The sequence below is a fragment of the Zea mays genome, chromosome 1 (genome assembly GCF_902167145.1).
Source record: "Zea mays cultivar B73 chromosome 1, Zm-B73-REFERENCE-NAM-5.0, whole genome shotgun sequence".
Taxonomy (NCBI): Eukaryota; Viridiplantae; Streptophyta; class Magnoliopsida; order Poales; family Poaceae; genus Zea; species Zea mays.
In genome coordinates, this window is record NC_050096.1 from 165,864,249 (window position 1) to 165,936,337 (window position 72,089).

General features: G+C 46.0%; 1 protein-coding gene and 1 pseudogene across 1 annotated transcript; one reads left to right on the forward strand and one right to left on the reverse strand.

The window, feature by feature from the left end:
* z1D_5 (alpha zein pseudogene) lies at positions 6,774-14,943 on the forward strand (annotated as a pseudogene).
* On the reverse strand, positions 36,787-39,049 carry LOC103640490 (cytochrome P450 81Q32). Its single transcript, XM_008663113.4, has 2 exons — positions 37,733-39,049; positions 36,787-37,621 (listed from the first exon to the last, which is right to left on the reverse strand). The coding sequence occupies exons 1-2, from the start codon at positions 38,699-38,701 to the stop codon at positions 36,998-37,000; spliced, it is 1,593 nt and encodes a 530-aa protein (XP_008661335.2). The 5' UTR covers positions 38,702-39,049; the 3' UTR covers positions 36,787-36,997.
* Positions 39,050-72,089: the final 33,040 nt, after the last annotated feature.

Genomic DNA, 72,089 nt, shown 5'->3' on the forward strand with positions numbered 1-72,089 from the left:
CCTGTGGGGGGTTTATATATCGCAAGGGTGAGCTCACAAAAGATTATAGCTCAACAAGTTGTGGGAAATAATATGCATGAACTCACCAAAGGTGGGAGCCCATGTGAAGTGTAAGGCTGGGCAATAAATAGTGGTTGAAGCTGAGCATTGCTTTTAATAAGTTGCTCAAATTTTATTAGCAGTTACTAAATGTAAGTGTATACCAACCCAAAGTAATAGTAGATCAAAATTAATAATAAACCACAATGCGATGCAAATGAAAAAATAAATTTACTTCCATAAATTAATCATGTGAATGTCCGAGCCGCTCCTGACCGTGAGAATGGCTGATATACCAGTTTTATACTCAGCAGAGGTTGCACATCTTTACCCACAAGTCGTGTTACCCATTTGCCAAGGGATCGCGACTTCCCATTCATCTCTACCGAGGAGATGAGGAAGGGTAGCACTACGAGGCTTTTCCAAAGTTCCACTAGTTTGAGAAAACTCTCTACGGATTCAGGAAGAAGGAAACACAGGAATCCCCCGTCCGGAAAGCCAGGCAGTCCGACCCGAGAACCTCCTTATACTCTACAACGACGCCTCCCCTCTTGTCGCTTTCAGGTAAGGTAATCTCTCCCTAGTTTTCCTAATTACTTGGCCAAGGATGTCTCATTCCACCCTTGTGGTTGCACTATTTTCCAAATTGGTTCTCCATGTTCCAATTAACATAGTAATCTTATCATGAACAATAAATAATCAACAGTAATAATAAAGAATGATCATGTGTCAAATTTATCTCCACCCATAACCACATATAGCAATAGCAAGACTACCCAAAAAGTTCAGTGCTAATCACATCACAAGATAAAGCAGACTAGGGTGACCTATTGGTCCCATCAAAATTAAGCCTAAGCATGCCATAGTGATTATAAAGAACATTATTGGGTAAATAAAGGTGGTCAAGGGCACAACTTGCCTTCAACGAGCTCTTGCTCAAAATTATCCGCCTGCTGAACACCAGGGTCCTCAGTGGCTTGCTCGTCTACTCGCAATAATACAAATAAACATGGTACAAGAGAAATTAACATCACACCAAACATGAGATCATACTGCATAATAATATTCTACGCATCACAACGAGGTCGTAGGTTCGAGAATCACTAAATTCAGAGTTACGGTTATCGAGTTATGATTTTCCGAAGTTATTAAGTGTTTGGTACAGAATATACTAGGTGAGTAATTCTAATTTATGTTTCATTATAAAACATAGTTACCAGGTGATAAACAATATTAATACCAAATTAATGCAACTTGAATAGATCAAAAAGGAATTAAAACGAATTTATTATGATTTAAAGAATTTTCTAGAATTATTTTAATACAAAAACTCATTTTTTATATTTTTTATTCCATTTAACAGCTCTCTCGACTGCGCTCAACAATACTAAAAGTATGGGGGCTAACTTATAAAATTCTCAGGACTCAGATTAAATGCTCCTCAACACGTGATGGACTACGGGTTGATTCCTACATATTCTAGGGGTTTTTTTGCAAAATGACAAACTGCCCAAAAACTCAGTCGTCCGATCTAAAACCGAGCGTCAGGATTAGACCTGCGCCCCATGAACCAGTATGCGGAGGTGGCCGTCGGATCACAGATCGACAGCCCAGATTCAATTTACTTCGATTGATTCTCACATGCACGATCTAGAATGAACAATTGAGATTTAAAACCCTACAGATCTATCCTCGATCGCCTGATGTTTGATCAACGGCGCAGATCCGACCAATACTCAGCATTATGATGATCTGATCTCGACCGTTTGATTGGATCTAACGGTGCAATGGATCTCTTCCCCTCCCGACACCGGTCGTGCCAACACACTGCTGATGAACAGTGGCGGTCCCACCGGCAAAGGACTACCCGACGACCCAGGCCCCCAGACCATACCCGAAAATGCTCTACACGCACCACATGGCCTAGCGAACTAGGTGAGGTGGAGATTACCGGCTATTATCTGGTGGTGTTGTCCGGCCACGACAAAGGGCGGTCCGCGGCAGCGCTGCACTTTCGACGACGAATTTCCCAGGCCTCGGCTGAACTTCCTCCGATTAACCTTTCACACAGCAACCACAGAGCTAGATCGACCCCCCCCCCCCCCCCCCCCCCCCCGCTGTCACTGTCGGGGCCCGAATCCCGCCACTGTCGTGTTTCCACGGCGGCGAACCCCATGGCACGTGAAAGGTCTCGGTGGCGGCCCACAGGGTGTGGTGGCTGATTGATGGTTCTCGCGCGAGTCAGCAGGAGGGGCCGCAAGCACCCGTGGGTTCTATTTGTACGGTCGAGGCAAGTCCGAGCTCGATGCCCCGCAATCCTCGCTGTGGTTGAAGCTCTACAGAGCCGAGCGCGCGTGGGAGAGGATAGCGCTGACAGCGCGGGGCCACAAGTCAGCGAGCGGAGAAAGTGGCGCGGGCGGGGAGTGGCTGTCGTGCGGGCCCCAGATGTCAGGGCGGCCACACGCGCGAGTCGTTGGCCATCTAGCGCGAAGTGCAGGATGGGCCCGATGTAGGATTTCGGCCCATGCATAGTTTTCTCTTTTCTTTTTGTTTTTCTCTTCTTTTCTGTTTTCCTTTCTTTTTATTTTTGAATCTCGAATTTGAATTCAATCTTTGCTGTGAATTTTGTACAGAGATTTAAATGTACAAATTAAAAATGCCAGTATGAAAAGGTATAATTATTTACATATTTTTCTTCACATTGCATATAGGGTTTTCCTTTTCTCTCCCTTTCTTTTCTAATTCATTTTTAATTTCTAGATTGCAAATTAGGTTTAATCCTAACTTCAATATTAACATATTTTTATTACTATTATTATTATTAAATGAACAAACAAATAAACTCCAACATGATGCACTATTCCCTTTATTTAATATGGTTGTTAGTGGTCAAGGTGACCCCATGATTTGAATATGCAAAGATGAGAAAAACAAGTAGTCAAATAAACCTTTTATGTTTCCCAATTCTTGTACATCCTATAAATTCCATTATTTGGGTATTACAACCAAACCCCCCAGGTTGTCCACATTGCAACCACTGCTCAGGAGAAGATGAAGTCCCAGTGGAGGATTTTCAGGAGTTCCAAGACTATGATGAGTTCTAGGCACGGGTTAGCGGCAAACCCCCAGTTAGCTGCCTGTGAAGGCCGTGTGTTGCTACGTTTCGTTTTTGCACTTTTATCTATGTTAATGACTATGTGGATGTCTTGGACATCATGATGTAATCAAATTAATACTATGTTATGTTATTATTTGAGCATTGTGTGATGATGTCCAACTATGTAACTGCTATGTACGTGAATTGCTTATCCTGGCACGTACATGGTTCGCATTCGGTTTGCCTTCCAAAACTGGGTGTGACAGTGGGACAGTGAATTATAAAGTAAATAGGACATAATGGGTCATAGGACACTTGCCTTCACTAGGTTGTTGCTCAGGGAAGTCTCCTACAACACACTCCGAAACCTCGGACTGCTCGTTGTCTATGCAAAGCAATCATTCATTCAACAAATTTGGGAAATGACAAAGGAACAGTACACCAATCATATGCAACAGAGTAAACACAAGTTCAGTGGAAAAGTACAAACACACAAGAGAACTCTAGGTTCTAGGGTAGGTTAATATACCTAGAGGTATGTTGTTCTCTGAGTATTGCCTATCTCAGTAGATTAACTATTTAACTATGTCTATCTTAGTGAACTACTGATTTAGATAAAGTTATTCGAGAGATGGGATCATACATTAATTGAAATTAAATCTACAAGGTTAAGCACTTGCACATTCATTAGGGTGTTACTTTTATTTTACCCTTATTAATTATTCTATCACTTTAAATTAAATTAGAGACTAGCCACAAAATTAAGTCATGCAAACAGTGGATGAACATAATTTAAACAGATAGATTATAACATTATGAACATTTTGCAATTTAAACCACCCAATTTGGAGTTCATATGCAAAAGATATGAAATATACAAGTTTTAAAATCAAAAACACTAAATTTAACCTATATTTGTGATTAAAATAAAGCCCAGGGGCTTCTCTGCAAGAAACCAGGGGCCTAGGCGCAAGAAAACAGGATTGCGGGTTATATTTCTAGGAAACCGAGGGGCTCTTTAACAAAATAACCAAGCGAAGGGGTACAGGGTTTCCTTGGTTGTTAGATCTCGGATCAACGACCGAGATTAGATTGGCGAGCGAGCGTGCGCGCGTGAGCGCGGGCGAGCGCTGACAAGCGGACAGGGCGGTCAGCGGTTCGAGGCAAAGGCGGGCTGACCGGTCGGGCCTAGCGCCAGGGGGCGCAAGCAACCGACGGGTGGGACCCAGGGGGCAGGGGTGCGCGCTCCAAGTGGTATCTGGAGATCTAGACCGTTGGATCGGGGCGGACGGTTCAAATCTGGCGCACGGGTCTAACAGCACGGTACCGGCTCTGCTTCGCCCGTGGCGATGAAGCTGTCGAAGATGAGGCAGGCGTGGCCTTCGGGGGGTTTGGGGTCGCCGAAGTTGGCTGGGGCTCGGCGAACTTAATGGCGGGATTCCGGTCACAAGAACAAGGCTGGAGACGAGAGAATGGTGGAGGGGTGATCCGGGCGGGTCGGGGTTACTCCGACGAGCAATCCCGGCCGCGGGGAGAGGGAATCGGGTGTGCCGAGGCCAGAACTAGCTCCGGCGAGGGAGGGGGAACACTACGGACCAAAGCATGGGCGCAGGGCGAGGCTGAATCTATCGGGCGTCGTGCGGGTGTGGCGAACCGGCGCGGCAGAGCTTCGGCGAGCGCTAATTCGCTAAGGCAGGGGAAAATCAGGGTAACTAGAGCACGGGAACAGGTTTCTCACCTCGAGACGGTGCTCAGGGAGGCTCAATGCGGCGTCTAGTGCTCTGGATGGCCGGCACGGCGGGCGTTTTCCTCCGACGAGCTCTGGCGACGGCAGCTGAGCGCGAGAGTGGGCGAAATGGGGCAGGGGAGGGAAAGCGGGTGCGGGTGGGGCTCAAAAGGGATCTAGGGGCGTGGGCAGGCGACATGGTCAGGGTTCTCGGCATGCGTGCACACTGGTCAGCGGTGGTTCGCGAAGAGGGCGGAGCTGACAGGAGGGTCTCACGACGCATCGAGAGAGAGAGGGGACGTGGAGTGAACGGGTAATGGCGCTGACGGGCCGGGCCCGAGGCGCAGAGAGAGGGAGCACGCGCGAGGCTGAGGGGAGTGGTGCCGACAAGTCGGCTTCACCGGGCAGAGGGAGAGAGGAGGTGCGGCCGCGCGAGCGCTAGTTGGCTCTGACATGCGGGGCCTGCCTGTCAAAGGGAGGGCGCGGGCGCGCGCAGGAGCGCAAGCTAGATCGAGCTGGGCCGAAAGGCTGAGGCTGGGCTAGTTTAGCTTTTCCTTTTCTTTTTTCTTTTGAATTTCGAATTTCTTTCCTTTTTATTTTCTCTTTTGAATTCAAATCAAGACAAACCACAAATTTAAATTCAAGTATTTCAAACATGTGCATCAACCAAAAACAAAGTTTAAGATCAGCATGATGCAACATTTCATGTCTCCCCTAGGTTTTAGTATTCTAAAGAAAATAATACACCTCTCAAATAAATACCCAAAACTCTATTAAAAGAAGAGAGGAGAAATCTATAGAGGTGAGAAAAGGAGTAACACCTGAATTTGGTAAATATTAGAGAAGTAATTTTATACCCCCAAATTCAGTGTGTTACAAACTCGTGCCTCGTATCCATAACAACTACATCAATCATGCCACCGCCCCCCCCACACATTCTGCTGGCTGCATCATCCTCCCAAGATGATAAGAAACTTGACCAATCTGTTGTGGAGCATCACCAAGCAAAGTTCACTTGGCTTTAATCTAAAACAGTTTCTGTTGTTTCTATAGTGTTTTGTCTCTATAGATTATAGATGTAGCAGTTCGAACTGCTGGCTTTAATCCGAAACGAACAGCATGCATAGCACCATTGTATTTAAACCCTAACCACCATTTCACCACTACTAAATTTTTTCCAATAGGTCCAATGCAAAACTCTTCCTCCAAGACATTCTCTGTCCTATATAGAACCTATATGACTATTTTTCTCTATCATAACTAAAAACTAAGTGTGACATCTTCACCCACATGTACAATAGCTCATTCCTCTCCTTCTCGTTCCCTAGTGGATGTTGTTGACCTAATGCACCTTAGCCTCATTGATTTTGTTCATGTTTCTCAATCTCATTGTTCTATCATATTTATTCTTCTCATGTCTCCTCCTCCATAATGTTTGCATTCTCAATGTCCTTTCTGCACCCTTGGACATTGTGTCATACCACTTGCCCTTAGTTTATGCTCTTCTATTAGTTGAAATTGATTGATAACCATAATTTTTATTTAAAATGATTGAGATCCACATCAGCTAGTCACAACTTCACAAACTTACCTCAATCAAGTGGATCATATATTATGTGGCTAAGGGTTGCGCATGTGTAAAGGTAAATAGGTCATGCCATTGTCACCATATATTCATAAATACCATGAGAAGAAAAGCACATTTTGCTTGTATTTTGTGCAAATTGTTTTGCCAACATATAAAGTGTAAGAGAAGAAAGTGGCCACTAAATATCAAAATAGAATAGGTACCATGTCATCTCTAGTTTTTCTTCTAATATTTGTGTTAGCTAAAGAAGAAATATTGTTGATATACATGGCCTATAATGTGTATAAATAGCCATCAAATTAGTAGTTAATCCATCACCATATTATTGGTACCAACTAGCAACATACATAGTGAAGTACACTAGCAACATCTTAGCACCAATGGCAGCCAAGATTTGCCCTCCTTGCTCTTTTAGCAAGCGCTGCTGTTGGGGACTTGTTCTCAAATGCTATGAGTTAAGAACAAGGCAACATAGAAAATGTTAATCGGTAAAGTCCTTCGTCCTTCGAAGCATTATTCCCCTCAGGATATAATGGTTTTCGGACGAAGGTTATGAAGATCATGCCTTCACAAATACACTTTACAGTGACGAAGGATGAATTATAAAGAATATAAAGGATAGCATAAACAATTGTATACTATTATTATTTAGAAATAGAAATAACGTCGAATTACAAATGTACCTTCAACTTGAAGGAGATGAAAGTACAAGCGTGACGCAAAAGTGAATGCCAAATCCGCGTGAACAGTACGGGGGTACTGTTCACCTATTTATAGGCACAGGACACAGCCTATGCAAAATTACATTTATGCCCTTTACATTTGATAATAATTCTATAGTAATCTATCGAGGTCTGAATAGCCTTTTCATCTTTAAGTCGGTTGCATTATGTTGCTTCCACGCCGAAGCTTTCCTGCTCACACCTTCGGCGCTGTATCAAACCTTCGTATTATTCTGGTCTGCTATGATACCGACTTGAGTCCGAAGATACCTGTTCACACATTAAACTCCAGAAATACTGTTAAATCCAGTTTTTGAGGACCTTCGTAAGCCGAAGGCCCCCAACAGTAGCCCCTCGCAATATAAATTTGTTTAAAATAATAAATTTAAATTGCGACATGGACGAAGGCTTTACGCCGAAGGTCCGAAAAAACACCTTCCCTTTGCTAGAATAGCAACATTCACTGACAAGCGAGGTCTTTCAATTTTCAACGCACTGGGCGTATAAATACGGTCATACCGCAAACTCATTTGGCACGCACTCTTGCCATCTGCTCCCGCTCACTCAATTTTTAGCTCTTGTGTACTAAGATTTGCTGAGCTCTTAGTTTTGAAGCTTCGGCTTTGAAAACAGTTTTTTAGTGTCTCCGAAGATGTCTGAAGATAAGAAGGCTGCTGCCGAGATGAAGCTGAGTCTCGATGAAGAGAAAAATCTGGGGTTTCTTATAGCAATGTCGAAGACCAACACAGAAAAAATCACCAAGGAGATTCTAGAAGGTTTGTCTGAGGATACTGGTAACAGCGACAGTTATGATGTGGACAGCGGTGGTGAAGACTCCGAAGATCGTCCCTGGCGACCAAGCCACTCAGTTTATGGTAAATCAACTATCAAAGAGAATCATCTTGTCAACATGAGAGGAAGGTATTTCCGGGATTTGTCCGTTGTGAGGGCCGACGAAGGGGAGAAGACTTTTCCACACCCTGAAGAGAATGAAGTCGTAGTGTACCGAAGCTTTTTGAAAGCTGGGCTGCGATTTCCCTTGAGCAGCTTCGTCGTGGAGGTGCTGAAAATGTTTGAAGTCTATCTTCATCAACTTACCCCCGAAGCAATTATAAGGCTAAACATCTTTGTATGGGCCGTGAGAAGCCAAGGTCTGGAACCTGATGCGAAAAGCTTCTGCAACATACACGAATTATCATACGAGACAAAACCTTGGGGTAAGGAACAGTATCACAATAACTTTGGCTGCTACAATTTTGTTTCTCGGTCTGGGTCAAGATGTCCCGTGCCAACCTTTCGGAAGAGATGGCCCGGCGACTGGATGACAGAATGGTTTTATGTGAAAAATGATCTGAAAGCACGAGAAGATATCAAAGGTATAATTATGCGCCCTATTTGGCAAAGCTTCGGCCTTCGGAGGCCGAAGGTTGAAATGAATGAAGCTGCCGAAGAATGCCAGAGAGCCTTCGGCGCTGTCTGTTCTTTTATTGGAACGAGAGATTTAGTACAAGAGCATATTGCCTTCAGGGTGTGGCCGCTCGCGGAGAAATGGGAAATGCCGCAGGAAACCATAAAAGAGGCCGACGAAGGTGGACTTATCAGGCTGAAGTACACTTTTAAGTTCAGAGATAAATTCGTTGAGCCAGATAATGACTGGTTAAGAAGCATTGAAAATTTAAGTGACGAACTGCTTGGGGCTTATTCGAAGGCTGAAGATACTGCACTGTCAGCAGCCTTCGGAGGCCGAAAAAAGAAGAGGCTGAATCGGGTGTTTGATGCAATCGGGTTTGTCTACCCTGATTATCGTTATCCCATTCGAGGGCAGAAAAGAAAAAACACAACCTCTGCGAAAGAAGAAGCTGCAATTGCTCCCAGCGAGCCAGAACCGAAAAGAAAGAGGATAAAGGTCCTCACACATCGGCCGCGCTATATTGAACCAGCTTCGGTGCCTGAGTTTACCGGAGGAACTTCTTCGGCCATCGAGGCTGAAAAGCCAACCAAACCAACCTTGCTGCCAGAAGTTGCAGAAATGGCCGAAGCGCCAAAGAGGATAGAATTGGAAGAACCGAAGATTTTGCTACCAGAAACCAAAGAGATGGCCGAAGCGCCATCCACAGAAAAAATGGAAGAAGTGAAAAAACCAACTGAAGAAAAAAAATCAGAAGTTTTGAGTCCTGCAGCAAATGTTGAGACAGTAAAAAATCAAAAAGTGCCAGCAGTGACTCCGAAAAGAAAGAGAATGGCTAATGTGCTAGATGTACTGGAAACAATTAAATTTTCAAGCACACCTCCGAAGAAGACTGCTGCCATTCCTGAAGCAACAACTGAAATTTCTGATACTAAAGCTCCAGAGCAAGACACTGAAGCCGAAGCTGGGTCCTTAGAGCCCGCGAAGATAAAGTCCTTGGAAACTGAGGAAGAAAAAATAACAGAGCCAACTTTTGTTGAAGAAATCGGTGTCATTGCCCCCGAAGCATCCTCCAAAGTCCGTGATTATATTGTTCGTCATGCTTCGGGGAAAAAACTATCAGAAAAAGAAGAGCAAGAGGCCCAGCGCTACGCCCAAAAACTGAAGTATCCAAAGGGGGCGTTAATATTCAATGGCAGTGGAGAAGAAGACTTTTTGTATTGTCTCCCTGATAGCAAGGAGATTTCTGTCTGTCGGGAGATGAGCAAGAGCTTCGGATTCCCAACATTAGAAGACGGGCTCTCAGTGCTGTCGAAGAATGATCTGGCCGACAGTCTGGCCTATAATAGCTTAAATGTGCAACAAATGGGATCTTTGTATTTTTTGTTGAGACCAAAATTTTTCGTTTGTTTAAATCTATTGACGCACACATATTTCTCTTTGCAGGGCCTAATACTTAGCAATGCCCTCAGGGCACAGAATGATGCTGAAGACGAAGGGTGTGCTATAGCCCTGAGCAACCTTCGTTCCGAAGTAATTGAACTGAGGAACGAAGGTCTCGAAAAAGATAAAATATTACACTCATTGATAAATAAAATAAAGGAAGACGAAGCTGCTTTTAAAGGTCAAGCTGAAGCTCAGAAGCGCGAAATTGAAGATCTTCGGAAACAACTGGCCAGAGCCAAGGAAGAACGCATACTTGAAGAAACAAAGCGAGAACTCAGCGACCAATGGGCAGATCACTTAGAAGGAATTGTTGAAGAGCTTCGTTCGTCCAAGAAGAGATGTTATAACAAATCTATAGAGTGTGTTAAGAAGTTAAAAGCTAGCTTCGCCAGGGTCGGCGCATTCTCAAGCGAAGAAAACTTTACAAGAGGCAATCCCGAAGGTCCCATCGAATGGATCGATCACGAAGCTGAAGCCTTCGAGGAAATTTTAAATAGCCGTGGAGATATATGTGCTTTCTCGGGTGCCAGAGGAATTGCCACCATTTTAGAGAAAAAGGGCTGCGAACATGTTAAGATTCTAGCGCAATCCGAAGCTGCTTTGTCCTTCGAAGATGCAAGAGATCCTTCGGCCGAAGCTAGCATGGTTGGTGGAAAATTTTTTACCGATATATGGGATAATGGTGGCCGAGAAATGGCCCGAGAAATTATTCGAAAAAGTGAAAAGGGCATTCACGATGCTAGAGAAGTGGCTGAAGCTGCTGAAAAAAGCGCAGAGCCCGAAGGGCAAATAGGTATCAACTAATGGTTTTATTATGTTGTAATTTTCGATTTTAAATTTTGTTCGCAATTTGTAATAGCAATGTAGCCGTATCCTGTCCTCCTTCAGATCCTACTAAAGCGTCTTCGGGACCTCCCCCGAAAGGAGACGACGAAATTAAAAAGATGGCTGAAGCTATCATGGATGAAGTTGTTAATCGGCTCCTGAACGAGGCTGCGGAAGTCGTTTTGAGAGAAGATTAAGTATTATTGTAAAAACTTCTGAAATCTAATATACTGTAACATTTTGTAACCCTGAATGTAATATACCTGTTTTTATTGTTCAACTCTTTACGATGCATGAAATTTTACACGTACCATTTTTGAGTCTTTGACGAAAAAACACCTTCCCTTCTTTTCATGCTTCGTGAAGAGGAATTTTTCTTTGTCACAACAATATCTAGTGTTCTGATGAATAATATCCAGGCTTCGTGAAGATATTTTCCGAAGCTACACTTCCGGCGATCAATTATGATTTTTCCCTTTTTTCAAAACATTCTTCTGTAGATCGATATTGGATCCACCTCTTGTGCCATATGCAACATGATGTATGATGCTTATGCTATGCGAAATGATGCGATGATGTTATGTTGTGTGAGGTGATGTTTATTCCGAAGATACATACGCATCCCTGCAATAAAACACACAATCTTTTATAAGCCTCCCTTAGGAGCTTCTTCGCCTTTTACTTCAGCGGAATCAGCGTTTATTTTTCGCTGTAAGCCTCCCTTAGGAGCTTCTTCGCCTTTTACTTTCAGCGGTATTCGCGTTGACTTTTCGCGCTTCGCCTTTTACTTAGGCGGTATCAGCGTTGACTTTTCGCTGTATGCTCTGCATTCCCTTTGGAACGACTTTGGAGCAGAAAACTTACACTGCACTCCTTCTGGAGCGGCTTTTTGTGACTTCGGCAAACTTACTCTGCGTTCCTTAGAACGACTTTTTGTTGCTTCGAAGAATTTTTGATAATTTGAAGGTCCTCTTTGTTATCACAAATCTTTAAACTTCAACAACTTAGGCCTGTGAAGAAAATATATTTTCCTTGTGGCAAACAACGAAACTATTTACATGAAATCTAAACAATGTCCTTTATTACACAGAAAATAAGACTGAATAAGAAAGACTGCTATTAAGGTAGGATATTTGTCAATAGATGTGCTTTGACTCTGGCACAGTGCTGTTGACTGTACGAGCTTCGGACTGCTCTCTGAAGTCCCTTTGGTGTGGAGCATACTGGCTCCCTTCTGGCTGTTGGCCTTGTTGCAGCGGAGGTGGAGGCGGAGGCTGTTGCCAGGAAGCTTGAGGTTGACTCGCCGAAGCAACAGAAACTGCAGGGTGGTTGCCCACATATTCTGGGATGTAAGGCGAATGATACGAAGCAGTATGCATGACCTGCTTCGGCTGAGCTTGTTGTGCTGCGGCTTCGGCTATTTCCTTTTGCTTCTGGATGGTAACATGGCACATCCTGGTGGTATGGCCTTTGTTTTCACCATAGAATAAGCAAAAGATTCTTCTCGATTGATCGCCAAATCTTCCGCCGAAGCCCCTGGCGCCTCTGCCTCTCGGAGCTGGTGGTCGGAAGGAGCCTTGCTGTTGCCCCGAAGCCTGTGAGGAACATTGTGGCCTTTGCTGTTGGCTCCCTCTATCATCATTTTGTGTAGAGTTGTGAATTGATCTAACGTGCCTCGGATAGAACCTTCCTCCGAAGCCCCTGGTCATTTCAGAAAACCTGAAAGCCTCCTCCCTTCTTTGACGAAAATCATTATCGGCCCGAATGTACTCGTCCATCTTCTGGAGCAGCTTCTCCAAAGTTTGAGGAGGCTTCCTAGCAAAGTACTGAGCTGACGGTCCTGGCCGAAGCCCCTTGATCATGGCCTCAATGACAATTTCATTGGGCACCGTTGGTGCCTGTGCCCTCAAACGCAAGAACCTTCGGACGTACGCCTGAAGGTATTCTTCGTGATCCTGGGTGCACTAGAATAGAGCTTGAGCAGTGACTGGCTTCGTCTGAAACCCTTGGAAGCTAGTTAACAACAAGTCCTTCAGCTTCTGCCATGAAGTGATCGTTCCTGGTCGAAGGGAGGAATACCAGGTTTGAGCAACACTCCTGACAGTCATAACAAAAGATTTGGCCATGACTGCAGCATTGCCACCATACGAAGACACTGTTGCTTCGTAGCTCATCAAAAACTGCTTCGGGTCTGAGTGGCCATCGAATACGGGAAGCTGAGGCGGCTTGTAGGACGGGGGCCAAGGTGTAGCCTGCAGCTCAGCGGACAGAGGAGAAGCATCATCGAAAACAAAATTCCCATGATGGAAATTATCATACCAGTCATCTTCATTGAGGAAACCCTCCTGATGAAGGTTTTGGTGCTGAGGCCTTCGGTGCTGCTCATCCTGAGCAAGATGACGAACTTCTTCAGAGGCTTCGTCTATCTGCCTTTGCAGTTCAGCTAGCCTGGCCATCTTTTCTTTCTTCCTCTGCACCTGTTGATGAAGCATCTCCATGTCTCTGATTTCTTGATCTATCTCGTCCTCTGGTGGTGTCGGGCTGACAGCCTTCCTTTTTTGGCTTCGGGCCTCCCGAAGAGAGACAGTCTCCTGATTGTGGTCCAGCGGTTGAAGAGCTGCAGTGCCAGTTGCTGAAGCTTTCTTCGGCGCCATAACGAAGGTTTATGATCGCCGAAGGTGTTCAGAAAACTCAGAGTGTGGAAGTGAGTTCACCGGAGGTGGGCGCCAATGTTGGGGACTTGTTCTCAAATGCTATGAGTTAAGAACAAGGCAACATAGAAAATGTTAATCGGTAAAGTCCTTCGTCCTTCGAAGCATTATTCCCCTCAGGATATAATGGTTTTCGGGCGAAGGTTATGAAGATCATGCCTTCACAAATACACTTTACAGTGACGAAGGATGAATTATAAAGAATATAAAGGATAGCATAAACAATTGTATACTATTATTATTTAGAAATAGAAATAACGTCGAATTACAAATGTACCTTCAACTTGAAGGAGATGAAAGTACAAGCGTGACGCAAAAGTGAATGCCAAATCCGCGTGAACAGTACGGGGGTACTGTTCACCTATTTATAGGCACAGGACACAGCCTATGCAAAATTACATTTATGCCCTTTACATTTGATAATAATTCTATAGTAATCTATCGAGGTCTGAATAGCCTTTTCATCTTTAAGTCGGTTGCATTATGTTGCTTCCACCCCGAAGCTTTCCTGCTCACACCTTCGGCGCTGTATCAAACCTTCGTATTATTCTGGTCTGCTATGATACCGACTTGAGTCCGAAGATACCTGTTCACACATTAAACTCCAGAAATACTGTTAAATCCAGTTTTTGAGGACCTTCGTAAGCCGAAGGCCCCCAACAGCTGCTACCGCGACTATTATTCCACAATGTTCACAACAATAGCTATCTCCGGTGATAGCTGCGAGATTTGAATACCCAACTATATAATCCTACAGGCTACAAGAGGCCATGACAACAAGCATCTTACGGTCGTTAGCATTGACCCTCCAACAACCATATGCCTATTGCAACAGCCATCCTTAGTGCATTTGTATCTCCAAAGAATCGCAGCACAACAACTACTACAACAATAGTTGCTACCAACAATCAATCAAGTAGTTGCAGCGAACCTTGCTGCTTACCTCCAGCAACAATAGTTTCTTCCATTCAATCAACTAGCTCAGGTGAACCCTGCTGCCTACTTGCAGGCACAACAACTACTACCATTCGACCAACTTCTCAGGATCCCTACTGCCTTCTTACTGCAATAACAGTTGCGGCCATTCCATATGCAAGCTGTGGCAAACATTGCTGCTTTCTTGCAACAACAACAATTGCTGCCATTTTACCCACAGGTTGTGGGAAACATTAACGCCTTCTTGCAACAGCAACAATTGCTGCCATTCTACCCACATGATGTGGAAAACATTGTCACCTTCTTACAACAACAACAATGGTTGCCATTTAGCCAACTTGCTTTGACGAATCCTACCACCTTATTGCAGTAGCCCACCATTGGTGGTGCCATCTTCTAGATTTTTTATGCTTTATACTGTAATAATAAAGTTTTCATGCTGATATATGTGCAACTTCTCAGTAATAAAAGATTAGTGTTGGTCACTTGTTCTCGAAAGCTACGAATCAAGAACAAGGCAACACAAATGTTAATGGTTAAAGACCTTCGTCCTTCATAACATTATCCCCCTTAGGATATAATGATCTCCGGACGAAGGTCAAGAAGGACATACCTTCTTCATTGCAATGTACAAAGATATAAACATAATTGTATGAAACATAGAGTAAACATGAATAATCATTTTAGATCATTAGATTATTCATAATATCATCATATATTTATAAACAAACACCAATGATATTGAATTACATTTGTACCTTTGGCTTGACAGAAGATAAAAATCCAAGAGTGACGTGCGAGTGATTACCAGTCAGCGTGAATAGTACAGGGGTACTGTTCATCTATTTATAGGCACGGGACACAGCCCAGACAAAATTACATTCATACCCTTGATAACTAATCATAACCATGACACAAACTATCAGAGACTATGCGGTCTCTTCCTCTTTAAGTCGGTGCCGCCCTTCGTCTGAAGCGTGTCATCATGCCGAAGCTCTTTCAATTGTAGCTTCGGCATACATCTTCATGTCATGCCTGCTTGCATGTCATCTTGTCGAGGGTGTTTTTGCTTAGAGGACCTTCGGCGGAGAAGAAGTCCCCCAACAGTAGCCCCTTCGCGGTGCTAGATTGTTTTTCGTAACGAGCTCGATCCGTGAAAAACTCGAAGGCTTCGGAATGCCGAAGGTCCAAAAACACCTTCCCTGAGCTCGTTGCCGAGAAACGATTATAATATTCCAAGCGTCGAGTGGTCCACCGTTCAGCGAGTGCAGGCGACCTGGCAGTTCGCGTTCCCACCTGCAGCACTATATAAACAGACGGGTTGGTGAAGAGTTACCACAACATTCATTGCCATTGCACTGTTGTGCTGTTAAAAAATTTAACCATAGCCGAAGCTTTCTGCACTGCGCTTTCAAGCAAACACTTCATCATTTAAGGTTAGCTTAATCAAACGGGTTAGCTTCGTCAAACTGTAAAAATCCATCAAAATGGCCAGAGTGCAATCAACTGCAAGGGTGTCTCGTGAGGGAGAAGAAACCGAGGCCACTGAAACAACACCAATTTCAGAAGTAATGAAACGATCAGGTCTTGTTGTGACAGAGGGAGTTGTTGACGAAGGTGCTCCTGATGCCGAAGCTGAGCAAACTGTTGCTGAAGAAGAAAATGTTGATGAGAGCAAAGAAGATTATAGTATTTTGATCCCAACAAAGCCCAGTCACCTTGAATTTGAAAAGTCTACCATGACAGAGGATGACATGCTGATGATGATGAAATTGGGCTATTTTGGAGAAGCTGAAAGCAAACTTGTCCGATTTGCTGGAGAAGAGACTACCCCAGAGCCGAAGAATGATGAAGTAGTGGTTTTCAAGAGCTTCTTCAGAGCGGGGCTGCGGTTTCCCCTGAATGAGATGATTGGGGTAGTTCTAAAGAACTTTGAAATATATCTTCATCAGCTGACTCCTAACACCATTGTTAGGCTCAGCGTCTTCATATGGGCCCTTCGAAGCCAAGGGATGAGCCCGGATGTCGAAGCTTTCTGCCGCGTGCACGAGCTGCACTATCAGACGAAGGCTAGGGCAGATGGCCTTCACGAAAATTTTGGATGTTATAATTTTGCGTATCGAAAAGATACGAAGGCACCAGTCCTCAGCTACCGCACAAAGTGGCCAACCGGCTGGAAAAATGAATGGTTTTATATGAAGGCTGATGAGAAAAAGAGGGAGAAGCTGATGACCATGGTCATTAGTCCGCTGTCTTTGAACTTCGGAATGACCAGGCCCCTATGCAATATGCAACTAGGGTCACCATGTCAGTTGGTCGAAGTAGAGTTCAGAGTGGTGGCTGAGCAAATCAGTACCAGGGACCTGGTGCAGGAATATCTGGCCAACCGGACGTATCCAACGTCAAGTGGCTAGGGAATGCCGAAGATGAAAGAAATGAAGAAGAAGCATGAACTTGTTCGACTAGCTTACCGTTTCAAATTTGAAAAACGGTTCAAAGTGACTTGTCAAGAATGGCTAGAGATGATTGAGACCATGTGTAATGAAATACTTGGGAATTTTACCAAAAAAGAAGACCAGCTAATGACCGCGGCCTTTGGTACCCGGCCGAAACAAAGATTGAAATTTGAGTACCCTGATTATGAGAGACTTAACAAAGGTGCTGAAGGGGTAAAAGGAAAAGAATCGTCAGCATTCTGAACAGACAAGCTGCCAGAATGGTGAAGGAGGATGAGAAGGTTTCAATGAAAATAAAATCCACTCCTGAGCTGAAGGTGGCAGTTTCGAAGAAGAGAAGGGCTAAAACTCCGAAGCCGAAGATAACTGAGGCATCAGAGGAGACTCCTTCGACGCCTCCTGCTGCCAAAGTAGCAGAAATTTTAAAGGTAATGACTGAATCTTTACCTATCAAGCTGCTAAGTCCTCTGAGACTAGATCTGACACAACTTTTACAGAAGAAGGATCAGCCCTCGGCCTTAAAGAAGACTGAGGGCCAAAAAAATGAAGAATTGTTACTGTCATGGAAGCTATTGAACGAACACCACCCTCAGCCAAAAAAATGCCTGTTGCAAGTGCCGAGGGTATTGTCGAAGCTGAAACTTGTGCCGAAGTTGCCGTTGTTGACGAAGCTATCAATCTTGAAAGTACATTGTCAGGAATCGATAAATTTCTTTTAGATATGGCTGCGGAAGAGACAGCTGCGGCTATAGAGAAGGTCATGGCCGCAGTGCCTGACAAAGGAAAGAAAATTGTTGATGTCGCTTCAGAAAAAGGGACTTTGACCTTCGGAACCTGATGGATCAAGAATTGTCCGAGGCTGAGAAGAAAGAGCTACAGGAATATGGGATATCCTGTGGCTACCAGCCAGGAGCTATGCTCTTTGGTGGAATTGACGAAGGAGCTTTAGGATGCATTCGCGATCACGCCGGGGCTAAAATAATCGGCACTCTATCAAAGAGTGTCGGTTTTCCGAAGCTTGAGGCTGATATTAGCGGCTACCGGCGACAACATATCGTCGGCGGTCTCTTCTATTCCAACTTCAAGGTAAAATTCTATTGTCTGGATTTCTGTTATCTTTGTGATAAACTAAAAATTTTCTGACATCATCTTATTTACACAGAGCATGCTGCTGAGTAAAGCGTTAAGGATGCAACAAGACCTCGAGGACAAAAAAAATGAGATCATAATCGAGGGCTTGGAAAATAAAATTAAACATTACGAAGCTTCTCTTGAGAAGAAAGTCTTCCTGCGTCAGGCAACAGAGGGTTCCCTCGTGGAGCTTCAAACTGAAAATGCCAAGTTAAACGAGGAGCTTCTCCAGGCTCAAGTAACTTTAAAGAAAAATTCAGAATGCTTCGAGCAAGAGAAGCAAGAATTGCAAGCAAAATGCAAAGCCGAAGCTGATAATAATACGAAGCTGCAGGAGTCTTTGAAAGAGCTTCGGAATAAGTGCCTGAATTTTGGTAGCCGTTGCGTGCAGCGATTAAAAGGAATCTTTAAATCGGTTGGGGCCAGCTCTGATGAGATTGTCCCTTCGGCTGAAAAAATATCAGATACCTTCAATCATATTGAAAATGAAGTTGATGCGCTTGATGAAGTGATAACAGGGCATGGTGACTTCTGTGCTCTGTTAGCTTCTCGCGGCACAGCTGATGCATTTTTGAAGGTCGGTTGCACGCACACAAGGATAGTAAACAGGCCAACCTTCAGCCTGTCGCCATCAGATTTGATTGATGTTCCCAGTGAAGCCCGAAGCATCAGAAACAAATTCATAACTCAGATTTGGGCTAAGGGCAGACAAGAGTTAGCTGGGGACGAAGCCTGAAACTTGCTTAAACCGGTGCAGAACTTATACCTATTGCTTGCCTTGATTCCTGTAATTGCTTTTTACCTTATACCGTTGTTTATCTATAGGATGGTGGTGCCGAAGGTTGATAACCCAAAGCACATTCCGAAGATTGTTGAAGCGTCTCTTTTAGCCTGCCTGTATAGAGCTTAGGAATATTTGTATTATCTTTGCAAAAGAAATTGTAATCGAGAATTGAACAGTACTTTTTATATTTTTCCATACCTTGTAATATATTTTTACCTTTCCATCCATGTACAAATTGCTTTGTTGTGGACGAAACTTGTATCTTTTGAGTCGAAGGCAAAAAACACCTTCCCTTTTTTCGTACACAACGAAGCATATCCTTGCATAAAATGTGTATGTTTGAAGCAAAGCTTCTTCGTGTTCATCGAAGCACTGTCGTCAAAGCTGGAGTATTTCTGTTTGTGCTTCATGTTATGATGATGATGATCCTACGAATGTCTAAATGAATGATGTAATGTAATGTGCAAATGAATGTCCCAAACACACACGAAGCCACACCCAAACTCTGCATCCCCTTAGGAACGACTTTAGAGCTTCTTCACCTTCTATTTTGGTGGTATTTAAGCTCTGCATCCCCTTATGAACGACTTTGGAGCTTCTTCACCTTCTATTTCTGTGGCATTTAAGCTCTTCATCCCCTTAGGAACGACTTTAGAGCTTCTTCACCTTATATTTCGGTGGTATTTGGCTCTGCATTCCCTTAGGAATGACTTCTGAGCTTCGGAACTTACGTTGCGCTCCCTTAGGAACGACTTTTGTAGCTTTGAAACTTACGCTGCGCTCCCTTAGGAATGACTTTTTGCAGCTTCGTCATCTTTTGTGGTGATTACAGCTCTGCATCCCCTTAGGGACATCTTTTGAGCTTCTCCCTGTTTTCTTTTGCACTCGATGGTGCAGGTTCTAATTTTACATATTACATCTTTGGGGGAATTTGGCCCTTGTATTGTGTAGGGCAAAATAAGAATGAAAATTACAAACTATGGCCCCATTAAAAACCTTTCTCCCCTCCTGAAAGGAAAAGGGTGCCATAGGAAAAATAAAAAGATTACATCAATTACACATAGTACCGTCGAAGCTCATCGGCATTCCAAGATCTGGGTATGTCGTTGTCGTCCATATCCTTCAATCTATAAGAACCAGGTCTTGACGAAGATACTAACAGAAAAGGACATTCCCACTTCAGTTGTAACTTACCCACTGTATCTGGGTTGGCCACTCTCTGAAGCACCAAATGACCTGGCTTGATGTTTTTCAGTCGAACTTTCCTATCACGCCATCTTATTGTTTCGGCCTGATACTTGTTGATGTGTTCTATGGCCTGCAGTCTGGTCCCTTCTATAGTGTCTTTTGTTATTTGATAATCAGCTTCGTCGTCTGCTGAAGTTGTTGTTCTTATTGATCCTGTCTTTGCTTCTTCTGGTGTTATTGCTTCGTCACCGAACAGGAGCTTGAAAGGTGTAAAACATGTTGACCTTGACACAGTTGTGTTGTGGCTCCACACCACTTTAATCAACTTATCTGGCCACTTTCCTCTGGGCTGGTTGAAGATTAACTTCATTATTCCTGTCATTATAATTCCATTTGCTCTTTCTACCAACCCATTTGATTCTGGATGCCTTACTGATGCAAAATGAATTTTGTACCAATTCGGTCGCAGAAATCTTTCAATGTTTCAGCATCAAATTGTGTTCCATTGTCCATAGTTATTGCCTTCGGCACACCGAAGCGACAAACAATGTTTTGCCAAAAGAATTTCTATACTGTGGCCAAAGTTATTGTGGCTAAAGGCTTTGCTTCGATCCACTTAGAGAAATATTCCACTGCTACGATGACATATTTCAAATTTCCTTGTGCTAGTGGAAGTGGACCTAACAAATCCAGATCCCACCTTTGCAGTGGCCAAGTTGGCTGTATTAACTGGGTTAAAGACGAAGGTTGTTTCTGGTCTTTTGCACATTTTTGGCAATTTTCACATTTCTGAACCAGATCTGTTGTGTCCGAAGCTGCTTTCGGCCAGTAAAATCCTTGTCTAAAAAACTTCCCTAGCAGAGGCCTAGACCTAATATGAGATCCACATTGACCTGCGTGTATTTCCTTCATCAGTTCTTGACCTTTGGTTCTGGATAAACACTTGAGTAGTGGAGAGCAGACTCCATGGTTATATAACTCCCCTTCTATTATCACATATGGTCTTGTTCTTGCTTCCATTCTTTTATTATAAACTTCGTCATCCGAAAGACAGTTTCCTTGGAGGAAAGATATAATCTCAGTCCTCCAACCTTCACTATGCACAGGTGATATTGCAAGCACTACTCTCTCCATAAGTTCGACTCAAGGTGCTTTTATTGTCTCAAAGAACACTTCTGAAGGCAAAGGGAGCCCTTGTGCCGCTGATTTAGCTAGCAAATCTGCATGCTCATTTTCCCCCCTTGGAATATTTTTTACAGAAAATCCTTCGAAAGAAGCCTCTAATCTTTGGACTGCATCCAAATATTTTTCAAGCTTCGGATCCCTTGCCTTGCTGTTTTGTCTACATGGCCAGCAATAACTTGGGAATCAGTTTTTAGGATTGCCCTTCTTATTCCCATTGCACTTAGCTTCTGAAGTCCTAACAGAAGAGCTTCGTATTCGGCAATATTATTTGTACAACTAAAGTCCAGCTTTGCTGCGTAGCATGTCCTGACTTTAGAGGGCGCTACTAGAACAGCAGACGCTCCTGCGCTGAAGGTTCCCCAAGATCCGTCACAGAATACCGTCCAGGCTTCGGCATCTTTTGTTGCTTCTTTTCCCTGAGCCCCTGGCGTCCAATCAGCAATGAAAACTGCTAACGCCTGGGACTGGATTGAGGATCTATGTACATAATCAATAGTGAATTTGTTGAGTTCCGCAGCCCATTTTCCAATTCTTCCTGTAGCTTCTCTATTTCTCATTATATCCTTCAGAGGTTGATATGAAGGGACTATTATATGATACGCTTGAAAATAATGTCGAAGCTTTCTGGAGGCCATTAACACAGCATACAACACATTCTCCAATTCTGTGTAATTTTTCTTTGATAAACTAAGTACTTCGGAGACGAAGTATACCGGTGCTTGTCTTTTTACTTGGCCATCTTGCTTCTCCTGTACAAGTGCTGCACTGACTGCAGAATGGGAGGCAGCCACATACAGGAGCAACAGAGTTTCTGATGAAGGTGGAGTTAAAGTTGTCAAGTCTATCAGATATTGATTTAACTCTTCGAAAGCCTTCTACTGAGCCAGACCCCATTGAAAAACTTCGGCTGGCTTCAGTATTTCAAAGAATGGCATATTTCTCTCTGATGATCTTAATATAAATCTATTCAGTGACGCCAGCCTTCCTGCTAATCATTGAGCCCCCATCTTTGAATTTGGCGGCTCCATCTGAAGGACAGCTTCGATCTTACTTGGGTTAGCTTCGATACCCTTTGTTGATACCAGACAGCCAAGGAACTTGCCCTTCTTTACTCCAAAAACACACTTTTCTGGATTTAACTTGAGACCAGCTTGCCTGAATTTGGCAAACGTCTCTTGCAAATCGGCAATATGATTTTCTTGTTTCATGCTTTTTACTATGATGTCATCAACATAAGTTAGCACATTCTTGCCTATTTGAGAGTGAAGAACCTTGGTTGTCATTCTGTTGAAGCTTCCTCCAGCATTCTTGAGCCCCTCGGGCATCCAAAGGTAACAATAAGTACCACTGGGAGTTATAAAGCTTGTCTTTGGCTCATCTTCTTTCTTCATCCAAACTTGGTGATAGCCCGAGTAGCAGTCCAATAAGCTCATGAGTTCCGAAGAAGCTGCTGCATCTACAAGGGAGTCTATTCTTGGTAAAGGGAACTCGTCCTTCGGACATGCCTTGTTGAGATCTGTGAAATCAATACATATTATCCATTTCCAATTAGCCTTTTCACCATAACAGTGTTGGCTAGCCACTCTGGATATGTTACTTCTCTGATAACACCAGCATTGAGAAGTCTCTTTACTTCATTCCGAGCACATTCGGCTTTATCCTCAGACATTTTCCGAAGTCTTTGCTTCCTTGGCCTGAAAGATGGATCCACATTGAGTGAATGCTCAATGACATCTCTGTTAACACCACAGAGATCATTAGCTGTCCAAGCAAAGACATCTTTGTTGTTGAACAAAAATCTTAGCGGAGTCTTTTCTTGTTCACCAGATAACTGAGATCTCAGCAGTACCCTTTGGTCTGCTATATCTTCACACAGGAGCATAAGCTTCGGCTGATCTGTCGAAGCAGCCTTCTCTCTTTTGTGCTTATATTATTGACAAGCTTCGACTCCATCTATGTTATGGATCGCCTTTGAATCCGTCCAACTCCCTTCAGCCCTCCTGGCAGCTTCTTGACTCCCATGAATAGCAATGGACCCTTGTTCCGAAGGTATCTTCATGCATAAGTACGCTGGATGGAGTATGGCTTCGAAGGCATTAAGCGTTCCTCGACCAATGATTGCATTGTATAGGTATTCCATGTCAACGATGTCAAAGACAACTTGTTCAGACCTTGTGTTGTGGACGTAACCGAAGGTAACTGACATTGTCATTTTTCCAAGTGCCACAATCTGTCTTCCTCCGAAGCCACAAAGAGGGTGTGTTGCATCATGTATCTTATCTTTTGGCTCTTGCATCTGTCTGAAGGCCTTTGCAAAGATGATGTCCGCTGCACTGCCTGTATCAACCAGAACATTGTGGACCAGAAATCCCTTGATGACACAAGATATAATCATAGCATCATTGTGAGGATAGTCTTTAAGCTGAAGGTCTTCCTGGGAGAAGGTAATTGGGATGTGAGACCACTTGGATCTGATGAAGGGTCCTTGCACCCCAACATGATGCACTCTTCTTTGTGCTTCCTTCTTCTGCTTCTTGTTGGCTGGTTCTGAATTTGAACCACCTGTAATTGGGAGCACCAGCTTCGTAACCGAAGGTGCTACAGCTTGGTTGTTGTACGAAGCCATCGTCACAACAGTGGAAGTGAGTTCACCGGAGGTGGGCACCAATGTTGGTCACTTGTTCTCGAAAGCTACGAATCAAGAACAAGGCAACACAAATATTAATGGTTAAAGACCTTCATCCTTCATAACATTATCTCCCTTAGGATATAATGATCTCCGGACGAAGGTCAAGAAGGACATACCTTCTTCATTGCAATGTACAAAGATATAAACATAATTGTATGAAACATAGAGTAAACATGAATAATCATTTTAGATCATTAGATTATTCATAATATCATCATATATTTATAAACAAACACCAATGATATTGAATTACATTTGTACCTTCGGCTTGACAGAAGATAAAAATCCAAGAGTGACGTGCGAGTGATTACCAGTCAGCGTGAACAGTACAGGGGGTACTGTTCATCTATTTATAGACACGGAACACAGCCCGGACAAAATTACATTCATGCCCTTGATAACTAATCATAACCATGACACAAACTATCAGGGACTATGCGGTCTCTTCCTCTTTAAGTCGGTGCTGCCCTTCGTCTGAAGCGTGTCATCATGCCGAAGCTCTTTCAATTGTAGCTTCGGCATACATCTTCATGTCACGCCTACTTGCATATCATCTTGCCGAGGGTGTTTTTGCTTAGAGGACCTTTGGCGGAGAAGAAGGCCCCCAACAATTAGGTATCTATATTTTAAGTTCAAACGCATCCAAGTGTGTTCCACCATTTTTTGTTTCCCTAAGACCAAATACCAAGACCGTTGAATCATACTTGTTGTATGAACCCTGAATAACTCCACACTAACACATGCAAACATTGTAAAGGGGTTGGTCGCTAGATGGAGGTTGCAACCTAGAGGATGAGAAGGATGATGTGTTAAGGTTGCATAGAGAGGCTTAGGATGACATCTGTTGTTGGCCTAGAATTTTGGTATCTCGATTATTTGAGGTTACGATATCGAAAGTCCATGATATCGAACCTATGATCATTTTTTTGTTAGTTTAGTTTTTGTCTCGAATATATTGGTTTGGTTTTTGGTCAATTATGTTCACCTCTAACCACAATGTATGTCCCTGTTTAGATTGTCAGGCCTAATATTTAGTTGGTTAAATTTAGACTATACTTTAGACAACTAAAACTTCAATCACTAAGTTTTAGATTACAGGACCATTTGGATCAGGAAAGTTTATTTCTAATTCAATATAAAGGCTTACCCCTGGCCACTTTTGTTGCTATTCACACTCCACATGGCTGTGAGCGACGTTCTCATTGCTCTGTGTTCGTGTTTAATTTTTTGTCCTTCTATGGTTTGCCTAAAAACAATCACTAATGGATATGGATAAATAAATATTCAAAATTTGGTACAGAAGATAGTTCAACAAAATTAAGTTTATCCACATGCGGGTTAAAAATACTGGAAAGAAAATATAGTTCAAATAATATATAAAATTTTGGAGGCAGGATTTCCTATACTTTTTTTGATAATGGAAATAAATTCCGGTCTTTTGCACTTACAAGCATACAACCTTATTACAACTCCATAAACTGTTATAGAAAAAAAAGTCTGTTTGGAATCACAGAACAATTTTAAGCAGCCTCAATTCTAGCATTTGATTGCCACCCGTGGCTTGTCAAGATCTCCATAGCCACCATCTCCAAGGATTGACAGATATTGAGAATTTCTTGATGTGATTCCTCCTTTTGCAGCAGCCTCCAAAACTGGAGCCAATGTGATCCTCTGAAAATAACCTGCATAAATGATTGTATCGGTTTATGATTAAAAACGACATCATTGCGACAGAGCCATATGGACCAAAACATCGCTGCTATTCAAATCAAAAGTTTCTTTTTATGTGCAAATCGTATGTTGGATTCCCAAGCCCCCATAATATGATTAATACTATATGGTTTATCTATATGGAGGGCAAAGAAAATGACTCTCCATATATTTCGATCAAATGAAAGATGCTGAATACTCTCATTTTGATCGCAAAAACTGCACTTCAAACTTCCATTCCACCTTCGTTTTGCTAGGTTATCTTTTGTAAGGGTCACTCCCCTAATAAGATACCACAAAAGGAAATTAATTTTGAGTGGGAGCTTTTTTTTTTGAAAGACGCGGCAAGAGAATTGCCACGTCCAAGCTTTATTAAGAGAAAAAAGAGAGCACACTTACAGACACTTAACTAGCCAAACAACTCCCGAAAAAGCCACCCAAGAACTCAAGAATGAGAAAAAAGGATAAAGAACGCTACGCAGAGACACTAGCAACCAAAGTCAAAAGAATTAGCAATTCGTTGCTGCCCAAAAACATCCTTGATTAACCCTGCAATCACACACTCTGACTTCTCTAGGCTTTGGAAGGTTCTGCGGTTTCGCTCTTTCCAAATCTCCCACCAGAAAAGAATGATCAAACCATCAAACTCTCTCCTTGAGCATTTATCGACTTTGGCTCTGCACTTGTTCCACCAAGTGTATATTGACGAAGATTGTGCCATCCCTGGCAGCAACGCGAGGTCAAGCCAATGAGAAAGCTGCGCCCACACCGCCCTAGTGAAGATACAGTTTTGGAACAAGTGGGTTATAGCTTCTGGTTCTTGTTTGCAAAGTCTGCAGATCGGATCATTACTCCAACCTCTTTTCTGGAGGTTTTCAGCTGTTAGGATCTTATTATGCAGCAGAGTCCACGCGAAGAAACGACATTTTGGCTCCACTTTCGCCTTCTAAATTGGTAATAGATTGCACTTGGCATACCCTCCAATGAATTGGGCTAAATAGGCACTCCTGGTTGAGTAGGCACCATCATTGGTCCAGCGCCAGTAAATGGCGTCCTCATTCACTGGATTTAATTGCACCTCGCGCAGAGCTTCCCAGAGAGCCACGAACTCTCTAATTTCCTTGGCCCCAACAACTGGAGAAATGTGGAAGATCCATCTGTTATTTGTTGTGGCTTTTAGAACTGAAATATTCTTCCGTGAGGACTTGGCAAAGAGCGTGGGAGCTATCAATCGTGCCGACGTGCCATTGATCCAACACGAATGCCAAAAAGAGGCTTTAACCCCATTGCCCACTGTCACCACTGTAGACGCATGAAAGAGATCCCGATCAACCTTGCTACAGGGAATGTCCAAACCGACCCAAGCTCTTTCTTGATTTTTCCATTCAAACCAAAGCCAACGAAGCCGTAAAGCTCTTGCAAAACGCTCCAGATCGACGATTCCCAAACCACCAAGGTTCAAAGGGCGCTTCACTAACGGCCACCTGACTAGGCAGTGTCCCCCAGAAATATTTTCTGGTTCCTCTCCCTTCCATAAGAAACTACGACGAATTTTGTCAATTTGCTTGAAAATCCACCTCTGTTCTGGGAACACAGTCAAGTGGTAAATCGGTTGAGCTGATAGCACTGTTTTAACCAAAGTCAATCGTCCAGCCTTAGATAATAGTTTCCCTTTCCATCCCGAAAGTCTAGCCCACACCTTGTCTAACAGTGGCTGCACATCAATTTTTCGGAGGTTTCTCAAATGCAGGGGAGCCCAAGATATCTACTCGGGAATGATGCCAGCTTCCCCGGGAACCACATGGGCAAAGATTCGACCATGTCTGCATGACAACGGATGGGAAAATTTTCTGTCTTATTAAGATTAAACTTAAGCCCCGAGCAACGACTGAAAGTTTGCAAGATACTTTGGAGGACGCCGAGCTCAGCCTCAACTGGTTTGACAAAAATACCCGCATCATCAGCGTACAAAGAGCAATTAAGGGTTGCCGGTCGTGGAACGATTTGCGAAAGGATTCCTGACTGGATCACCCGCTCAATAATTCTTTGAAAAGGATCGATGGCGAGGATAAAGAGCATAGGGGACAAGGGGTCACCTTGCCGGAGTCCCCTCAAATGGGTAATTCTCCTACCCGGCTTTCCATTCATAAGCACACGAGAAGATGATGAAGCGAGGAGAGCAGCAATCCAATTTCTCCATTTGGCACCGAAGCCAAGAATCGCAAGGACTTCTAACAAGTAAGCCCAGCTGACAGAATCAAACGCCTTGGAAATATCAAGCTTGATGAAAAGTGCTTCACATTTATTCTTGTGCAATTTTTGGATGACTCTCTGTACATATAGAAAGTTGTCATGTATACTCCTCCCTTTGATGAAGGCATTCTGCGATCTGGACACCAGCTGCTCAAGCCTAGGTGCTAATCTTTCTGCTAGTAGCTTTGTTAGAACCTTCGCTAAGCTGTTTATCAAACTAATCGGCCTAAAATCAGCAAGGCAGAGTGCCCCCTCTTTTTTTGGAAGGAGAACAATGTTTGCTTCATTCGCAAGATGGAGCTTAGAAGTGCGGTGATTATAGAATCCAATGAGAGCATTGACCAAATCTGTCTTAACAATACTCCAGCATTTTTTATAGAACAATCCAATGTAGCCATCAGGACCTGGAGCTTTCTGGGAAGGTATTGCCCGAATAACTTTGTTTATTTCATCCTCAGAAAAGGGGGTTTCTAAGTCACTCAAGTCTGAAGCCTCATAACCAAGAAAAGACCAGTTCAACGCCTGCTCCCTAGCTGAGTGAGATCCTAACAGATTTTTAAAATACTGAAAAGCCACCTCCTCCTTATCTGTATGGGTCAAAGCGATACCAGCGTTAGAATGCAGCTCCCCGATGAAATTCTTTTTCCGCCTAATATTCGCATGAAGATGAAAAAACCTAGTGTTAGCGTCCCCCAAACGCATCCATTTTAAGCAAGAATGCTGCTTTGCTCTAGACTTTTGCATGGCAGCCAGGCCCAATGATTTATTTTTCAAGAAATGAAGAAGCTCCAACTCTAGTGGAATAAGCTGTCTAAATTCTTGTGCCTTCTCTAAACACAATAAGGCAACTTGAACAATGGCCAATCGCAGTTGCAGATTACCACAATGTTGAGACTTCCAAATTTTGATGGCTACTGCAAGATGTCGCATCTTAATATGCATTCTCAAAATAGCATCACTAGTGTGAACCGGCTGATTCCAGTTGTGCTCCACCAGATCAAGGAACCCCGGCATTGTTGTCCAAAAAGCCTCAAACCTAAAACCCCGATAGAAATCAAAGTTGACGTCCCCTTGAAAGAATAGAGGTGAATGGTCTGAGATGAGGGAGGCGATCGCTTGCAGGTCGGAACGTGGGAACAGATCCAACCATTCAAGAGTGGTAAAGCAGTGGTCGATCTTGGACATAGTGGGGGTGTCATGGCCATTGCTCCAAGTGAAACGTTTCCCAATGAGCGAAAGTTCAATTAATTGTAGATCATCCAGAGTGCGATTAAACCGTTGGATCATCCTATGATTTATCCTCCCCATATTCTTATCACCTGCTGAGCAAATCAAATTAAAATCCCCTAAGGCAATCCACGCGGGGTTGGTAAGTAGCTTGATGGAAGTAAATTCTGCAAGAAAATTCACTTTGTCCTCGTCGGATTGGGGGCCGTATACGCCCGTGATGGACCATTTTGTATTATCTGCTAAGGAGCAAATATTTGCAGTAATAGTGTGTTCTGTAGTGTGCAGGTGATTAAGTGAGAAGTGCTGGTCAGAGGCTGCAATCAGGACGCCCCCAGCAGTCCCGTTGGTCGGAAGGCACACTGTCTGGGAGGCAAGAGCTTGACCAAGGGTTTCCTTCAGAAGGAAGTCATTCCATTGTGAGATTTTTGTTTCTTGCAAACACACCACAGATGCCCCGGAGGAAGAAATAAGATTACGCACACTGGCACGTCTTGCAGCACCATTCAACCCACGCACATTCCAGCATAAAATCTTGCAGTCTGATCTATTCATTTGAAAATAAAATACCAGCTGCGCTGCCATACAAATAAGGGAGAGGAGGGGCGTGCCGGGCTGGGGAGCCCCATATAAGGCAGGCCATCCCAAATCCAAAGCCAGAAACACAAAGGACACAAACACTCGCTACTGGCAATAAAAGACCACCAAACACTAAGCCATGAACACAAACTTCCTTGGAGACACATCATAGGGGAAACTACTACCACACACCATTGGCCCAATGACATGGCCTTACGCCACAAATTCCACTGCATCGACTGGTGCCACCGTCGCCCTGGTAGATTTCTTCATCTTGTTCGTCTCCTTCGTGCCGAGGTTGGCCAGTGAAATAATTGCCTCTGCCTTGCCTTTGGTCAGAGGGCGATCAAAGTGCTGCGAAAGTTGTTCAACAACCTCAAGTTCAGATAATACAGATAGTTCATTGCGATCAGATGTCGAATTTAATTTTTTGACCAGAAGATCTTCAGCTATTTGTAGTGCTCCTTTGCCGACTCTATTCCTAGCCTTTTTTGCTAGCCTGCTGCTTTTGCGTTGAATGGGACTCGAAAGCTGTGGGTTTCCAGCAAAAGCACCACTAGACTGTCTGCTGCAAGAGGGATCTACAGTTTGCAAGGTAAGAGGTAAATTCTACGCACTATTATTGCAAGTTTGATCTTTGGTAGGAAGGTTATGAAAGGGATAGGGAGAAGACTCCTCAGCTACTGTTGTAATAATGGAGGCAGCACCAGTCAACTGGGGGACATGCTGATTTGTTTGGACTGGACAGCTACCTAGGACTGGATCTGGGAGCGGCCTAGTGATTGACATAAGAAATTCATCAAGGCTAGAGATGGAAGGTACCTCCGGCGGAGGAGCAGAGAGTTGTCCAGTGCTCACAGTAGGAGACGCCACGTCCTCCATGGGTTGGGTGGACTGCAGCACCTGCACAAGCTTGGCCACCCTAGCTGCCTGAGAATCTGCAGCATCCAAACCACAAGAGACTTCATCAATCATTGGGTCAACCCAGTTTGAAACATTAAAAACAGCATCCCCAAGAGAAGGCATATAAAAATCAGAAACAGAACCATGCTTGCTGATAGCAGAAGAGTGTGCTGCAGCCTTCTCCTCAATAAAGTGCACCAAGGGCTCGGCAAAGGAGACCTTCTTGTTAGAGAGACGCTTGGGGCGCCACACCAGCTTGGAGTTGGGCATGAAAGCACCTCGGCCCCAGGCAAGATGATGAACAGCATGCTGGCGACGATATTGTGCAGGAGTGCGAGACCACTCCCCCTGGCGATGAGAGGAGGAGTAGCAGTCGTTGATCGAACCATGGCAACGGGACACTCGATCCCACACAGAGCGACTACGGTGACGGCGACCTCCATGGTCGTCCTGCTCATCGTCATCGTCGCCTCCCTGGCGCCAAGAACGGTTGCCGCGCTCCAACTGGCGCCCACGCTCCCGACGCTCCCCCAGGTGGTCAGGGACGCCATAATGCCACTCCATCACCCGACGACGCTTCCTGCCAGGCCCCCCACCACCACCCAGGGAAAAACTGAGATCTTCAATTACCTCCATGTGGATAAGCACCTTGTAGAGCAGGCCATGTTTGATGCCAATCGGCCTCGCAGGATGGACAGCTACCCCACTGTCTGGATCAGTGATGGTCAGCCAAGCCTCACGTGGCACCAAGCAAGGGTCGGAGCACCACGCCCACAAATCAAAGGTCCTAGTTCTCCTGCGAAAACTAGACTCCTCCTCCACAAAGTGGGTAGCACAGTGAGAGCCGATGAGCAGAGCTGCCACCTTCTCATTCCAAGCGTGCACTGGGATACCCTCCAACCTAAGCCTAAGATGAAAACCCCAACGGGTGACAGAACCATACCTCTGCTCATTCCATGCCTCAAAGGTGAAGACCCGGCCACGGTGGTTGATGCGACTTCGGTGAAGAACCAGCTGTTGGTCATGAGAGCTACTGAAGATGATGAGATACTGTTCTGGGAAGTGTTTCAATACCTGAAACCTACGGTCTCTGATTCCCAGCCTCTCTGACAGAGCTTCCTCCACATGCTTTGGTTCAGAGTCATGGCTGTTCCCCTCCAGCGAACAGACCACAGTCTTGCCCACCAATTCATCTCTTGCAGCCTCAATCGCTCCCGAAGCCGAGATCGCACAATCCACCCTCACAGGTCGGGCAAGGGGGTCCCCTGGGAAGGCAGCCATGGGCAGAGGAGGATTCTTCACTACCTGAATGTAAGAACGAGACTGGACAGGGGCTGCGGGAGAAGTAGGACTGGTTGGCGTGGGAAGAGATGAGGTCCTCCCAAGTTCCCCTTTAAGGACAGGACAAGAAGCCGCCTGGTGCCCTTCCAAGAGACATCTCCAGCATTTGGTTGCGTTATTGCAATTCAAAGCCATGTGGTTGGTAGCGAAACAGTTGCAGCATTTACCCTCGACGTGCTTCAGGAACTTCTTTCTTCTTTCCTCGCGTGATGAATTGGAGCTCGGGCAAGGCCTAGGCTTGTTCTTCCTCCACCAATACGGAGGTCTGACCACTTCCCAGCCATCCGCGTCACCATCAATGAGCTCCCCAGACCTACCCGATTGCACCAGATCCGCAGCAGGAGTAACAGCAGGGAGCTGGCCTGAACCTGCCAGCAGGGACTGGTTGGCACGGCAGGGCGACGTAGCCTCGGGGAGTAGCTGTGCAGGAGCGAGGCATGGGCGGCGGAGCAAATCCAGGAGCAGCGGGTCCGAATCGCCCTTCTCCGCCACCACGCCTAGATGTCCCATCCCATCAACAGCGAGGCTGGAGCGACGAGGACCAAGGAAATCCCGGCCACCAACCGAGCGCGGGAGGAGCAAATCCGACGCAATAACTCCGCGCCGCGCGAGATCCGGCAGAGGCTCACCTCGAGCAGAGGCAGCTGGCCTTGGGGGTTGCGCATAGCGGAGGACCTGGGCGGGGGGCGGAAATGGCGGCGACGAGCCGGGAGGAGGGAGAGGCATGGTCTACGGGCTTAGTGTCGACGGCAGGGGTTGGCGGCGGCTACTGGTGGTGGTGGTGGTGGCGGCGGCGGCCGGCGGCGCGGCCGCAGCGGAGAGCGTTCTTCGAGCAGCCAAAGCACTCAATGAGTGGGAGCTTTAGATTCCAAAGCAAAGTATTACAGTTCCGAGTAGAGTTATTCATTAAAATAAAGTACATAGATTGGAACATGATTTTCTATACAAGCTTGTGCTTTATATTACAACGCGTTAAGGATGTTGTCACGGAAAGTGTTCAGGTTATAATCCTCGATGCCACCATGCCAATTGCCACCGCTTGCCTCAGAAGAAGACTCCTCGGTCATTTTTAATGCATTTTTAAGGCAATTGGAGGGGCCTTAGACCCTGCTGAAATATATTAAAAAAGACCAAAGTTACAAGGAAGACAAGGAAGAGTGGAAGGGAAAATAACTCGAGACACAAAAACTGAAACAAAATTATAAGCTTAATTAGGATCAACACTCTAGGATAACTAACTAGGCGTAAGACATTCTTGAAGATGAACTCACAGTGCTCTGTTGAGGTCTCTTCTCTGAAGATGAAACTGTTTCTTCGCTCCATATACTCCAGCGAAGAAGAATGATGGTTATCATGAAAATTTGTTTTCATGTGGGTCAGCTCAATCAATGTCAACAAATGCTATTGTTTGTCGAATATGTTACTGTACTAGAGCAAGCCTCAGCGGCGGCTGCGGCGAGTGTGGCCTTTGATGTAGTCGTCGGAGACGTCGCCATGCCTCGTGCAGGTGCACCGCGCTCAGGTGCCTCGTCGTCGTCTTCGTCAGCCACCGCTGACTCGCGGCTCGCGCCTCGTATCCATAACAGCTACATCGATCACGCCACCGGCCTCCACATTCTGCTGGCTGCATCGTCCTCCCAAAATGACCACAAAACTTGACCAATCTGTTGTGGAGCATCGCCGAGCAAAATTCGCTTGGCTTTAGTCCGAAACGGTTTCTACTCTTTTTACGGTGTTTTATTTTTATAGATTATAAATGTAACAGTCCAAACAGCTGACTTTAATCCAAAACACGAAACAGCCACCATCGTCTTTAAACCCGTAAGATCTCAATATTCGGGGCAAAAGTTGGATTCGTCACTCGTGATCCGGAGCACCGGTGACAAGAACGAAGTTTGGACCCCCGTCGTGTGCAAAGGAAGGGCTTCGGCCTACCAGACTCGAGTGGAGCAAATAAATCTCCAAGCAGTTGGAGTCTGGAAATTTGGACACGTCCGAAATGGGGTTCAGTGTTTGCTGGAAATTAATGAATCGAATTATATTGGTTCTGACATGTTGAAATAGAACGAGCTGGGAAATGTGTTGAGCTATTGGAACTTGAAAGACGAAGCACACCCATGACATATAATATATATTGTTGGAGCTGTCATTCGAGTTCATGGGACTGTGGGACTAAGAAAACCAATGGAGAAAATAGTGAGAGACTCGTCATCAAGACATAAATGAAGCACAAGAAGCTTATGAAGTCCGGATTAATGACGCAATGATAAAAGGGGAAAACTACAAAAAAAATAGGCTAAAATCTGGATTAATGAAGTCATGACAAATTGGCTACAAGACTTGACATAGCTTAAACTAAGGTTTTATGTTTACACTTGATGCAAAAAGGGAAAACTACAACAATAGGAAAATCATATATCAATTACTTTTATTTTTATTTTCTTGAACACGCGGGAGAGCTGCGTACCAATTCATTAAAGATAGAAGGTGAACAGTACAAGGGTTAAAAGGCCTTACAGAAACAAAAAAAATAGAACATAAAAACTAGAGCACTAAAACATCTACTCCATAGAAGCAACATCATGGCTCAACCTAGGATATGACCATAAACTTAAAGCAAGGATAAATCCTTAGCACCAGCGAGACACCACAAACTACACTCATCCTCAGCTAAAGACAAGGCCCTAGCCAGACTATGCGGAACACCTTCAAAACACACTCGTTGTGGTGCCGCTAAATACATCAAGCTCCTAAAATCACAAAAGAGTTAAAGCCTTTTTAGATGCCTCCATTAAGGCGAGTGACTGAAACACTACACCAAGCCTCAAAATTTCTTTCCTCGATGTTCGGGTACAGCGCAGTCTGTCCCCTCTTCTAGAAGATGTAGAACCAAAATTGTCTAGAGAAAACGCAAGACACCAGCAAATAATGAATTCGTTCTTGTTATCACATAAGGGGAAAAGGGCCGGGTGCGGAAGGCCTCTTTTAGCCAACCGACCAGTTGTCCAACATCGGTTGTGCATCACAAGCCAAAGATAAAAACAGCATTTGGCTGACGCACAAGATTGCCAAATGCGCTCAAAATGACCAAAATAAGTAGAGCCACTGAAGAGCAAATCATAAACCGACTTAGAGGAGTACTGCCCACAATTGGAAAGCCTCCAAAAATGCTTATCACGAATCCTAGCTGCAGCACATAATCAAAGATAGCTTCCCAAAGGCTCAAAAAATCTAGGATGACCTCCCAAGAAAGCACACCCCTAAAATCACTAGTCCAGCTTGAATTTTCCAAAGCATCTACAATCGTCCTTCTTTTAGCAATCCTTTTCAGGACTAGGACGACCACGCGAAGGGCAAAGTCCACCGGTCTCTAACCCAACAACCATCTATCTTGCCAAAAAAGTATTTCTGCCATCTCCCACATTAGAGGCCATAACAAACGAGAAGATGGACTACACCATAGAGTGGGACTGCATTGGAAGAGCAGCCCAAAGCTTCGAAGAGTCGGGTTTTTTGCAGTCACATCCATCTAACACGCAAGGCCCAATTTAAATACTGAATATTAGAAATTCCAAGACCCCTAAGATCCTTAGGACGAGTGACTGTGGGCCATGCCACTAAACAGTGACTCCCGTTGGCATCGTTGCGACCTCTCTAAAGCAAACTGCGACGAATCTTATCAAAGGCCTTAATCACCCACTTTGGATGGTCAAGAGTCAGAGCACCATAAGTAATAGTGACGTGAGGACAGACTGAACTAGAATGGCCCTACCGATGCTAGTCATCAAACTGGCCTTCCAAGCAGGAAGGAGGCCAGCTAGTCTGTCAATTGTGGGTTGCAACAGAGCCTTACTAAGCTTCTTTAGTGTAAGAGGTAAACCCAAATACATGGTTGGAAACATAGCCAAACCGCAAGGGAAACAATCCTAGACTGTCGGCATATTAGCAGGAGAACATGAATCGACACCACTCTACTCTTTTGAATGTTGGTTTTCAAACAAGTAGCCTCTCCAAAAAGATCCAAAAGCTGAGCAATAATATTAAGATCACTAGCCACCGACCTTAAAAAGAGTACCATGCCATCAGCATATAGAGAGATCTGATGTTGAATAGAATGTGAAGATAGAGGTTGGAGTAGTCCATCATCCGCCGCCTTGATAATAAGCGATTGAGAATGTCCATGACCAACACAAACAACAATGGAGACAAAGGATCTGAATTATTTTTACTAACATGTATAACATCCATATAAAAGGTTATAGATTATCCATATGGGCATATATTTCTGTTATCTAAAAATAATAAGGGTACACATGTTGATTAGTTGTGAGCCCAAACATATTAAAAACTTCTAATACTTAGAGCAAGTCGAAGAGATTCTCTATATTCTTCTAATTGCTAGAAATTAAGATTTTTTCACTAGTCAAAGATAGAAACCGAGAATGACTCTTCAACAATACATAGAAAAACTACCGGAGAATAAAAAGATATAAAAAACATGTGTTGAATCTTATAAGATTCATACCATGGGTAGAAGGGCATGTTGATTTAGGTGCTCCTAGCTTGTAAACAACTTTAGGACAAACTTTGAATATTTAGTATTTTCAAAACATATTGTAAAAAAATATTATCGTACGATATGACATTGTTTATCATCCTACAACATTTGAAGGTCAAAGCACAATTTCTACAAGAACAAAAATTTACTTCATCAGGAAAGGAATGGGCAAGTTGTGATAGTTTGGACATTTGAGCATGAAATCCCCACTTCTACCGGTCGGTAAGAAAGAAAAAAAAACAAAAAATATTTGTGTGTAAAAATCATTTGAGTGTGCATTGCCATGCTTGTGTAACAGTTTTCGTATTTGAGCTTGAGATTTTTCTCAGTTTAGAACACAGCTCTACCAATGTATATACATATAAACATTTTTTTGTTCTTAGTAGTGCTGATAGCATACTGATTACAGAATACTGAACAATCAAATACTGATAGCATAACTTTTTGTTTTTGTTTATAAAAAAAACCATTGTTTAACTCATCATGTTCAAGACTTCAAGTAGAGAGCATGCCCTTGACAAACTCCCGGGGCCGGCAGACAGCAGCCAAGGGCATGGCCATCGGCATTGTCAGCCCAACGCCTTCGGTCATGTCAACGACACCGCCTTCACCAACATCCCACTCGAAGCACTGAACGAGCGCCGCCAGCGTCAAGCTAATCAGACGCAACGCCAACCCCTCCCCAGGGCAGCGCCGCCGTCCAAGCCCAAACGGCAGCATGGGCGTGGTGACCGCGGTCACCGTACCGGCGGCGTCCAGGAACCTCTCCGGCCTGAACTCCTCTGGCGCGTCCCAGAGCTTGGGATCCTGGTGGATTGCCCAGGCGTTCACGAGGACCATCGTGCCGCGTTCGACATGGAACCCGCCAACGGTGCAGTCCTCCATGGCCTCGTGCGCCGGGATGACCGGCCCGACGGGGCGCAGGCGCAGGGTCTCCTTCACCACGCATTGGAGGTACGGGAGGTTCGCGATGTCCGACTCCTCCACGAGCCGCGCGGTGCCGACGCTAGTCTCTATCTCGGCTCTAGCCTTCCGCATTGCTTCCGGGTGTGTCAGCAGCAGCGCCATTGCCCACTCGGTGGTCAGCGCCGACGTGTCGGTGCCGGCAGTGAGTAGCATCTGCGTATGCGATCGTCATGGAGATCTCGACCATGTTAATCACCATGGGCCAAAGCAGCATTCTGGTGCAACAAGATACAACTAGCAGATCACAGTAGACTACTAACTCACCAAGACGACGCCTTTGATGATCGTGTCCGTGTAGTACTCGGGATCAGTTTCTTGCAGCGACAGGAGCTCGTCAACGATGCTCTGCTTCTCCGCCGCGTGTCGGCCTCGGCCATCACCGGCGTCGCGCCTTCGCCGCCGTTGGTCCTGGACGAGGCCGCCGACGAACGCGTCGCGCCTGGCCTGAAGACGCACGAGCGCCGCGTCGACGCCGCGTAGGCGGTCCACCCACCGCAGCGCCGGGAAGAAGTCCCCGACGCTGGGCGCGCCGCTCACGGCGAACGTCTCCTCCACGATGCCCTGGAACGTGCGCACGTCGCCGCCGTGCGCGCGCTCTCCCGTGAGCGCCCGCAGCATGACGCCGAGCACCAGCTCGAAGAGCCTGGGTCGGAGACTCACCGCGCCGCCGCCGCAGTGGAGGTGGAGCGCCGCCAGGCTGGTGACGAGCGCGGCGACCTCGGAGCGGCGGTCGGCGGCGCGCGCGGCCACGCGGGCCGCCGAGAAGATCTCGGCGGCCAGGAGCCGGCGGAGCGCGCGCCAGTGGTCCCCGTGGGACGCCCACACCAGCATCGTGTACCCGTACCCGAGCCGGTCGCCGGCCAGCACCCGCGGCCGGCCCGCCAGCGCGGCGTCGTGCGCGGTGAAGCACTCCTCGGCCACGCCGCGCTCCGACACCACCAGCGCCCGCCGCGCGCCCAGCCGCAGGGACAGGAGCGGCGCCAGCTGGCCCCCCGCGCCGTGCGCGGCAGCCAGCGCCGCCAGCGAGCGGTGCAGCGGCTTGCCGAGCAGGTGCAGGTGGCCCAGCAGCGGCCGCGACGGCGGGCTCGGCGCGCCGTTGCCGTTGCCGTGCCCCTGACCACGCCGCCTCGAGGACCAGACGGCCGCCGCGAGGAGGAGCAGGGAGACGGCGAGGGCAAGGAGGAGAACGGGAGCGTCGCCGCTCGACGACACGGCCGTCGCCGCCGCGTCCATGGCTGCAAGTTCCGACGTCCTCGCTGCCGCCGCGTATTCGAGCACGAGCAGACGCCACCCACCGAGTGTGTGGCGCCGTGGCCGTGCCGTAGCTGTGGGACAGTGGGAGAAAGGAAGGCAGGGAAGGACGAGAGGGTGCCGGGGAGATATTTTTATCTTGTGTCTGTCAACATCGAGAGGATACGTACGTGCTCCAATGACGAGGATGGCGATAGGCCGGCTACTTGAGGTACCGATCGAGCATCAATCAGCCAGAGGTTGACGACGATTCCGTGAGGAACGACATGTCCGCACCCGCGCGGACTCTGCCCATACTCCAGAAACTAGCTGCTGCTGTCATCTGGTGTCTGTTAATTTTCTCAACGGTAACATCGAGCGCTACTAGTTTCCTCAACACGTGCTGTTGATCGATCGGTTGATGGATAGGTTGATTGCTGAAGCACGTCCGCGAAGAAAAGAGACTGTTGAGGTTGACTGCTAGGAGCAGGAGTGCCATACTCTATCTTCTGATCCTTCTCCACTATCTTCTTCCGCTGTGCCCGTGGCACGCTATGGGCAGCTGATTTTTCTTTCTTCCGAGAGGAGAACATCTCAACACCTTCTTTCCCAAAGAAGAAAAAAAAGATGCAACGACACTGCTGGTTTTGTTTTTCTGCTTCCTATGTAAAACTAATTCCCTTTGGGCTAGTCGGAGAACTTTATTTTTATAAGGTATTTTTATTTTTTCAAAGAGAAATTAGTCCATTTTTTCTTATAAAAATAGGAATTCTTAAGAAAATTGAGTTCTCAAACTAGTTCTTAAAGTTACTAAGAATTAGGGATGATTTCATATCTATTACATCTAATGATTAGACTATTAAGAAAAGCACGTCTGCATAACTTTCGCAGGCTAGCTTCCTTTTATTCCGCTTGTTGTTAATTTCATGTAGGTCGTTTACTTTTCACATGGAAATACTATTGCAAATTTAAAGTTGTGAGCATAATGTTAGGGACTTGTTCTCAAATGCTATGAATTAAGAACAAGGCAACACAAAAATAGGGTTAAATGATTAATGTTCTTCGTCTTTCAAAGCATTATTTCTCTTAGGATATAACGATATTCGGACGAAGGTCATGAAAGACATACCTTCATCATTACGGCATATGATAGTGAAAATGTGAAACACATGAAGTACGAAACATATCATGAACATTTATATATCATTATTAGCTCATTTCTATTTTATTAACATGGAAAAATAGAAATGACATTAAATTACAAGTGTACCTTCGGCTTTAAAGAAAGAAAAAGTACAAGCGTGACGCAAAAGCAAAATGCCAAGTCAGCGTGAACAGTACAGGAGCACTGTTCATCTATTTATAGGCACGGGATGCAGCCTATGTAAAATTACACCCATGTCCTTTACATTTGCTAATAACTCTATAGTAATCCATTGGGGTCTAAATAGCCTTTTCCCCTTTAAGTCGGTTTCCTTTTCTGCTATCACGCCGAAGCTCTCCTGCGAACAGCTTCGGCTCTGCGCCATCCTTCGTATTCTTTGTGCTTCTTCATACTGTGGTTTTGACCTAAGTCCGAAGGTACCTGTTCATGTATCATACTCCAGAAACATTGTTAAATCATGTTTTTGAGGACCTTCGGAAGCCGAAGGCCCCCAACAGTAGCCCCTCGTGAAAGGGAATTAGGCTTACACCTAGTTCCTATATAATTTTGGTGGTTGAATTGACCAACACAAATCTTTGGACTAACTAGTTTGCTCTAGTGTATAAGTTATACAGGTGTCAAAGGTTCACAACAAGCCAATCAAAAGACCAATTTTGGATTCAACAAAGGAGCAAAGGGCCAACCGAAGGCACCTCTGGTCTGGCGCACCGGACTGTCCGGTGCACCAGAGGACTCCACCGCGAACTTGCTACCTTCGGGAATTTCCAGAGGCACTCGCGCTATAATTCATCGGACTGTCCGGTGTACACCGGACAGTGTCCGATGCGCCAAGGAAGAGCGGCCTCCGGAACTCGCCAGCTTCGGGAAACTCCAACGGCTAGTCCGCTATAATTCACCGGACATGTCCGGTGTGCACCGGACTGTCCGGTGCAACTCCGGAGCAACGGCTATTCGGCGCCAACGGCTACCTGCGGCGCATTTAATGCGCGCTCTGCGCGCGCAGAAGGCAGGCGCGCCCATTCGGTGCACCGGACAAGAAACAGTAGATGTCCGGTGTGCACCGGACATCCAGGCGGGCCCACAAGTCAGAAGCTCCAACGGTCAGAATCCAACGGCAGTGATGACGTGGCGGGGGCACCGGACATGTCCGGTGTGCACCGGACTGTCCGGTGCGCCATCGCGCAGACAGCCTCCACCAACGGTCAAGTTGGTGGTTGGGGCTATAAATACCCCAACCACCCCACCATTCATTGCATCCAAGTTTTCCACTTCTCAACCACTTACAAGAGCTAGGCATTCAATTCTAGACACACCAAAGAGATCAAATCCTCTCCAATTCCACAAAAGACTTTAGTGATTAGCGAGAGAGATTTGTCGTGTTCTTTTGAGCTCTTGCGCTTGGATTGCTTCCTCTCTTTCTCAATTGTTCTTGTGATCAACACTCAATTGTAATCAAGGCAAGAGGCACCAATTGTGTGGTGGCCCTTGCGGGGAAGTTTTGTTCCCGGCTTTGATTTACGAAGAGAAGCTCACTCGGTCCGAGGGACTGTTTGAGAGAGGGAAGGGTTGAAAGAGACCCGGCCTTTGTGGCCTCCTCAACGGGGAGTAGGTTTGCGAGAACCGAACCTCGGTAAAACAAATCCGCGTGTCACACTCTTCATTTGCTTGCGATTTGTTTTGCGCCCTCTCTCGCGGACTCGTTTATATTTCTAACGCTAACCCGGCTTGTAGTTGTGTTTATATTTGTAAATTTCAGTTTCGCCCTATTCACCCCCCCCCTCTAGGCGACTATCAATTGGTATCAGAGCCCGGTGCTTCATTAGAGCCTAACCGCTCGAAGTGATGTCGGGAGATCACGCCAAGAAGGAGATGGAGACCGACGAAAAGCCCACTACAAGCCACGGGAGCACTTCATCGGAAGAGTCCCGCACCAAGAGGAGGGAGAAGAAGAAGAGCTCCTCCAACAAAGGGAAGGAGAAGAAATCTTCTTCTCACCACAAAGAGAAGAAGGAAAAATCTTCTTCCCACAAACCGCATCGGAGTGGGGACAAGCAAAAGAGGATGAGGAAGGTGGTCTACTACGAGACCGACACTTCATCAACATCGACCTCCGGCTCCGATGCGCCCTCCGTAACTTCTAAACGCCAAGAGCGTAAGAAGTTTAGTAAGATCCCCCTACACTATCCTCGCATTTCTAAACATGCACCTCTACTTTCCGTCCCATTAGGCAAACCACCAACTTTTGATGGTGAAGATTATGCTAGGTGGAGTGATTTAATGCGATTTCATCTAACCTCACTCCACAAAAGTATATGGGATGTTGTTGAGTTTGGTGCACAGGTACCATCCATAGGGGATAAGGATTATGATGAGGATGAGGTGGCCCAAATCGAGCACTTCAACTCTCAAGCGACAACGATACTCCTCGCCTCTCTAAGTAGAGAGGAGTATAACAAAGTGCAAGGGTTGAAGAGCGCCAAGGAGGTTTGGGATGTGCTCAAAACCGCGCACGAAGGAGACGACCTCACCAAGATCACCAAGCGGGAAACGATCGAGGGGGAGCTCGGTCGGTTCCGGCTTCGCAAAGGGGAGGAGCCACAACACATGTACAACCGGCTCAAGACCTTGGTGAACCAAGTGCGCAACCTCGGGAGCGTAAAGTGGGATGACCATGAGGTGGTTAAGGTTATTCTAAGATCTCTTATTTTCCTTAACCCTACTCAAGTTCAATTAATTCGTGGTAATCCTAGATATACTAAAATGACCCCCGAGGAAGTAATCGGGCATTTTGTAAGTTTTGAGTGCATGATCGAAGGCTCGAGGAAGATCAACGAGCTTGATGATCCATCTACATCCGAAGCTCAACCCGTCGCATTCAAGGCGACAGAAGAGAAGAAGGAGGAGTCTAACCTAAGTCGACAACCAATAGACGCCTCCAAGCTTGACAATGAGGAAATGGCGCTTGTCATCAAGAGCTTCCGCCAAATCCTCAAACAAAGGAGAGGGAAAGACTACAAGTCCCGCTCCAAGAAGGTTTGTTACAAATGTGGTAAGCCCGGTCATTTTATTGCTAAATGTCCTATATCAAGTGACAGTGACCGAGGCGACGACAAGAAGGGGAGAAGAAAGGAGAAGAGGAGGTACTACAAGAAGAAGGGCGGCAATGCCCATGTTTGTCGGGAATGGGACTCCGACGAAAGCTCTAGCGACTCCTCCGACGACGAGGACGCCGCCAACATCGTCGTCACCAAGGGACTTCTCTTCCCCAACGTCGGCCACAAGTGCCTCATGGCAAAGGACGGCAAAAGGAAGAAGGTAAAATCAAGATCCTCCACTAAATATGAAACCTCTAGTGATGAAAATGCTAGTGACGAGGAGGATAACTTGCGTACCCTTTTTGCCAATCTTAACATGGAACAAAAAGAAAAATTAAATGAATTAATTAGTGCTATTCATGAAAAGGATGACCTTTTGGATTCCCAAGAGGATTGTCTAATTAAAGAAAACAAGAAACATGTTAAGGTTAAAAATGCTTACGCTCTAGAAGTAGAAAAATGTCAAAAACTATCTAGTGAGCTAAGCACTTGCCATGAGATGATTGACAACCTTAGACATGAAAATGCTAGTTTAAATGCTAAGGTTGATTCACATGTTTGTAATGTTTCGATTTCCAATCCTAGAGATAATAATGATGATTTGCTTGCTAGGATTGAAGAATTAAACATTTCTCTCGCTAGCCTTAGAGTAGAAAATGAAAATTTAATTGCTAAGGCTAAAGATCTAGATGTTTGCAATGTTACAATTTCCAATCTTAGAGATAATAATGATATATTGCGTGCTAAGATCGTTGAGCATGTTTCTATTTGTACTAGATGTAGAGATGTTAATGCTATTCATGATCACATGGCTTTAATTAAACAACAAAATGATCATATAGCAAAATTAGATGCTAAAATTGCCGAGCACAACTTAGAAAATGAGAAGTTTAAATTTGCTCGTAGCATGCTTTATAATGGGAGACGCCCGGGCATCAAGGATGGCATTGGTTTCCAAAGGGAAGACGATGTCAAAATTAGTGCCCCTCCTAAAAGATTGTCCAACTTTGTTAAGGGCAAGGCTCCCATGCCTCAGGATAACGAGGGTTACATTTTATACCCTGCCGGTTATCCCGAGGACAAAATTAGGAAAATTCATTCTAGGAAGCCTCACTCTGGTTCTAACCATGCTTTTATGTATAAGAGTGAGACATCTAGCTCTAGGCAACCAACCCATGCTAAGTTGCCTAAGAAGAAAATTCCTAGTGCATCAAATAAACAAAGCATTTCATTTAAAACCTTTGATGCATCTTATGTGTTGACTAACAAATCCGGCAAAGTAGTTGCCAAATATGTTGGGGGCAGGCACAAGGGTTCAAAGACTTGTGTTTGGGTACCCAAAGTTCTTGTGTCTAATGCCAAAGGACCCAAAACCATTTGGGTACCTAAAGTCAAGAACTAAACTTGTTTTGTAGGTTTATGCATCCGGGGGCTCAAGTTGGATACTCGACAGCGGGTGCACAAACCACATGACAGGGGAGAAGAAAATGTTCTCCTCCTATGAGAAAAACCAAGATCCCCAAAGAGCGATCACATTCGGGGATGGAAATCAAGGTTTGGTCAAAGGTCTTGGTAAAATTGCTATTTCTCCTGACCATTCTATTTCCAATGTTTTTCTTGTTGATTCTTTAGATTACAATTTGCTTTCCGTATCTCAATTATGTCAAATGGGCTACAACTGTCTATTCACTGATGTAGGTGTCACTGTCTTTAGAAGAAGTGATGATTCAATAGCATTTAAGGGAGTGTTAGAGGGTCAGCTATACTTGGTAGATTTTGATAGAGCTGAACTCGACACTTGCTTAATTGCTAAGACTAACATGGGTTGGCTCTGGCACCGCCGACTAGCCCATGTTGGGATGAAGAATCTTCACAAACTTCTAAAGGGAGAACACATTTTAGGATTAACAAATGTTCATTTTGAGAAAGACAGGATTTGTAAGCGCATGCCAAGCAGGGAAGCAAGTTGGCACCCATCATCCGCATAAAAACATAATGACGACTGACAGGCCACTAGAGCTCCTACACATGGATCTATTCGGCCCGATTGCTTACATAAGCATCGGCGGGAGTAAGTACTGTCTAGTTATTGTGGATGATTATTCTCGCTTCACTTGGGTATTCTTTTTACAGGAAAAATCTCAAACCCAAGAGACCTTAAAGGGATTCTTGAGACGGGCTCAAAATGAGTTCGGCCTAAGGATCAAGAAAGTTAGAAGCGACAACGGGACGGAGTTCAAGAATTCTCAAATAGAAGGCTTCCTTGAGGAGGAGGGCATCAAGCATGAGTTCTCTTCTCCCTACACGCCGCAACAAAATGGTGTAGTGGAGAGGAAGAATCGAACTCTATTGGACATGACAAGAACCATGCTTGATGAGTACAAGACTTCGGATCGGTTTTGGGCCGAAGCGGTCAACACCGCTTGCTACGCCATCAACCGGTTATATCTCCACCGAATCCTCAAGAAGACATCATATGAACTCCTAACCGGTAAAAAGCCCAACATTTCATATTTTAGAGTCTTTGGTAGCAAATGCTTTATTCTTGTTAAAAGAGGTAGAAAATCTAAATTTGCTCCTAAGACTGTAGAAGGATTTTTACTAGGATATGACTCAAACACAAGGGCATATAGGGTCTTTAACAAGTCCACTGGACTAGTTGAAGTCTCATATGACGTTGTGTTTGATGAGACTAACGGCTCTCAAGTAGAGCAAGTTGATCTTGATGAGATAGGTGAAGAAGAGGCTCCATGCATCGCACTAAGGAACATGTCCATTGGGGATGTGTGTCCTAAGGAATCCGAAGAGCCTCCAAATGCACAAGATCAACCGTCCTCCTCCACGCAAGCATCTCCACCAACTCAAAATGAGGATGATGCTCAAGTTAATGAAGAAGAAGATCAATCAAATGAGCCACCTCAAGATGACGGCATTGATCAAGGGGGAGATGCAAATGAGGAAGACAAGGAGGATGAAGAACCAAGACCGCCACACCCAAGAGTCCACCAAGCAATCCAACGAGATCACCCCGTCGACACCATCCTCAGCGACATTCATAAGGGGGTAACTACTAGATCTCGTGTTGCACATTTTTGTGAGCATTACTCGTTTGTTTCCTCTATTGAGCCACACAGGGTAGAGGAAGCACTTCAAGATTCGGATTGGGTGGTGGCAATGCAAGAGGAGCTCAACAACTTCACTAGGAATGAGGTATGGCATTTAGTTCCACGTCCTAATCAAAATGTTGTAGGAACCAAATGGGTCTTCCGCAACAAGCAAGATGAGCATGGTGTGGTGACAAGAAACAAAGCTCGACTTATGGCCAAGGGATACTCCCAAGTCGAAGGTTTGGATTTCGGTGAAACCTATGCACCCGTAGCTAGGCTTGAGTCAATTCGCATATTATTGGCCTATGCTACTTACCATGGCTTTAAGCTCTATCAAATGGACGTAAAAAGTGCCTTCCTCAATGGACCAATCAAGGAAGAGGTCTATGTTGAGCAACCTCCCGGCTTTGAAGACAGTAAGTACCCTAACCATGTCTATAAGCTCTCTAAGGCGCTTTATGGGCTCAAGCAAGCCCCAAGAGCATGGTATGAATGCCTTAGAGATTTCCTTATTGCTAATGGCTTCAAAGTCGGAAAAGCCGATCCTACACTCTTTACTAAAACTCTTGAGAATGACTTGTTTGTATGCCAAATCTATGTTGATGATATCATATTTGGGTCTACTAACGAGTCTACATGTGAAGAGTTTAGTAGGATCATGACACAAAAGTTCGAGATGTCTATGATGGGGGAGTTGAAGTATTTTCTAGGATTTCAAGTGAAGCAACTCCAAGAGGGCACCTTCCTAAGCCAAACCAAGTACACTCAAGATATTCTAAGCAAGTTTGGAATGAAGGATGCCAAACCCATCAAGACACCCATGGGAACTAATGGGCATCTCGACCTCGACACGGGAGGTAAGTCCGTGGATCAAAAGGTATACCGGTCGATGATAGGTTCTTTACTCTATTTATGTGCATCTCGACCGGACATTATGCTTTCCGTATGCATGTGTGCAAGATTCCAATCCGACCCTAAGGAATCCCACCTTACGGCCGTAAAACGAATCTTGAGATATTTGGCTTATACTCCTAAGTTTGGGCTTTGGTACCCTCGGGGATCCACATTTGATTTGATTGGTTATTCGGATGCCGATTGGGCGGGGTGTAAAATCAATAGGAAGAGCACATCGGGGACTTGCCAGTTCTTGGGAAGATCCTTGGTGTCTTGGGCTTCAAAGAAGCAAAATTCGATCGCTCTTTCCACCGCCGAAGCCGAGTACATTGCCGCAGGTCATTGTTGCGCGCAATTGCTTTGGATGAGGCAAACCCTGCGGGACTACGGTTACAAATTAACCAAAGTCCCTTTGCTATGTGATAATGAGAGTGCAATAAAAATGGCCGGCAATCCCGTCGAGCATAGCCGCACTAAGCACATAGCCATTCGGTATCATTTTCTTAGGGATCACCAACAAAAGGGAGATATCGAGATTTCTTATATTAACACTAAAGATCAATTAGCCGATATCTTTACCAAGCCTCTTGATGAACAAACTTTTACCAAACTTAGGCATGAGCTCAATATTCTTGATTCGCGCAATTTCTTTTGCTAGATTGCACACATAGCTCATTTATATACCTTTGATCATATCTCTTTCATATGCTATGACTAATGTGTTTTCAAGTCTATCTCAAACCAAGTCATAGGTATATTGAAAGGAAATTGGAGTCTTCGGCGAAGACAAAGGCTTCCACTCCGTAACTCATCCTTCGCCGCCACTCCGCGCTTCTCTACGTCTTTGGGGGAGAAAGTAAGCCCAAAGCAAAAGGACTTCGTCTTTGGTATAATCTTAACTCATTTATTTATGACCAAAGGGGAAGAAAAGCACTTCAAAGGGGCTCTAATGATTCCGTTTTTGGCGATTCATGCCAAAGGGGGAGAAAGTAAGAGCCCAAAGCAAAAGGACCGCACCACCACCAAATTCAAAAACTTCGTGTTTCCTAGAATATTATCAATTGGTCTCCTATTGTGTTTAAAAAGGGGAGAAAGTACTATTTCAAAAATGATATATCAAAACCCTCTTGAACACTAATGTCACACCCGGTTTTAGAAGGCAAACCGAATGCGAACCATGTACGTGCCAGGATCAGTTATTCACGTACACAGCAGTTACATAATATGGACATCATCACACAGTGCTCAAAATAGTATTAATAAGGGAAATAGTCGATTACATCATACGTCTGAGACGTCCATATAATTCTTACAATAAATCAAAGTGCGGAAAAGAAACGTAGATAACCGCGGCCTTCACAGGCAGCCGACTGGGGGTTGCCGCTAACCCACACCTAGAACTCGTCGTAGTCTTGGAACTCCTGGAAGTCTCCTTCCACAGCTACATCTTCGCCTGAGCAGTGGTTGCAATGCTGACAACCTGGGGATGGGGGGGGTTTGGTGTGTAGAGCAAGGGTGAGTACACATCAACATACTCAGCAAGTATCATGTTTGGCTGTAGTGGACTAGCTGTATGTGGGGATAAGTCAAGCAGTTGCTTTTAGTTGGTCAGATTATTACTTTACTAGTAGACAGCCCAGTTTTAGCATTAACCCAAGTTATTAACCCGATGTACCCTTTCCAAACGGAAAGAATACCACTTACCAGCACCATAGTCATAACCAAAACCTTCAATCTCATAACCACCTGTACCAAAGTATCTCTGATCAAGTACCACTAATCACTGGAGCTCCCTTGGCCGCTCATAACCGCGAGCACGGCTGATATATCAGTTTTCAAACACTCTGCAGAGGTTGTGCACTTTACCCACAAGCCGTGATTCCCATTCTGCCCGGAGATCATGACTCTCCATTGATCACTACCAAGGTGACCCAGCAGGGCATCACTACGTAGCCTTTACAGAGATTCCCCGGGGCTGTAGCCACCCGTTAGGTTTCCTAAATGCACCACACTCCTCCCCAAGGGGCGAACCCAAACTTGGCAGAGCGAGCCGCATACACCGAGCCCCATTGACGGCACGACGGCTAAGTGAACTACACCCCGGATCCTCTAATTATTCAGCTAAGGGCACCCCATTCCACCCTCATGGTTGCACTGTTTTCCCGGGCGGTCATCCATAGAACAGGTCCTTACGGAGAGGCACTCGAGAAACCGCTCGAGCCCCCTTGATGACCACAAGCATACATCATAATAAGAGAAGGGAAAACAGCGTATCATAGATAATCTCATCATGTTCATTGATTAGAGTTGAGCAATAGCATAAAGCTAAACAGTAATAATCCAACCCAGATAGGTAAACAAGGACATGGATAACAAAAGCTAGTCAATCCTTAGGCATAAATGTGTAAAGCGGGAGGTGAATTAAATAATGAATAGGACATAGATAGGTCAAGGGACACTTGCCTCCACCAACCGACTGCTGCTCAGGGGCTTCTCCTGCGAGTTCCTCGGGCTCTTCAACCGGATCGTTCTCTAAGCGGGTGCAAACATACATACATCCATCCATTGAAATTAGGAAACCAACAGTACACCATACAAGAGAACAAGTAAAGCAAATATGCATAGAATACCACATACGATAATGAATTTACCTTGGTTAGAAAGAAACGAGGGAAAGTTTCGCAGGGGTTGAGGCTTATGCTCGAGGGACACTACGGGTAAACGGAAGACTAGACGTCACGTGCTCTAGTTTTAATTAGTTCTAACAAAAGAATTAGCTACATGCACTAATGTAATCGCATCCACTTTTAGTAGATTAACATTGAACGAGATAGATGATTAGTTATACGAATTAACTAACGTAACCAATTTCCAAATTGAGACTCCTATCTTATTAATATAAACGACGTGATTAGCGCATATAGGAGACGGGGGGGGGGGGGGGGGGGGTAGACGAGGGGTTAGGGGGTAGACGAGGCACGACGAGTCGTGCCAAGGCACGCGCACTACGCGGGCACGCACGCGAGGCCGCACGCACACGCCACGGACTAACCGTACGCACGTCGGGGCCGTGCGCTAGCCGAGCTCAAAGCCGCGCGCCATAGGCACGCTGGGCCAAGCTCGAGGCCACACAGGGGCCGACACGACGCGAGCAAGGCACGGCGGGGCGAGCGGGCAAGCACGCCGGGGCCAGCGAGCGCGAGCGAGCGAGGACGCGGCCGGGCGAGGCCGAGCGCGGGGACGGGCGGTCGAACCGGGGGGCGCCGAGCTCGCCGGGAGGCGGGCGCGCGCGGGTGGCTCGCCGGAGCGGGCGCGAGGGCGGGGCCGAGCGGGGCCGGGCGAGGGCGGCTCGCCGAGGCGGGGCGGGCGCGGCGGCGCCGGCCGAGGACGGCGCGGGGGCGGCCGGGGGAGGCCGGACGCGGGACACCGGGGCGGGGGCGGCCGAACCGGGTGGCCGGGCGGGCGAGGGAGGAGGAGGGAGAAGGGGGAAGGAGAGGGGAGGAGGGGGAGGGGCCTCACCGGAGGGGGCGGCGCGGCGGCGGCGGCGGCGCTAGGGCAAGGGCGGCGCGGTTAGGGTTTGGGGAGAGAGAGAGCGAGAGAATGACGGGCGGGGCCCGCGGGGGGGGGGGGATTTTTTGGGAAAAAAAGAAAAGGGTGGGGGGCGGCTGGGCCGGATGGGCCCAAAGTGGGGGAAGGGGGGGGGGGCGCGCGCGGCTGGGCCGGCCGGGGCCCACGCGGGAGGGGAGGGGGGGAGGCGCGGCTGGGCCGGCGCGCAAGGGGGAGGGGGCGGCTGGGCCGAAATGGGAAAGGGAGAGAGGGAGAGAAAAAGAAAAGGGTTTTCTTTTTCTAAAATCTAATTTTCTTTGGATGAATGCTTTCACATTTTTAAACAATCAAAAGTATGCATGGTTCGGCATGGTGCATCACCCAAAATAAAGTATTTTAAGGTTTTGCTTTACACGGGGTCTAAAGCCAAAACCCGCTATAACTTTGGAAAGGATCAAGGTTTAGCGAGAAGAAAAGGGAAAAGGAAAGAGTAACGCCTGAATTTGGTGAGAGAAAAGAAGAAAAAAAAATCTACCCCCAAATTCAGGGCGTTACAAACCTATCCCCCTTAAAAGAATCTCGCCCTCGAGATTCAGGGTTGGCTAGCAAAGAGCTCAGGGTATTTGGCCATCAGATCATCTTCACGCTCCCAGGTTGCTTCTTCCTCAGAGTGATGATTCCATTTGACTTTGCACATTCTGATGGTCTTCCTTCGGGTGACTCTGTCTTCAACCTCAAGGATCTGCACTGGCTTCTCGACGTAGGTCAAGTCCTCCTGGACTTCAAGACCTTCCACTGGCAACTGCTCTTCTGGCACACGCAAGCACTTCTTCAACTGAGACACATGAAAGACATCATGCACAGCTGACAAATTCTCGGGCAAACTGAGCTGATAAGCCACTTCTCCACGTCTTGCAAGAACCTGATACGGACCAATGTAGCGGGGTGCTAGCTTGCCTTTCACTCCGAACCTTCTGACTCCTCTGATTGGTGACACTTTCAGATAGACAAAGTCTCCGACTTCGAAACTCAGCTCTCTTCTTCTTGTGTCTGCATAGCTTCGCTGCCTCGATTGCGCTATCTTCAGATTCTCTCGGACCATCTTGATGTTCTCTTCGGCTTCAAGCAAAATGTCTGGCCCAAACACTTGCTTCTCTCCAGGCTGATCCCATTGCAACGGAGTTCTACAACTCCTTCCGTAAAGCGCCTGAAATGGTGACATCTTCAAACTGGCCTGGTAACTGTTGTTATAGGAAAACTCTGCATAAGGCAATCTCTTGTCCCATCCGGACTGATCTTGCAACGCACAGGCTCTCAACATATCTTCAAGAATTTGATTGGTCCTTTCGGTCTGGCCATCTGTCTGCGGATGATAAGCTGAACTGAAATTCAGATGCGTGCCCAAAGCTTCATGCAACTGCTGCCAGAAATGAGAGGTGAACTGCATTCCTCTATCTGACACTATCTTCTTTGGCACACCATGAAGACAAACGATCCGAGACATGTACAACTCTGCCAATACGGCACTGCTATAGTTGGTCTTGACAGGTATGAAGTGGGCTGACTTGGTCAAACGGTCCACTACTACCCAGATGGAATCGTAGCCGGCTCGAGTGCGAGGCAATCCGACTATGAAATCCATACCAATTTCATCCCATTTCCACTGAGGGATCTGCAACGGTTGCAACAATCCAGCAGGTCTCTGGTGTTCTGCCTTAATTCTTCGGCAACTATCGCACATAGCCACATGCTCTGCGATTTCCCTCTTCATTCCGTACCACCAGAATTTCTTCTTCAGATCCTGATACATCTTCTCACTGCCAGGGTGAATCGAATAAGCTGTCTCATGAGCTTCCTTGAGAATCAACTCCCGAATGGACTGGACATTGGGAACACACAAGCGGTCTTTGAACCATATCACGCCTTCTGCGTCTTCTCGAAAATCTTTGCCTTTGCCTTCTAGAATCAGTCGCCGGATCTCACTGATTTTCTCATCATTCTTCTGCGCTTCTTTGATTTCGCGCTCCAAGGTAGGTTCCAACTCGACTGTGACCCCTCGTGAATTGTTCAGAAATCCGAGACTCAACCTGTCGAACTCTTTGGCCAACTCATAAGGCATCGGACGAGCAACCATCAGATTGACTTGACTCTTTCTGCTCAAAGCATCTGCCACTACGTTTGCTTTGCCTGGATGGTAATGAATCTCCAACTCATAATCTTTGATCAACTCTAGCCATCTTCGTTGCCTCATGTTCAACTCTGACTGAGTGAATATGTACTTCAGACTCTTGTGATCTGTGTAAACATCGCATTTCTGTCCATACAGATAGTGCCTCCATGACTTCAGTGCGTGAACCACTGCTGCCAACTCTAGATCATGGATTGGGTAATTCTTCTCATGAACCTTCAACTGTCGGGATGAGTAGGCCACAACTCTTCCCTCTTGCATCAACACGCATCCCAAACCTGTGTAACAAGCATCACAATACACCGAGAAGGGCTTGTGCACATCAGGCAAGACTAGGACAGGCGCTGTAGTCAACTTTTCTTTCAGCGCTTCAAAGGCCTCTTGGCATTTCTGGGTCCACTTGAAATCAACCTGGTTGCCTAGCAACGCTGTCATTGGTTTCGCAATCTTCGAAAACCCTTCAATGAATCGCCGATAATATCCGGCCATTCGAATGAAGCTCTTGATTCCTCTAGCATCTGTTGGCGCTTTCCAGTTCAAAATGTCTGCCACTTTCTTCGGATCCACAGCCAATCCTTCTTTTTTGATTATGTGACCCAAGAACAGGACATCATTGATCCAGAACTCACACTTGCTCAACTTTGCATACAACTGGTGCTCTCGCAATCTCTGCAATACCATCCTCAAATGATCTGCATGCTCTTCTTCGCTTTGAGAATAAACCAGAATGTTATCAATGAATACCACCACAAACTTATCAAGGTAATCCATGAATACACTGTTCATCAAGTTCATGAAGAATGCTGGCGCATTGGTCAAACCAAAAGACATCACTGTGAACTCATACAAACCATACTTGGTAATGAATGCCGTCTTCGGAATGTCCGAAGGTCGGATCCTGAGCTGATGATAACCTGACCTCAAATCAATCTTGGAGAACACACAGGCTCCTCTCAACTGGTCGAACAGATCTTCTATTCTGGGCAAGGGATACTTGTTCCTGATCGTGACCTCATTCAAAGCTCGATAGTCGATGCACATCCTCTTGGTGCCATCTTTCTTCTCCACAAATAGGACAGGGGCGGCCCAAGGCGAGGTGCTTGGCCGGATGTAACCTTTCTCTGACAGCTCATCAATCTGCTCCTTAAGTTCAACCAACTCTGGTCCAGATATTCTGTAAGCTCTCTTGAAGATAGGGGCGGTTCCAGGAAGAAGCTCTATAGCAAACTCAACTTTCCGCTCTGGTGGCATACCCGGTAAGTCCTTTGGAAACACATCTGGGAATTCGGACACAACCTTGATACTCTCAATTGGGTCTGCTTCACTGCAATCAACAGCTAGCTGATAACAACTTCCTTTCTTTGGCTCAGGCGGGACTAACTCAGTCACCACTTCTTCTCCTAGTGGGGACACCAACTTGATTGTCCTCTTATCACAACTGATAACTGCCTGATACTTATCTAGCCAATTCATCCCTAGGATGACATCTATTCCCTGAGTACCCATTACTATAAGGTTGGCGGGAAACGCTATCCCCCTTATTTCCACACTTATATTCAAACAAATGCTATTGGCTCGAATTCTACCACCGGCTGAGTCAATTTGAATGGGGGTTGACATGGTAGTAATTGGAAGATTATGTGCTTCTACCCATGATGCAGTAATGAAAGAATGCGTTGCTCCGGTATCAAATAACACTTCTGCAATATGGGAGTCGACTGGGAACATACGTACTATCATGCCGGGGGTCTCCTGAACTGCTTCAACTTCCAAGTGGTTCAGCCTTCCATGATTATAGCGCGGCTGAGAGCGATTGCCTGCTCCAGGCTGAGGCACATTCTGCTTTGCTGGGGCATTGGGGCCTGACTGCTGCTGGGCTGCCTTCTTCGGACATTGCACCACCCAGTGGCCTTGCTCTCCACAGTGGAAACATGCTATGTTTCCAACCTGAGCTGGTGCTGCCTGACTGTTCTGCTGGTTTGCTGGGGCAGGAAGACGAGGTGCCTGCTGATTCTGCCTCTGAAACTGACCTCCTGACTGATTGCTCTGACGGTTCTGATACTGGTGCTGAGGATACTGCCTTTGGAACCGCTGATACTGCTGAGGTGGACGCTGGTTCTGCCTGAACTGCTGAGGTTGATTGCCTGAGAAACGAGGACGATTGCTGCTTCCAGGCTGGGGTCCACTGATCTTGCGCTTACGATCTTCCATCTCCTTACGCTTCCTCTCTGTCATGATTGCTCTGTCAATCAGGTGCTGGAATGTCGAGAAGGTGTGATTCATCAGTTGGTACTGCAGAGGGTCAACCAAGCCTCTCAGGAAACGGTACTGCCGCTTGGCATCGGTGTTGACATCTTCAGGAGCATAGCGAGACAATTGCAGAAACTTGTCCCGGTACTCACTGACAGACAATGACCCTTGCTTGAGGGCCAGGAACTCCTCCTTCTTCACTGTCATCAGACCTGCAGGAACATGGTACTGACGAAAACTTCCTCTGAACTCTTCCCAAGTGATGGCGTCAGGATGGGCATGGGTGGCGAGGTAAGACTCCCACCATGATTGGGCTGCTCCTCTCAACAGACGGGGACCATACAGAACCTTCTCCCTGTCATCGCACTGAGCGGTATGCAACTCCCGCTCCACAGTGCGCAGCCAATCTTCAGCATCCATAGGGTCAGAAGAATGAGCGAACGTTGGTGGATGACCTCTCATGAATTCAGCACGCTTGTCTCTGGGCATCTGAGGCATCTGAGGTTGAGGTGGGGCCTGCTGCTGTTGCTGCTGCTGCTGAATGGCGGCCAAAGTCTGACCGATGGCTTGAACTGCCTGAGTCTACATCAGAAACATCTGCTCGATGGACATCGGGGGCGGGGGCGGCAGGTGCTGCTGCTGAGGCACCTCCTCCTGTTGAGCGGCTCGCTCCTGCTGAGCACGCCTTCCTCCTCTGCGCCTATTCTCTGACATCTGCAGAATGTAACCACACATCAGAACTGATCTGGCAAATCTTGCAGCATAAGAAAAGAGAATAGAATTCTTCAACAGCACTGAACAGATGAGCATCTTCACTGATCTCCAACACAGACCACACAGCTTCTCAGATAGAAAGGAAAGTGGAATAAAAGGGGTTTCCCAACTATATAACTAACTCTATTAACATAATAGATAAACCAAAATGCAGGGGATACCCACACTCTGGTGACAGTCATTACCAAGATCCAAACCAAACATAGTTCATCATGACAAACATAAATGCACAAGATATAGCAAACTACCCTGTCTAACTAAGACTAACTAAGACCGAAACCAACGCTAAGACTGAAGCTTCTACGTATATATTTCGTATTAATTACAAGATCCAACTCTAACGAGCTATGGTTCTAGAGTTATCTTGGTCTTGCAGTCGGGATTGCCATAAGACTGGTGTCCACGCTGAGGTGAGCGGTACGGGTGCTGAGTCCCGACGGGAGCGGGGGAACCACCATCCAAGTGACGACGTTCCGCGCGCTCAGCCCGCAGCAGGGCGATCTCAGCACGAGCCCTACTCAGCTCATCTAATGCATGGTCCAGCTCCGTGTTTAGCACGGCGGCTAGGTTGACTGTGCTGCTCAACCTAGGATTGCCCTCACCGACAGGTGAGACAATCACGCCTCCTATGTTGCCAGATGGACGGCGGGGGTAATACTTCAGGTCAAGACCATCAGCTGCCCCACCGAAAACCGAGCAGTAGTGCGAAAGCGCACGCCGTGCAGCGTCTTGCATGGCTGCCTCAGCTGAGTCCCGCTCAGAGATAGAATAGTGCTCTGAACAGGCCTCTGCACCCTGGAGACTGTTCTCCGGGCAGCGCACCAAGCAAGTTGCCTCCCAGCGGTCCGGGTAGACCCCGCGACTATGCTGGTAGACCACACAGCGATACTCGACTGACCAAGTATGCCGGTTAAATGCCCGACGTAGCAGGGTGTCGAGCGCATCGTGGAAGTGACACCCGCGAGCAGCGTCGCGAGTGATGGGTCGAGCAACCCATCCTTCCGGCTCAAGGTTAGCAGAGAAGTCGGTGTCGTGGCTCGAGCTGTCGTCGCCATCTCCATCGTCTGGGTCTCCTCCAGCAGCTACTCCAGAAGCTGGGGCGCCCAGTGGTGATGCAGGGGGCGCCTCCAAAGGAAGCACAGGGGAGCAGCTCCTCACAGACTCTATCTCCTGCTGGAGCGAGAAGGAAGAGCCCTGCTGCTCCTGTCGTCGACGCTCCTGCTCCTCACGCAGGCGGTGATGTAGTCTCTCCAAGTGGCTGGACTGTCCGGCCACGGGGCGGCGAAGCGGACGCTCAGCAAGGCGGGAGGGTAAGAAGGGGATGACTGACTTTCGTGCAGTGTGTCTAAGTCGAGCCATCTACAAAAGACATCGCAAGCAAAAGGGTGAGAACAGAATTAATATGACCAGCAAATAATGAATCATAAGTAAATGAAGGATTAGAATAAAACATGATTTTCAGCAAGGTATTATATATAGTAGAACATAGGTTTGGTCGGTATGACCAACTTTTGAAGAGATATCAAAGTCAAGGCAGGGACAGAGGTCTATAGTCCTTAGAACGACCATTCTACTCTAGGTTAGCGGTCCTACAGTCAGCACGGCTTTGATACCACTTATGTCACACCCGGTTTTAGAAGGCAAACCGAATGCGAACCATGTACGTGCCAGGATCAGTTATTCACGTACACAGCAGTTACATAATATGGACATCATCACACAGTGCTCAAAATAGTATTAATAAGGGAAATAGTCGATTACATCATACGTCTGAGACGTCCATATAATTCTTACAATAAATCAAAGTGCGGAAAAGAAACGTAGATAACCGCGGCCTTCACAGGCAGCCGACTGGGGGTTGCCGCTAACCCACACCTAGAACTCGTCGTAGTCTTGGAACTCCTGGAAGTCTCCTTCCACAGCTACATCTTCGCCTGAGCAGTGGTTGCAATGCTGACAACCTGGGGATGGGGGGTTTGGTGTGTAGAGCAAGGGTGAGTACACATCAACATACTCAGCAAGTATCCTGTTTGGCTGTAGTGGACTAGCTGTATGTGGGGATAAGTCAAGCAGTTGCTTTTAGTTGGTCAGATTATTACTTTACTAGTAGACAGCCAAGTTTTAGCATTAACCCAAGTTATTAACCCGATGTACCCTTTCCAAACGGAAAGAATACCACTTACCAGCACCATAGTCATAACCAAAACCATCAATCTCATAACCACCTGTACCAAAGTATCTCTGATCAAGTACCACTAATCACTGGAGCTCCCTTGGCCGCTCATAACCGCGAGCACGGCTGATATATCAGTTTTCAAACACTCTGCAGAGGTTGTGCACTTTACCCACAAGCCGTGATTCCCATTCTGCCTGGAGATCATGACTCTCCATTGATCACTACCAAGGTGACCCAGCAGGGCATCACTACGTAGCCTTTACAGAGATTCCCCGGGGCTGTAGCCACCCGTTAGGTTTCCTAAATGCACCGCACTCCTCCCCAAGGGGCGAACCCAAACTTGGCAGAGCGAGCCGCATACACCGAGCCCCATTGACGGCACGACGGCTAAGTGAACTACACCCCGGATCCTCTAATTATTCAGCTAAGGGCACCCCATTCCACCCTCATGGTTGCACCGTTTTCCCGGGCGGTCATCCATAGAACAGGTCCTTACGGAGAGGCACTCGAGAAACCGCTCGAGCCCCCTTGATGACCACAAGCATACATCATAATAAGAGAAGGGAAAACAGCGTATCATAGATAATCTCATCATGTTCATTGATTAGAGTTGAGCAATAGCATAAAGCTAAACAGTAATAATCCAACCCAGATAGGTAAACAAGGACATGGATAACAAAAGCTAGTCAATCCTTAGGCATAAATGTGTAAAGCGGGAGGTGAATTAAATAATGAATAGGACATAGATAGGTCAAGGGACACATGCCTCCACCAACCGACTGCTGCTCAGGGGCTTCTCCTACGAGTTCCTCGGGCTCTTCAACCGGATCGTTCTCTAAGCGGGTGCAAACATACATACATCCATCCATTGAAATTAGGAAACCAACAGTACACCATACAAGAGAACAAGTAAAGCAAATATGCATAGAATACCACATACGATAATGAATTTACCTTGGTTAGAAAGAAACGAGGGAAAGTTTCGCAGGGGTTGAGGCTTATGCTCGAGGGACACTACGGGTAAACGGAAGACTAGACGTCACGTGCTCTAGTTTTAATTAGTTCTAACAAAAGAATTAGCTACATGCACTAATGTAATCGCAACCACTTTTAGTAGATTAACATTGAACGAGATAGATGATTAGTTATACGAATTAACTAACGTAACCAATTTCCAAATTGAGACTCCTATCTTATTAATATAAACGACGTGATTAGCGCATATAGGAGACGGGGGGGTAGACGAGGGGTTAGGGGGTAGACGAGGCACGACGAGTCGTGCCAAGGCACGCGCACTACGCGGGCACGCACGCGAGGCCGCACGCACACACCACAGACTAACCGTATGCACGTCGGGGCCGTGCGCTAGCCGAGCTCAAAGCCGCGCGCCATAGGCACGCTGGGCCAAGCTCGAGGCCACGCAGGGGCCGACACGACGCGAGCAAGGCACGGCGGGGCGAGCGGGCAAGCACGCCGGGGCCAGCGAGCGCGAGCGAGCGAGGACGCGGCCGGACGAGGCCGAGCGCGGGGACGGGCGGTCGAACCGGGGGGCGCCGAGCTCGCCGGGAGGCGGGCGCGCGCGGGTGGCTCGCCGGAGCGGGCGCGAGGGCGGGGCCGAGCGGGGCCGGGCGAGGGCGGCTCGCCGAGGCGGGGCGGGCGCGGCGGCGCCGGCCGAGGACGGCGCGGGGGCGGCCGGGGGAGGCCGGACGCGGGACGCCGGGGCGGGGGCGGCCGAACCGGGTGGCCGGGCGGGCGAGGGAGGAGGAGGGAGAAGGGGGAAGGAGAGGGGAGGAGGGGGAGGGGCCTCACCGGAGGGGGCGGCGCGGCGGCGGCGCCGGGGAGGGGAGAGGCGGCGGCGGCGGCGGCGCTAGGGCAAGGGCGGCGCGGTTAGGGTTTGGGGAGAGAGAGAGAGCGAGAGAATGACGGGCGGGGCCCGCGGGGGGGGATTTTTTGGGAAAAAAGAAAAGGGTGGGGGGGCGGCTGGGCCGGATGGGCCCAAAGTGGGGGAAGGGGGGGGCGCGCGCGGCTGGGCCGGCCGGGGCCCCCGCGGGAGGGGAGGGGGGGAGGCGCGGCTGGGCCGGCGCGTAAGGGGGAGGGGGGCGGCTGGGCCGAAATGGGAAAGGGAGAGAGGGAGAGAAAAAGAAAAGGGTTTTCTTTTTCTAAAATCTAATTTTCTTTGGATGAATGCTTTCACATTTTTAAACAATCAAAAGTATGCATGGTTCGGCATGGTGCATCACCCAAAATAAAGTATTTTAAGGTTTTGCTTTACACGGGGTCTAAAGCCAAAACCCGCTATAACTTTGGAAAGGATCAAGGTTTAGCGAGAAGAAAAGGGAAAAGGAAAGAGTAACGCCTGAATTTGGTGAGAGAAAAGAAGAAAAAAAATCTACCCCCAAATTCAGGGCGTTACAACTAAGAGGAGGATCTCTTTTAGGGGGAGTTTTGTTTAGTCAAAGAAAAAGCATTTGAATCAGGGGGAGAAAATTTCAAATCTTGAAAATGCTTCGCAAAATCTTATTCATTTACCTTTGACTATTTGCAAAAGAACGTTGAAAAGTATTTACAAAACAGTTTGCAAAAACAAAACATGTGGTGCAAGCATGGTCCAAAATGTTATATAGAAAGAAACAATCCTTGCATATCTTGTAAGTAGTTTAATTGGCTCAATTCCAAGCAACCCTTGCACTTACATTATGCAAACTAGTTCAATTATGCACTTCTATATTTGCTTTGGTTTGTGTTGGCATCAATCACCAAAAAGGGGGAGATTGAAAGGGAATTAGGCTTACACCTAGTTCCTATATAATTTTGGTGGTTGAATTGCCCAACACAAATCTTTGGACTAACTAGTTTGCTCTAGTGTATAAGTTATACAGGTGTCAAAGGTTCACAACAAGCCAATCAAAAGACCAATTTTGGATTCAACAAAGGAGCAAAGGGCCAACCGAAGGCACCTCTGGTCTGGCGCACCGGACTGTCCGGTGTGCCACCGGACATGTCCGGTGCACCAGAGGACTCCACCGCGAACTTGCTACCTTCGGGAATTTCCAGAGGCACTCGCGCTATAATTCACCGGACTGTCCGGTGTACACCGGACAGTATCCGGTGCGCCAAGGAAGAGCGGCCTCCGGAACTCGCCAGCTTCGGGAAACTCCAACGGCTAGTCCGCTATAATTCACCGGACATGTCCGGTGTGCACCGGACTGTCCGGTGCAACTCCGGAGCAACGGCTATTCGGCGCCAACGGCTACCTGCGGCGCATTTAATGCGCGCTCTGCGCGCGCAGAAGGCAGGCGCGCCCATTCTGGCGCACCGGACAAGAAACAGTAGATGTCCGGTGTGCACCGGACATCCAGGTGGGCCCACAAGTCAGAAGCTCCAACGGTCAGAATCCAACGGCAGTGATGACGTGGCGGGGGCACCGGACATGTCCGGTGTGCACCGGACTGTCCGGTGCGCCATCGCGCAGACAGCCTCCACCAACGGTCAAGTTGGTGGTTGGGGCTATAAATACCCCAACCACCCCACCATTCATTGCATCCAAGTTTTCCACTTCTCAACCACTTACAAGAGCTAGGCATTCAATTCTAGACACACCAAAGAGATCAAATCCTCTCCAATTCCACAAAAGACTTTAGTGATTAGCGAGAGAGATTTGTCGTGTTCTTTTGAGCTCTTGCGCTTGGATTGCTTCCTCTCTTTCTCAATTGTTCTTGTGATCAACACTCAATTGTAATCAAGGCAAGAGGCACCAATTGTCTGGTGGCCCTTGCGGGGAAGTTTTGTTCCTGGCTTTGATTTACGAAGAGAAGCTCACTCGGTCCGAGGGACTGTTTGAGAGAGGGAAGGGTTGAAAGAGACCTGGCCTTTGTGGCCTCCTCAACGGGGAGTAGGTTTGCGAGAACCGAACCTCGGTAAAACAAATCCGCGTGTCACACTCTTCATTTGCTTGCGATTTGTTTTGCGCCCTCTCTCGCGGACTCGTTTATATTTCTAACGCTAACCCGACTTGTAGTTGTGTTTATATTTGTAAATTTCAGTTTCGCCCTATTCACCCCCCCTCTAGGCGACTATCACCTCGCAATATTAATTTGTTAGAATGATAAATTCAGATTGCGATATGGACGAAGGCCTTAAGCCGAAGGTCCAAAAAAACACCTTTCCTTTGCTAGAATAGCAATAGTCAATGACAAGCGGGGCCCTGCCACTTGCAACGTATTGGGCGTATAAATAAGAGCGCACCGCGAGCACATTTAGCACGCTTTCTTGCTGTCTGCTGTTGTCTTCCTAATTTTTAGTTCTTTGCACACCAACGCTTGTCTGGCTTTTTAGATTTTCTTTAGCTTCGACTTTAAGAGCACGCTTTCAACATTTCCGAAGATGTCTCAAGACAAAAAAGCTATTGCTGAAACAAAGCTGAGCCTTTCTGAGGAGAAGAATCTTGGCTTTATTGAATCGATAGCAAAGACAAATACAGAGAAGATTACTAGGGAGATTTTAGAAGGTTTATCTGAAGACACTGGTGATAGTGACAGTTATGATGTGGAAAGTGGCGCAGAAGACTCCGAAGATCGACCCTGGCGACCAAGTCATGCAGTTTTTGGAAAATCAATTATTAAACAGAGTCATCTCGATAATATGAGGGGAAGATATTTTCGGGACATGTCTACTGTAAGGGCTGATGACGGAGAGAGGACTGTGCCTACTCCCGAAGAGAATGAAGTTGTGATCTTCCGAAGCTTTTTTAAAGCTGGGCTTCGGTTTCCATTAAGCAAATTTGTGGTTGAGGTTTTAAAGATCTATCAAATCTACCTTCATCAAATTACACCCGAAGCAATCATAAGAATGGGAATCTTCGTCTGGGCCGTGAGGAGCCAGGGCTTGGAGCCAAATGCAAAAAGCTTTTGCAATATGCATGAATTGTTATATGAGACGAAACCCTGGGGCAAGGAGCAATATCATAACAATTTTGGCTATTATAGCTTCATCGCCCGCTCTGGCTCGAGCTGTCCCGTGCCAACCTTCCGGAAAAGATGACCTGGGGACTGGATGAAGGAATGGTTTTACGTGAAAAACGATTTAAAGGCACGAGAAGACATCAAAGATATTATCATGCGTCCTATCTGGCAGCGCTTCGGCCTTAGGAAACCGAAAATGGAAATCGATGATGCAGCCGAAGAGTGCCAAAAGGCCTTCGGCATAGTCTGCTCTTTCATCGGAACGAGGGATTTAGTCCAGGAGCACATAGCCTTCAGAGTGTGGCCTCTTGTAGAGCAATGGGAAATGCCAAAGGAAACCATCAGCAAGCCTAACGAAGGTGGACTGGTTAGGTTGAAATACACCTTCAGATACGAGGGTAAGTTTATTGAGCCAGATGATGATTGGCTGAAATGCATCGAAGCTACAAGCAACGAACTGCTTGGACCATATTCAAAGACAGAAGATAACGCTCTATCTGCGACCTTCGGAGGGCGGAAAAAGAAGAGGCTGAATAGAGTTTTCGATGCTATTGGGTTTATGTACCTTGATTACCGCTACCCGCTGAAAAGGCAAAAGAGAAAAAACGCAACTTCTGGAAAATGTGATACTTCGGTTGCTCTAAGTGAGGCTGCGCCAAAGAGGAAAAGAGTGAAGGTCCTTACTCACCGACCACGCTTCATCGAACCGGCCTTGGTGCCCGAATTTGGTGATGAGACCTTTACTGCTACTGAAGCCAAAGAGCCTACACCTTCGCAGAAAATTGACAAGCTGACTGCAACGCCGAAGGCTGAAAAAATTGAAGAGCCAAGAGCTGAGAGCACAAAGACAACAGAAATTTTAAGTCCTTCGGCAGAAGTTGAAGTACCAAAAAGCCAAAAAGGTCCAGCAATGACCCCAAAAAGAAAAAGGATGGTTAATGTACTGGATGTTTTGGAGACAATAAAGTCTTCAAGCACTACTCCGAAGAAAATTGCCGAAACTCCCGAAGTACAAATTGAAGCCTTTGGTGCCGAAGCTAGAAAGCACCAAGCTGAGGCTGAAGCTGGGCCTTCAGAGCCCGCCAAGGTGAAATCCTTGGAAACCAAAGAAACAGAAGCAGCAGAACAAATTTTGGCTGAAGAAACTGGCACTGCCGCCCCCAAAGCATTTTCCAAAGCTTTCAATTATATTTTACGACATGCTTCGGGGAAAAAAATTGACTGAAAAAGAAAAGCAAGAGGCTCAGTTCTATGCCCAAAAATTGAAATATCCAAAGGGGGCGTTGATTTTCAACGGCAGCGGAGAAGAAGACTTCTTGTATTGTCTCCCAGACAGCAAGGAGATCTCTGTCTGCCGGGAGATGGCAAGAAGCTTCGGATTCTCAACACTAGAAGACGGGCTCTCAGTGTTGTCAAAAGATGAATTGACTGACAGCTTAGCGTACAACAGCTTAAAGGTGAGAAAATAAACTTTTTGTGTGCTTAAAAATTCGTGTGCTTATTTTTTAATACCACATTCCTTTTGCAGGGCCTTATTCTTAGCAATGCCCTCAGAGCACAGAAAAGCGCTGAAGACAAGGGATGTACCATGGCGTTGAATAACCTTCGTTCCGAAGTGATTGAGCTAAGGAATGAAGGTCTTGAGAAAGACAAAATATTAAACTCATTGCTTAATAAAATAAAAGAAGGCGAAGCTACTTCCAAGGCCCAAGCTGAAGCCCAGAAGTGCAAAATTGAAGATCTTCAGAAACAGCTGGCTGAAGCGAAATTAAAGTGTGCAATTGCTGAAGCTGACCGAGATGCCAGCGATTATTGGAAAAATCATTGGGAGAAAACAACTGCAGAACTTCGGTCTTCAAAAGAAAGATGTTACGAGAAATCCATGAAATGTGTGGAAACAATCAAGACTAGTTTCGCCAGCGTCGGCGCATATTCGAATGAAGGCAATTTCGTACTGGGAGATCCCGAAGGTCCAATTGACTGGATCAACGGCGAGGCCGAAGCTTTTGAAGAAATTTTGAGTGGTCGCGGGGACATATGCGCCTTCTCGGGTGCTAGGGGGATTGCCACTATCTTGGAGAGAAGAGACTGCGAACATGTGAAATCCTTAGCGCAGACCGAGGCTGCCTTATGCATTGAAGGTATAAAAGACCCCTCGGGCGAAGTAAGCATGGTTGGTGGAAAATTTTTCACCGACATCTGGGAAAATGGCGGTCGGGAGATGGCTCAAGAGATTATAAGGAAAAGTGAAAAAGTTATTCACGATGCTAGAGAAGTAGCAAAGGCCGCTGAGAAAAGTGCTGATCTTGAGAGGCGAATAGGTATTAATTAATAGCTTTTGACTTTATGTTCTAATTTTATAACTTCGAACTTATTTACGGTTTGCATCACAGCCGCACTATCTCCTCTCCCAGAGCCCGCCGAGCCATTGGCGGACCCCAAAGCAAAGGAGGATGATGAAATTATAAAAATAGCCGAAGCTATTATGGATAAAGTTGTTGATCAACTATTAAACGAAGCTGCAGAAGTAGTTTTAAGAGAAGATTAGCTGTTATTGTAAAGACATTTGAAATGTAATTTTTGCTGGACAATGTGTGTAATATTTTATAATTTTGAATGTAATATATAAGCTGTTTATAATTCAACTCTTTACGATGCATGAAACTTTACGTACATACCGTTTTTGAGTCTTCGGCGAAAAAACACCTTCCCTTCTTTTCATGCTTCGTGAAGAATATCCATATTTCGTAAAAATATATAGTTTTCGAAAAAATATTATGCTTTGTGAACAATGGATCTCCTTTTCATATCAAAGTGACAAAGTTGTATTCCTTGAAAACTTATTTTGTGCCTTGGCACTTCTTCGAAACAATCTCTGAAGCTCAATATTGTAGGTCAACATTGTCTACCTTTCCGAAGGTCAACATTGCATCCCCTTCTTGTGCCATTGATGCAATATGATGTATGATGCTATGCTATGCACATGATGTAATGATGTAATGACATGCAAAATGATATTTGCGCCGAAGGCCCACACACAATCTTTTTGCTGTTTATTTTTTGGTATATCAGCGTTGACTTTTCGCTGTAAGCCTCCCTTATGAGCTTCTTCGCCTTTTATTTCGGCGGTATCAACGTTTATTTTTCGCTGTAAGCCTCCCTTAGGAGCTTCTTCGCCTTTTATTTCGGCGGTATCAGCGTTTATTTTTTCGCTGTAAGCTCTGCATTCCCTTTGGAACGACTTTTGAGCAGAAAACTTACGCTGTATCCCCTTAAGAACGACTTTTGTTGCTTCGACAAAAATTTGCAGTGCATTCCTTCGTCAAGACCTTTAGAGCTTCGTCGATGTTTGAAGTAGGTATATTCATTATGATAATGACGAAGCAATTACAAAAAATTGAAAACAAGAAAAGAACTAAGTTTTCAATGATTGTTCTTTATTGAAAAGGTAAATGATAACAAATGTAAAAGTTGTTTCAGAGGTAGGATATATCTTAGTAGATGTGCTTCGATTCTGGCACAGTACTGTTGACTATGCGAGCTTCGGACTGCTCCCTAAAGTCTCGCTGCTGGTGATTGTGCTAGCTCCCTTCTGGCTGCTGGCCTTGGGGATAAGCGGGTTGCATTGGTGATGGAGGTGGGGGTTGTTGCCAAGATGCCTGAGGTTGGCTTGCCGAAGCAACAGAAACTGCAGGATGGTTACCCACATACTCTGGAATGTATGGTGAGTGGTACGAAGCAGTATGCATAACCTGCTTCGGCTGGCTCTGTTGAGCTGTAGCTTCTGCTATCTCTTTCTGTTTTTGAATGGTAGCATGGCACATCCTGGTAGTATGGCCTTTGTCCTCACCACAGAATAGGCAGTAAATTTTCCTTGGTTGATCCCCAAACCTTCCTCCGAAGCCCCTGGCGCCTTTGCCCCTTGGGGCTGGGGGCCGAGGATAGCTCTGTTGCTGCCCCGAAGCCTGGGAGGAATATTGCGGTCTTTGTTGCTGACTTCCCCTATCGTCATTCTGAGTAGAATGGATAGATCTGACGTGCCTAGGGTGGATTCTCCCTCCGAGGCCCCTGGTCATTTCAGAGAACTTGTAAGCTTCCTCCCTTCTTTGCCGAAAGTCATTATCTGCTCGGATATATTCATCCATCTTCTGAAGCAGTTTCTCCAAGGTCTGAGGGGGTTTCCTGGCGAAGTATTGGGTTGTAGGTCCTGGCCGAAGCCCCTTAATCATGGCCTCAATAACAATTTCATTAGGCACCGTTGGCGCCTGTGCCCTCAGTCGTAAGAACCTTCGGACATACGCCTGAAGGTATTCTTCATGATCCTGAGTGCACTGGAACAAAGCTTGAGCAGTGACTGGCTTCGTCTGAAACCCTTGAAAGCTGGTGATGAGCATGTCCTTCAGCTTTTGCCACGATGTGATTGTTCCTGGCCGAAGAGAAGAGTACCAGGTCTGTGCAACATTTTTGACTGCCATGACGAAGGATTTCGCCATGACTGCAGTATTGCCACCATATGAAGATATGGTTGCTTCGTAGCTCATCAGAAATTGCTTCGGATCTGAGTGTCCGTCATACATTGGGAGCTGGGGTGGTTTATAAGACGGGGGCCAAGGTGTAGCCTGCAGTTCTGCTGACAGAGGAGAAGCATCATCAAAAGCAAAATTTCCATGATGGAAATCCTCATACCAGTCATCTTCGTTGATGAAGCCCTCTTGGTGAAGCTCTCTGTACTGGGGCCTCCGATTCTGCCCATCTTGCGTAAGATGACGAACTTCTTCAGAGGCTTCGTCTATCTACCTTTGTAGGTCAGCTAGCCGGGCCATCTTTTCTTTCTTCCTTTGCACTTGTTGATGCAGCATCTCCATGTTCCTGATTTCTTGGTCCAAATCATCCTCCTGAGGCGTTGGACTGGTGGCCTTCCTCTTCTAGCTTCGGGCTTCTCGAAGAGAAAGGGTCTCCTGGTTCGGGTCCAGTGGCTGCAGAGCAGCAGCCCCTGTTGCTGAAGCTTTCTTTGGCGGCATGACGAAGGTCAATGCTTGCCGAAGGTGGTAAAAAAGGGTTCACCGGCGGAAGGTGTTCTTAACAGAAAACCCTTCGAAGGAGGCTTCAAGTCTTCGAACTGTATCCAAATATTTTCAAGCTTCAGATCTCTTGCTTTGGAGCTTTTGTCAACATGGCCAGAAATAACTTGGGAATCAGTTTTGAGGACCGCCCTTCTTATCCCCATTGCTTTCAACTTTTGAAGACCCAAAAGCAAAGCTTTGTATTCAGCAATATTATTTGTACAACTAAAATCAAGTTTCACTGCGTAGCATGTTCTGACTTTGGAAGGTGCAATTAAGACGGCAGCTGCACCTGCACCGAAGGTTCCCCAAGAACCATCGCAGAATACTGTCCAAGCTTCGACATCTTTACTTGCTTCTTCTTCCTGAGCCCCTGGCGTCCAGTCAGCAATGAAGTCTGCTAACGCATGGGACTGAATCGAAGATCTATGCACATAATCAATGCAGAACTCATTGAGTTCTGCAGCCCACTTTCCAATCCTTCCAGTAGCTTCTCTATTTCTCGTAATATCCTTCAAAGGCTGTGAAGAAGGAACAATTATATGGTATGCTTGAAAATAATGTCGAAATTTCTTGGAAGCCATCAAAACAGCATACAACACATTTTCCAATTATGTATAGTTTTTCTTTGATAAACTAAGGACTTCAGAGACGAAGTATATTGGGGCTTGCTTTTTGGTTTGCCCTTCAAGCTTCTCTTGGACAAGTGTCGCACTTACCGCTGAGTGCGAAGCTGCCACATATAACAACAGAGAAGCCCCTGGCGCTGGTGGAGTTAATGTCGTTAGATCTATCAAATACTGCTTCAGCTCGTCGAAGGCTTTCTGCTGAACTGATCCCCATTGAAAAACTTCGGCTGACTTCAGCACTTCAAAAAATGGTAAATTTCTCTCTGCTGATCTAGATATGAATCGATTCAGAGATGCAAGTCTTCTCGTTAGTCGTTGAGCCCCCTTCTTTGTGCTTGGTGGTTCCATCCGAAGAATAGCTTCGATTTTATTTGGATTAGTCTCAATCCCTTTTGTTGAAACTAGGCAACCAAGGAATTTCCCCTTTTTCACTCTGAAGACACACTTTTCTGGATTCAGCTTCAGACCGGCTTGTCTAAAATTAGCGAAGGTATCCTGCAGATCAGCAATGTGATTTTCTTGCTTCATGCTTTTTACTATGATATCATCAACATAAGTTAGCACATTTCTGCCTATCTGAGAATGAAGAACCTTCGTTGTCATTCTGCTGAAGCTTCCTCCAGCATTCTTGAGCCCCTCAGGCATCCGAAGATAACAATATGTTCCACTAGGGGTTATGAAGCTGGTTTTTGGCTCATCCTCTTTCTTCATCCAAATTTGATGATAGCCTGAATAACAATCTAGCAGACTCATAAGCTCTGACGAAGCTGCCGCGTCAACTAGGGAATCTATCCTTGGTAATGGAAACTCATCCTTCGGACAAGCCTTGTTGAGATCAGTAAAATCAATACACATCCTCCATTTGCCATTGACCTTTTTTACCATAACAGTGTTGGCTAGCCATTCTGGATATTTCACTTCTCTGATGACTCCAGCGCTAAGGAGTCTTTTTACTTCATTCCAAGCACCTTCGGCCTTGTCATCAGACATCTTCTGAAGCCTCTGCTTTCTGGGTCTGAAGGATGGATCAATATTGAGCGAGTGTTCAATAACATCCCTGTTGACTCCGCAGAGATCATTAGCTGACCATGCAAAGACATCTTTGTTGTTGAATAGAAACCTTATCAGAGTTTTCTCCTGTTCCTCAGACAATTGAGATCCCAATAGCACCTTCTGCTCTGCTATATCGTCACATAAGAGCATGGGCTTCAGCTGATCGGCCGAAGCAGCTTTCTCCCTTCTGTACTTGTATTGCTCACAAGCTTCAGCTCCATCTATGTTATGGATTGCTTTTGAATCTGTCCAGTTTCCTTCGGCCTTTCTGGCAGCTTCCTGACTTCCATGAATAGCAATAGGCCCTTGATCCGAAGGTATCTTCATGCAAAGATATGCTGGATGAAGAATTGCTTCAAAAGCATTGAGAGTACCACGACCAATGATTGCGTTGTAAGGGTACTCCATGTCAACAATATCAAACACAACTTGTTCAGTCCTTGTGTTGTTGATAAATCCGAAGGTTACTGGCATCGTGATCTTGCCAAGTGCTACAATCTGCCTTCCTCCGAAGCCACAAAGGGGATGTGTGGCGTCATGGATCTTATCTTCGGGCTCTTGCATCTGTCTGAAGGCCTTAGCAAATATAATATCCGCTGCACTGCCTGTGTCAACCAAAACATTGTGGACCAGAAATCCTTTGATAACACAAGAGATAACCATAGCATCATTGTGAGGGTAATCCTTGAGCTGAAGATCCTCTTGGGAGAAGGTAATCGGGATGTGAGACCATCTTGACTTGATGAAGGGTCCTTGCACCCCTACATGTTGTACCCTTCTCTGTGCCTCCTTCTTCTGCTTCTTGTTAGCCGGCTCTGAGCATGAACCACCTATTATCGGGAGTACAAGCTTCGGAGCCAAAGCAACTCCAACTTTGAATGAAGCCATCACCTCAAAAAGTGGAAGTGAGTTCACCGGAGGTGGGCGCCAATGTTGGGGACTTGTTCTCAAATGCTTCGAATTAAGAACAAGGCAACACAAAGATGTTAAGTATAAATGCCCTTCGTCCGCTGAAGCATTATCTCCCCAAGGATTTAATGAGCTTCGGACGAAGGTCATAAGTAAGGTATCACGAAGATTTCACCTTCGTGATCATATTTGTAAGACAACAAACAATGAAAAATGAAATATAAAGTATAAAATATATTCACATGTTTTATTATATGAATATACAAGCATTAAAACATAATATTTAGGCACATTTATACCTTCGCCTTGGCGGAAAGCAATAATTCAAGCGTGACGTGTCCGTGATTACAGGATCGTGTGAACAGTGTCGGGATACTGTTCACCTATTTATAGGCACAGGATGCAACCTGGGCAAAATTATATTTATGTCCTTTACAATCGACTACAATTATGACACAAAACATCATGGGTCTTTAATTCAATTCATCTTTAAGACGGTTCGACCCTTCATCTTGAGATTTGTCTTTGTGCCGAAGCTTTATAGATAATAGCTTCGGCGCTTGCTTCATCATGGGTCTTTTTAGGATCTTCGGCTACGAAGCATACCCCCAATAGAATGTTGGAGACTTGTTCTCAAATGCTATAAATTAAGAACAAGGCAACACAAAAAGAGGGTTAAATGATTAATGTCCTTCGTCCTTCGAAGCATTATTTCCCTTGGGATATAACGATCTTCGGACGAAGGTCATGAAAGACATACCTTCATCATTACGGCATATGATAGTGAAAATGTGAAACACATGAAGTACGAAAGATATCATGAACATTTATATATCATTATTAGCTCATTTCTATTTTATTAACATGGAAAAAAAGAAATGACATTAAATTACAAGTGTACCTTCGGCTTGAAAGAAAGCAAAAGTACAAGCGTGACGCAAAAGCAAAATGTCAAGTCAGCGTGAACAGTACAGGAGCACTGTTCATCTATTTATAGGCACGGGATGCAGTCCATGTAAAATTACACCCATGTCCTTTACATTTGCTAATAACTCTATAGTAATCCATTGGGGTCTAAATAGCCTTTTCCCCTTTAAGTCGGTTTCCTTTTCTGCTATCACGCCGAAGCTCTCCTGCAAACAGCTTCGGCTCTGCGCGATCCTTCGTATTCTTTGTGTTTCTTCATACTGTGGTTTTGACTTAAGTCCGAAGGTACCTGTTCATGTATCATACTCCAGAAACATTGTTAATTCATGTTTTTGAGGACCTTCGGAAGCCGAAGGCCCCCAACGCATAACTTTTAAATTTTTTTATAAAAAATATTATAAAAATATTATTTTTCTAAAAAAGAAAAAGAAAGTGATGGGGGCGCTAGCTGCTAGCAGGATTGGTAGCTGGATTGTCGAGCCCAGCGGTCGTTTGTCGCAATCGCAACACAATGCCAACGCACATGCATGGGTGGCAGCTAGCCCAATAGCTAGCGGTGGGCTTAAGGGTCCGTTTGGTTCGTGGCTAATTGCGCCACACTTTGTCTTAGGTTAGTGGTTTGAATTGAAGAATTAACCTTTGACAGAAAAATTA

What these genes read in the sequence shown, in the direction of transcription:
- LOC103640490 (XM_008663113.4), bottom strand. Translation starts at nt 38,701, where the DNA reads ATGGACGCGGCGGCGACGGCCGTGTCGTCGAGCGGCGACGCTCCCGTT. An exon ending in TCATCAAAGGCGTCGTCTTG is followed by an intron (nt 37,622 to 37,732) that starts GTGAGTTAGTAG and finishes TCGCATACGCAG; the next exon opens with ATGCTACTCACTGCCGGCAC.